General features: G+C 40.0%; 1 protein-coding gene across 1 annotated transcript; it reads right to left on the minus strand.

The window, feature by feature from the left end:
- Positions 1–26,198: 26,198 nt before the first annotated feature.
- GDF7 (growth differentiation factor 7) lies at positions 26,199–54,996 on the minus strand. The gene is made up of 2 exons (XM_075200493.1): positions 54,638–54,996; positions 26,199–28,636 (listed from the first exon to the last, which is right to left on the minus strand). Exons 1-2 carry the CDS (start codon positions 54,990–54,992, stop codon positions 27,723–27,725), a joined length of 1,269 nt encoding a protein of 422 aa, XP_075056594.1. The 5' UTR covers positions 54,993–54,996; the 3' UTR covers positions 26,199–27,722.
- Between the last annotated feature and the right edge of the window lie 17,093 nt (positions 54,997–72,089).

Consider the following 72,089-nt stretch of genomic DNA (forward strand, 5'->3'; position numbering starts at 1 on the left):
CCTCTCGCTGCTGTTACCTGTTTGCTGGACTTCTGTATCTACTACCATTATACCTGGTACTTGTAGTTCCACGCTGCCTGCTGAACCTCTCGCTGCTGTTACCTGTTTGCTGGACTTCTGCATCTACTACCATTATACCTGGTACTTGTAGTTCCACGCTGTCTGCTGAACCTCTCGCTGCTGTTACCTGTTTGCTAGACTTCTGTATCTACAACCATCGTACCTGGTACTTGTAGTTCCACGCTGCCTGTTGAACCTCTCATTGCTGTTTTCTGTTTGCTGGACTTCTGCATCTACTACCATTATACCTGGTACTTGTAGTTCCACGCTGCCTGCTGAACCTCTCGCTGCTGTTACCTGTTTGCTGGACTTCTGTATCTACAACCATCGTACCTGGTACTTGTAGTTCCACGCTGTCTGCTGAACCTCTCTCTGCTGTTACCTGTTTGCTGGACTTCTGCATCTACTACCATTGTACCTGGTACTTGTAGTTCCACGCTGTCTGCTGAACCTCTCGTTGCTGTTACCTGTTTGCTGGACTTCTGTATCTACAACCATCGTACCTGGTACGTGTAGTTCCACGCTGTCTGCTGAACCTCCCGTTGCAGTTACCTGTTTGCTGGACTTCTGTATCTACTACCATTGTACCTGGTACGTGTAGTTCCACGCTGTCTGCTGAACCTCGCGCTGCTGTTACCTGTTTGCTGGATTTCTGCACCTACTACCATTGTACCTGGTACTTGTAGTTCCACGCTGTCTGCTGAACCTCTCGCTGCTGTTACCTGTTTGCTGGACTTCTGCACCTACTACCATTGTACCTGGTACGTGTAGTTCCACGCTGCCTGCTGAACCTCTCGTTGCTGTTACCTGTTTGCTGGACTTCTGCATCTACAACCATCGTACCTGGTACTTGTAGTTCCACGCTGCCTGCTGAACCTCTCTCTGCTGTTACCTGTTTGCTGGACTTCTGCATCTACTACCATTGTACCTGGTACTTGTAGTTCCACGCTGTCTGCTGAACCTCTAGCTGCTGTTACCTGTTTGCTGGACTTCTGTATCTACAACCATCGTACCTGCTACTTGTAGTTCCACACTGGTTTGCTGAACTCCTTGGTTGCTATCAAGCTTCATGTTGAATGTTTACTGTGAGTATATTGCTGCACCTGTGGTTAAGCCTGCACACCTGCTGCTGTATTTTCAATGCTGAGTTCTATTGAGACTTTCCTTGTAATTAATCTACCTGCTGAATTACTACGGCCTGCAGCTAGTTCTACGGTTCAAGTTCCTGCGTTTGCTCGGCTGATCTACAGTGCTGCTATCTTCATTCATATGTTTATTGGAAGACATCAGTTATCGGCAGTCCTATACTCGGCTAGGATACTCCTCGTTCTTGCTACTTCTAGGTAATGAACTGTTTGAAGTTTCCGTTGTTCAACTATATCTCTGGGACTGTTATTAGTAGAACATCAGTTCAACGATTATTGCTGTTCTATTCTGAGAATTATCGTGATTCCTGCTATGTAGAATCATCTTTATCTACGGATCAGCAGTTCTACATTCTCATTCTCTTGGAACTGTTGTTGACCAGTGATTCACATCAATCTGTCGTGTGTTACATTATTGGATCCACGCATTCTCCATTTGTCATCCTATGTTTGGACTATTGTTTACTCATCCCATGCAGTTGTCAAGAGTTACCAATTCTGAAGTGGCATAACGTGATCTGTATCCTGCTTGTGTCCTAATTTACGTGTATTTAATATCTGCCGTTATATATATATATATATATATATATATATATATATATATATATATATATTCTTCCATTTCCATTGTACCATCAATCAATATACTACTTTAGAGCATAGCTACCATCTCCAGTGTTTTATTACTACTATTGCTGAAGCCTGTGAATCCTGAACTCTTTACTCTGTGTCTCCTCATCCACCGTGTCATTGTGTATTGCCTCCACTATCCTCTGTCAGTCCTTGCCTGGGAGACCGCGACCTGCGGAATAGGAGCAGTGGAGTCCATATCCCCTTGCGGGGATCCCTGGTGAATACCTCCTATCCGTTAGACTCCGCACTCCTGGGCAAGTCCTATATAGACAGAGGCAAGGGATCTACAAAACCACTCGGAGTCGTGACAGGCTGATTGATAAATGCCGTGTGATAAATGCGGAGACAGAGGCAGGCTCTCTCTTACCTCCAGATGTGTGATCGTCTCCTCCATGTAGAGCCGCGCAGGCGCATGCTGAATCCACTGTGTGGACAGTAGCGGTTTCCTCCGACTTGTCAGAATAAGTGATGCAAGGAGTACTCGTTCTTGCTTAATATCTCATTAAATAGGAAGGCAATAACCAACGCGTTTCACCCGTGACTGGGCTTCATCAGGGGTAATTGAAATGTAAGTTTCTTTGTAGACCTTTATACTGTCCTACTGAAGTGAAGTCAATTGCTGATTGGTCACATACTGTCATATTGTTCTAGAGTGGAGCAGTTTCGCCTGATCCTAGTAAACTGGCCTTTAGGAATATTCTGCAGCCAGTTTATGTGGTGACTGCTATGGGCAGGAATATACGAGTTGCAGTCTTCCTCTTTTAAATATGTCTTAGTGGCCAGTTTATTTTCTTCGATGTATATTTTCAGATCTAGAAATTCAATCTCTTGCGTGCTCCATTTGGCCGTAAATACGATGTTAAGGTCATTATTGTTGATGTAGAGAACGAAGGCTTTCAGGGCTTCCTCTGTATTAACTGCTCCAATCTAGAAAAATATGACATTCAAGCAACTGATCTAAGAAACAGGTTTCTTGAGAGGGACTATGATCGCAACACTGTTGAAACAGCTTACACTGAACTTAGAACTGTAGACAGAAAAAGTCTCCTTACCAAAAAATGAGCTCTCCAGTGAAAATCCATGTACCATCCCCTTTATTATGAGATTTAGTCGGGACTCAAAAAAAGTGGAGGGTATTATAAGGAAACACTGGAAAGTCCTACTGGGTGATGAAAAACTGAGGGATATATATATTTAATGAGATATCAGGCAAGAACGAGTACTCCTTGCATCACTTATTCTGACAAGTAGGAGGAAACCGCTACGGTCCACACAGTGGATTCAGCATGCGCCTGCGCGGCTCTACACAGAGGAGACGCTCACACATCTGGAGGTAAGAGAGAAACTCTGCCGTGAGGAGAGGTGAGAGGTGGAATTGATACATTCAAAGACGTCCCCTTGGAAGGGGTAAGTGTTTTTTCCTCATCATTGAATCTCTTCACAGCCTGACTCTGTCTCCGCATTTATCACACCACATTTATCAATCAGACTGTCAAATTGATGTCAGCAACGGTCTTTGGACTTGTTTTTTGCCTTTGCTACTTTGGTCATTCGCCTCTCATTTTTATTGGATTTATCTATCAGTATTTATGCAGTTATGTGGAACTATTGATCTATTGGACATTATAAAGACACTTTCTTAAACGGAATGGACACTTTGATCTCTTAGGGCCTGATTCATTAAGGATCTTAACTTGAGAAACTTCTTATTTAAGACTCCTGGACAAAACCATGTTACAATACAAGGGGTGCAAATTAGTATTCTGCTTTGCACATAAGTTAAATACTGACTGTTTTTTCATGTAGCACACAAATGCTTGATAGTTTATTTGTACACTGAAATTTAAAGTAGATATATGTATTTTATGTACCAGTGATTTATCTTAGTGCACTAAGAACTTTGTTTGTTGTTGCTATATATCGTTATCTACAACACAATGATTTGACAACAACCCTTACTGGTGTTTTTTTGTTCTAAATGCATCCTACACACAGGCGCTTGGGAAGCTTGGGGGGTTTTTACCCTCAGCTATATTTACTTTGTGAGCAGCTGAGAAATGCCTGAGAAACAGAAGTTAACTTAGCGGATTCTTTGCAGCACTAAGACTTGAAGAGATCTACGTTTTAGATAATACTTTTTTATTTACCAATTTCATTTTTGCTTGCACTTTTCATCATCACCAACATTTTGATTTACAACTCTGGACATTATATTTCCTTACCATTTCTTTTTGCGGTTCATTTCAATTGTCATTGCATATTTTAGTAGCTTGCATGTGCACTCTAACCATATTTGCAATCACACAGAGTTTGTTGTGTTTTTTACCATTATCATTGTTTTCGGCAGTGTCAATTGATGCATGTTTATTGTTTCACACATCTAAGCTGTCTCGTTCCGGCCGGAGCGTATTGTGGACCTATCCATATTAAATTGATATATTTTTCCTTTACAAGCGCCCAGAACCTGACTATTTTTATACCTATCTAACATTGTTGGGAGTTTAGGGGTCCCCCATACACTCTCAGGTTCGCATTTGGCTGCTTCATATATTTGGAGGAAGCGCAGCCTATCCCTCTTTTTCAACCATGCTTTTTTCTAGACACTTACAATGTACTTAATGTCAAACTCTTCATAGTAGAACAAATAGCCAAGACTTTCCTACAATACTACAGAGACTTCGATGTAACACAAGTGTCAGCTATCTAAATAATATTATATTGCCTAGACTGTCTCAGGAGTCAGTAGATTTATTAAATGCTTATAGTGGAGGAACTGGACTTGGTCATTGCATTAGTTCCAAACAATAAAGCCCCAGGGGGTGGACTGTATCCCTATAGAGGTGTACACAAAATTTAGGAACCTCTTTATTCCACAACTATTAGAACATTACACACCGTTGTTAGAGTTGGGCACCTTACCATCTTCCAGTTGGAAACTCTGATAATTTTACTACCTAAAGCTGGAAAAGATCCCCCATATTTGGACTCTTATAACCCTATATCCCTGTTACGCACAGGTATAAAGATACTAGCCAAAAGCCTTGCTCCTAGACTTAATAATGTGATCACTCCAATAATTCACCCAGACCAGATGGGGTGTATGCCAGGCAAGTCTACAACATCCAACCTCTGCCCCCCCCCCCCATATGGGGGGACAGATGTTCCGCCCCAGTCAAACAGTGGTGGTGTCACTGGATGCTGCCATGACCTTTAACTCGTTAGAATGGGACTATCTATGGGAGGTAGTTGGCTGATTTGGTTTGGGAGAGGTTTTTTTTAGCTAGGTTAAATTACTATACTCTGCCTCCAAACAAGGGTATGTGCCAACGGTTACACTAGAGCTTGTTTGGCCTGGAAATGACAACTATTGCCCACAGCCATCTTCACTGTTTGCAAAGACTTTAGAGCCACTCACATACCTGATGTGAATGCATCCGAATATATGGAGTTTCCAGCTGGAGAGGTCACTGATACCATAGCCTACGGTGTCCTCGACTGGCTACATAATCTACATGGGATAAATCCAGCATATACCCGTTACATAATACAATTCCAGTAGATACAATACCATGACATTCCATGTACTGGTCCCTGAGGTTCAAATACCTGGGTGTCTGGATATTCAATTTGCCAGGAGAAATAATTCAACTAAACCTTGACCCAATAACAGAGTTTTTTTATAACGAAACTGCACTCGTGGAAGAGACTGTGTGGCAGAATCAATCTATTTAAAATGATTATTCAACCCAAATATCTTTACATCTTACAACACTCTCCTGTATATGTCCTTTATAGAGTATTCCATAACGTTATCTTCATTCGCATGGGGTGATAAATGGGTCAAACGCATATTGAGCATGCTCTATGGGTCTCCCTAATCTCAAACTGTACCCGCGACACAGTTGTCACAAATAAGGGATTTCGAAGGATTGCACTGGAGGACTTCTGAATGCTTACTCTGCCAACAGTAACGGGTAACACAATGGTACATGTCCCGCGCACAATACTATTTTGTTATTGACATGGAAGAATGGTGATAACCAATACTAAGATAGCAATCTATATGCACTAATCACTTTGATAAATGAAAAAGCAACAAAACTTGTATCAATAATTAATATGTGACAATGATGTAACGGCTCCAGACCACAAAGTGATATAATCTAAATAAAATGTAAAAAAAAAACAACTAGCAGGTTTAACTATAATTTATAGTGCAACACACTACAATGTAAATCAGAGCTGGTAGTTCAAATGTAACTAATTTGACAATTGATTAATTGGGGAGGAGCAAGGGAAGGAGGAGAAATGTGCAGGTGCCGCTCACCTGAGTAAAAGTGAGGGTGTAGTCTGCGATGTACCAAAATATATGTCAGCGCGCTGCCTTCTCTATGGCAATCGCCAGCGGGTGACCCTCGGAGGAAGGCCGCATGATAGGAGGTGGGGCTGTGCGCTGCACTAGAAGGCTGCGTGGCCCCTGCCTTCAAAGCAATGAAAGAAGGAGGAGGATTAAAGGGGCCATCCACAACCTGACAGCCAACAACAGCATACTGCCCCTGGACAGAAGTGACTAATCCCTGCTTCCTCTCTTTCATCAACAAGTAATTACTTCTACCTTATTTGCATCAGTGTCAGAGCTGTATAAAGAAAGTTCATTTTTATTTATAATGGTATGCTGTACTTTGACTGTTTGTTTACAACTTTTATTGCTACCCATTCTACAGTTATTTCAGTCCTCTATCTCATCATTGTACTTTCAATTCTACTCAAGGCTTTGTCTGCCATCACAAGTATTAAGATATTAAACCGTTTGAACCACTCTCCTCTCTCATGACCATGCAATAACTCAGCTACTCCCTCACCTGTGCCTTATTCATTCACTCCATTCAACACTTCCACACACTGCCCCACATGGCTCTCCACATCATTATTCCATGCTATCCAGACATCCAGGAACAAACTACATCTATTGCAGCCTCACTCTGCACTACTTCTCTGATTGCACAGGACATTGCAACTAGGTAATTCTTTTAATTCCCTTATTTTTTGCTATTTTACTCATAAATCCCAATGTTTGCCAAATTATTTTTCTTACTCTCCTTTCATGGCATTATCTTTAGGACTATATCATCCTTCACCCACCCTGCAACATACACCTCTGTCCACATTGCCCCTTTATTACTTCACTCACCTCTAATGAACACTCACAAACTCTTTGCCTGTTTAAATTCAATAATTTTAACAGCCTCACCCTGTCGCCAGAAACTAAAAGGTGTCACTCACCGGACTGTGAGTGCTTCTTCCCGTATGTTTAGGAACCGTGGCTGTCCACCATCCTGAGGGTCTGCGCATGCGCAGCCCTTTCAAACCCTTCAGTACCTGTTCCTTTAACTTAATTGGCAGATCAGGCAACACTCCCTATATTAAGCACCTGTGGTCAATACCACGTTGCCTGATCTTGGAGTCTCATTCCCCATGAGCCTCTGAAGGTGTTCCTGTGTTTCCTCGTGTATACAGCGCTGCTGATTCCTGTGGTTTCCAGACCACTTCTACTCCTGTGGTTTCCAGACCACTTCAACCCTCCTGTGTGTCATCGTGACTGTTAGCTGATTCCTATCCGCTGCCTCCGTGCACTACAGTCTTCCAACCACTTCAACCCTCCTGTGTTTCATCGTGACTGTTAGCTGATTCCTATCCGCTGCCTCCGTGCACTACAGTCTTCAGACCACTTCAACTCACCTGTGTTTCATCGTGACTGTTAGCTGATTCCTATCCGCTGCCTCCGTGCACTACAGTCTTCCAACCACTTCAACTCTGCTGTGTTTCATCGTGACTGTTAGCTGATTCCTATCCGCTGCCTCTGTGCACTACAGTCTTCAGACCACTTCAACTCTGCTGTGTTTCATCGTGACTGTTAGCTGATTCCTATCCGCTGCCTCCGTGCACTACAGTCTTCCAACCACTTCAACTCTGCTGTGTTTCATCGTGACTGTTAGCTGATTCCTATCCGCTGCCTCTGTGCACTACAGTCTTCAGACCACTTCAACTCTGCTGTGTTTCATCGTGACTGTTTGGCTGATTCCTATCTGCTGCCTCCGTGCGCTTCAGTCTTCAGCTCATCTCATCTCTCCCGTGTTTCCTCGAGACTGCTACAATTGATTCCTATCCGCTGCTCTCCGTGCTCAACAGTTCCAGCTCAGCTCTGCTCTCCCGTGTTTCATCGTGGCTGCACCTGCTGGTTGCTATCCGCTACCTCCGTGTACCTGCAGAGTCCTGCTGACTGCTACTCCTCAGTTCTACTCGTGTCTACAACAGCTGATCCGCTCTCCGTGCTTCTCAGTGTTCCTGCTGGTCTCTACTCGCCAGTCTGCATCGGATCTGCGCCTCACTGCTTTCGTCTCGTCTAGACCATCGCTACTCTTCAGGGTCTTCCAGGAGTCCAGTTCTACATACTACTGCTTCCTGAGTATTTGTTCCCCTGCTGGTCTACCTACCTGTGCGCTGCACCTACTTGATTACCGCTTCACCCTCCAGGGACTTCGCATCCTGCCGGCCTCCAGCCGTTCAGGTATCTCTGCACTCCTGTCTGACAGCCTGCTCCTGAACCACGGTATGCATACTTCTTATTGACTGTGCTGGTGTATTGCATATCTTGCTGGACTGAGTTTGTTCTCCTCTGGAGTTTACTATCCGCTGAGACTATTGCCATCATTGACTGTGTTATCTTTTGCCCGGATTGTTTCAGTGACTTTCTATTATTGCAGTGCTGTTCAGTCATTATTATATTGTGCAAGTTATTGTGGATCAAGTTCAAGGTGCCCGTGTATCCTCTGTATTGCAGTCTCTCCCCGTGCTCCTCCTCACATATATATTCAGTGGTACAACTTGCTAGAGGCAGACCACTGATCCCTGTTTCCCGTGTCACCTGTTCCAGTATCCTCTCACATAGCAGTGGTACAACTTGCTAACGCAGACCACTGACTCCCCGGATACCTCCACTAGGATTCCATTCCTTCACCCAGACAGCGGTACAACTTGCTATCCGCAGACCGCTGACTCTCATCACCTCCTCGTTTCTGTTGGACATTCCTCCTCACTATAGCAGGGGTACAACTTGCTACCGCAGACCACTGACTACCCTCACGTGTCCTTTGTCCATACAGTTCCTCGTGTATTACTACATCCGTATTACCAGTGCTGCTAGTCATAGACTTTCCTGAGCATCTCTATCATCTGCTATCTCCTGTTCCGTGATCACCCTGCTACCAGAGTACCATATTACCATCTATACTGCTCTGGTAAGCCTATCACCTGGTGATCCCTGGGTAAAGACTCCTAGTGCCCGTGACAAAAGGACACATATCTTACAATCATCTTTACTATCTTTCTTTGTTCCTGCTTCTATTAGCTGGTGATATATCACCTAATCCAGGCCCCCTCACTTCTCCCATACACATATATCTGAACACTACAGAAGTCCGGCAAACCTCAAACACATCACCTGTCTCCCATTTCTTCCAAAGCCCTTAAAATGTGGCCTTTGGATTGCACGCTCTGTTTGTAACAAACATACCTCCATATATGATCTCTTCCTCTCAAACAACCTAAGCCTTCTAGCAATAACAGAAACATGGCTCACGCAATCAGACACTGCCTCATCTGCAGCCCTTTCACATGGTGGTCTCCATTTCACCCACACTCCCAGAACTGGAGACAGACAAGAAGGTGGGGTTAGACTGCTTCTACAGTGCATGTTCACAGTTCTACCAAATTTCCCATCACTCACGTTCACCTCTTTTGAAGTACATACTGTTAGGATTTCTAACCCATTCTCTATGCATATTGTTGTCATCTATCGCCCCCCTGGATCACACCAACAATTTATGAACACTTCTCTGCATGGCTCCCTCACTTCTTATCCTTGGACATCCCCACCATCATCATGGGTGATTTCAACATCCATGTTGCTAATCAACGTTCCAAAGCTGTTTCCAGACTACTCTCTCTAACCTCCTCACTTGATCTCTCCCAGTGTATTGAATCCGATACTCATCAGGATGGTCACTGTCTTGATTTTATTTTCTCTAGACTATGCTCAGTTTCTCATTTCCTTAACACTACTTTCCCCCTCTTGGATCATCACTTTATTAGCTACTCGCTCACCCCCAGTTTCTACATTCTCCTCCCCTGATAGCGCAGTACCTCATTTTCACCAAACCCTAGCAACTGCTCTTGATCAAGTGGCTCCAGCGACCTAATACTCCGCGTAGACTTCATTGACAAACTACATATCATAAACTCTACAAAAACTTTATGGTCAAGCAGAATGTCACTGGTGTAAATCTTGTACGTCTAATGATTTCATCACATATACTACTATCTACCACTCCTATCATCGTCATCAACATTCCTGTTGATCACAGCAAGAACTGCAGGCCATTGTCCTATAGATTATAAGCTTGCGAGCAGGGTTCTCTTATCTCTATATCTGTATGTATTAACCAGTGTTGTTTTATTAATGTTTGTTCCCAATTGTAAAGTGCTACGGAATTTGCTGGAGTTTTATAAATACATGTTGATGATGATGATGATTCCTCTAGTCTTCAAACCTTCAAGTGTTCTCTGAAAACCCACCTCTTCAGACAAGCTTATAATATTCCTCTACCACCCTCTTAATCTTCCGAGGATACCCTATTACTATCTTCTACACAGCTAACACAAGACAACAACCCTCTGACCAACATTGCTGTGTGACTGATCACACAGCCCACTTAATAACTTTTATCTTTGCATTCTAGCTGGTCCAGTGTGCAATATGATGTAGCTTGTGCCATTGTATATCAAACTCCCATTGTCCCATAGATTGTAAGCTTGCGAGCAGGGTTCTCTTACCTCTCTGTATGTATGTATTACCCAGTATTGTTTTACTAATATTTGTTCCCAATTGTAAAGTGCAATGGAATTTGCTGGCGCTATATAAATAAATGTTGATGATGATGATGATGATGATGATGATGAGTTGGCACTTCACGTACAAAGGGGTTTCTCCCTAAGTGTTCACCTGAAGTGAGATCTCATTTTGGCACATTATTTGGGAGTGTCAGATGGTGAGGGGATTCTGGAAGAAGGTTTGGGTCTTGGCTCGCTACAGATTTCCAGGACTTACAGAAATGAAGAGCGTTTGTTAGTGATGCTATGAAGCATGAAAGATATATGTACACTAGTAGGAATGCATAACATAAACACCACAAAATTTGGTCCCGATTAAAATCGAGGTACAGAGCGAGCTCTAGAGATCTGGAAACAACTCAATAAATGAATAAATAGTTGAGTGCTGGTTCCTTGGAATGCTTATCGCTGTGTGTCGTTTATGGTTGAGCATCGAACATGTAAACAAGCAAAGTAGAATGTGAATGTTTATTATGCTGTTTTTATTAATTTAAGAGCTTTTTGTCTGCTTTTTGTCTTAGTACTATCAAAAATTACTGATACAATTGCTTAGTGCAGCGGTTCCCAAAGTGTGCGCCGCGGCTCCCAGGGGTGCCACGGCGCTGTCACAGGGGTGCCCCGAGCCAGCCATAGATAAAAAAAAAAGAACACAAAAACTTACCAATCCATGCGGCGCCGAGACCCAGCATCCTCCTCTCTCACGCAGCTTGTCACTGATGAGAGAGGAGGATGCTGGGTCCAGGCACCACATGGATTGGTAAGTTTTTGTGTTCTTTTTTTTATCTACGGCTGGAGCGCGGCAGAGGGGGCAGAGTGAGAGGGATTGTGACAGCGTGGCAGAGGAGGGGACAGCGTGGCAGAGGAGGGGGACAGCGTGGCAGAGGAGCGGGACAGAGGAGGGGGACAGCGTGGCAGAGGAGGGGGACAGCGTGACAAGGCAGAGGGACTGGTGGCAGCGTGAGAGAGGGCAGAGGGACTGGTGACAGCGTGAGAGAGGGGAGAGGGACTGGTGGCAGCGTGAGAGAGGGGAGAGGGACTGGTGGCAGCGTGAGAGGGCAGAGGGACTGGGGGCAGCGTGATAGAGGGCAGAGGGACTGGTGGCAGCGTGAGAGAGGGGAGAGGGACTGGTGGCAGCGTGAGAGAGGGCAGAGGGACTGGTGGCAGCGTGAGAGAGGGGAGAGGGACTGGTGGCAGCGTGAGAGAGGGGAGAGGGACTGGTGGCAGCGTGAGAGAGGGCAGAGGGACTGGTGGCAGCGTGAGAGAGGGCAGAGGGACTGGGGGCAGCGTGATAGAGGGCAGAGGGACAGGGGGCAGAGTGTCTGGATGCAGGGGGGGGGGGGGCAGAGTGCCTGGAAGCAGAGGGGGCAGAGTGCCTGGATGCAGAGGGGGCAGAGTGCCTGTATGCAGAGGGGGCATACAACTAAATAAGTATTTCTGTCCTCACCTAAATACTTATTACAATTTTTTGACCCAATTACTTTTAAAACAGGACTGCTCAGTAATTATTTTGGAGGAGTGCCTTGAAAAAATTATGGAGACTCTAAGGGTGCAGCGAACTCCAAAAGTTTGGGAACCACTGGCTTAGTGCAAGTTAAAAAAAAATTGTTCTAATGTATTTGTGTGCTTTTATGTCTATCTGCTTTTATTATGAAAACCTCAATAAATGCTTCATGTTTACTTCTTTGTGTTGTGTCAAAGGTGGAATATCAGAAATCAATTAATACTTTGTGGTATTGCTCCGTAGAAGATTGCTTGTGATTCTCATTCAAGGAGTGTGAGTTATGATGATGATATAGACACTTGGGGCGCAGGCAAAGGGGGATTACAGGTGCCTGTAGAATCCTCCCACCTAGACTAGGGTAGACTTACTGAAATATGAAATACCCTGCCGTTTCTAGCACCGCACAACCATTGCCTCCTGTTTTTTACAGTAGTGTGATCTGTAGGCATTTCCAGAGCAAGATGAAGATTTAGGGCCTGATTCATTAAGGATCTTAACTTGAGAAACTTCTTATTTCAGTCTCCTGGACAAAACCATGTTACAATGCAAGGGGTGCAAATTAGTATTCTGTTTTGCACATAAGTTAAATACTGCCTGTTTTTTCATGTAGCACACAAATACTTGATAGCTTATTTGTACACTGAAATTTAAAGTTGATATTTGTGTGCTACATGAAAAAACAGTCAGTATTTAACTTTTGTGCAAAACAGAATACTAATTTGCATCCCTTGCATTGTAACATGGTTTTGTACGGGAGACTGAAATAAGAAATTTCTCACGTTAAGATCCTTAATGAACCAGGCCCTTAATCTTGGCTGTATATGTATATATTTGTAGAATATTTATATACATAGAATATTAAAATTTTGGTGGAAGAGAAATCTGGACTCACCCCTACAATTACCCATACGGGGTTACACTATAGAACATATATTTGCTTTTTCACTTCAATCTACGGTCATAAGACAACCTCAGAACACTGAATGCTCCCTTACCCTGAATTCTGTATTTCATTCTCATATCTACTTGCCAAGAAGGTTCTAAAAAGAGTTTGCACTCGCAAAATGTTTTGACTTTGCTCGGTGCCAAATGGAATAGTAGTATAGTCGGACTTGTAGTGATTTACAGAATGTGAGTGTGGTTTTATGGTCAAGTAAGTACGCATAAAATGCCTTTAACTTTACACAAACATGGGATGGCTGCTGTAAACAGGAAATACTATGGAAAATAGTCCTCACATGCAGGAGCCAAGAAATATTATTTTAATTGATGGTTAGTGGCTTCTAAAATTGTGCGGCAGATGAGATAACTGGCATAATGGACCATCTGAGTTTAAATGTTTTCTGTACGTTACTAATTGGATGATTCACCTTACAGCGACAGACTGAATGGGTTCCAGCCTTAATTCAATAACAGAAGGGCATATTCTGCTCTAATATAGAACAGAAAATAAGGGTGCGGTGGAATGTTCAGTGGGTTTTACTTCCTAAGTGAAAATATTACTCTATATATATATATATATATATATATATATATATAAACCAGGTGGGTCCAATTTGTAATGTGTAGCAGTTTTTATATATTATTTGGTAAATAGACCAAAGATGCTATTTACAAAATAAGATTTGTTGCTTTGTCGCGTTGTCTAGAAATAAACACTGACGATTGGTAGTTATGGTTTGCGGCACATGTAGCATTTTCCTGGTACCTATGTCCGCCAGCTAGGGGCTGCTACTTTTTACCCCGGTAAAAAACAAATAAGGAACTGATTATGTAAATAAGATTCAATGGGGCATATTCAATTGTCCGCGGTTTCCGCTGCGGAAAAACTATTACCAGTATTACGGTAATAGTAAGCTGGAGTTCAGCTTGCAGCTCCCTGATCCGCGAGCTGAATAGTGGACACGCCGCGAGATTTTTGGTTATAACGGCAACAATTGAATATGCCCCAATGGATGGAAATGGCGCATTGCTTCCCACTAAAGAACTTTTACAAGTCCTCGGAGGTGCTAGAAATCATATATAATTTCAGCAGGATGCCCGTTCCACCGTCCACTTAATGCAGGAAAGCACATTTTCCAGGCACCTTTCAACCAATGTAATAAAAAGCATTTAAATACTTGTAATAAAGACAGTCTCTGAAGTTCCCTCACACCCACGATTACTTTAATGATGAGGAAACCATGCTAATTACCAGCCGATCCCACCAACCTGCTATAAGTCTCACAGAGCGGGTCTGAAGGTGTGCTGTCAGTATGCTCTGTTATTAGAACTCGTGGTGTTGGGGTCGTGGGTTCCATCCTGACCAGGGCGTTATCGGTGTGGAGTTTGTAGGCTCTCCCCAGGTTTACAGGGATTTACTTGGGTGCTCTGGTTTCCTCCCACGCTCCAAAATAAAACATTTGTAGGTTAATTAGCTTATGATGAAATATGCTCTATTGTATGACTGTGTGGTACAGAACTTAGATTGTAAACTCCAACAGGGCAGAGACTGATGTAAGTTATTGAATATTCACTGTACAGCACTGCATAATATGTAGATGCTTGAGAAATAAAATGACATGCCCTTATATTTTGCAGATAGCAAATTACCTTATTCCTTTATACTTTTCTTAATTTTGTACGATTCTGAGCCCCTTATCTCTTGGTAACCTATATTTTCTCCATGTTTTTTTCGGCTTTGTAGCAATTACTTCACTTTAATTCTAGATTGTATTACTGTAAAGCCAAGTTACACAACCGGTGGTGTGTTTACCCTGAAGGGAATATGACAAGATATACAATAGAAGGATGTAGTCATTTTACTACATTAGTAATAGAGTACAGAAATAAATTCTAAAACAAAATCGGAAAGGGGAATTTTTTGTGATATGTGATAAGAAAAAAATTGGGAAAACCTGTGTTAAAATGAAATAAAAACAGTATTATAAATTCAGACAGAACAAAATCTGAGTTTCTGAGTGAAAGCCAGACAGGTGCCAATCCTGGACTCAGTTCATCTGTTTCTATATTTATAGCAAAACATTTTTTGCCACAAAAATCTCTACTATGAAAGTCAATATGACTTGAATAAAATATTTTTTGTGGTTCTATGACACAAAACATAGCTTTTTAAGCAAAATGCAAAGCAAGCCTAATACCCTACATAATTCATGTAGGGTAGCACCATGGCTCAGTGGTTAGCACTTCTGCCTCACAGCACTGGGGTCATGAGTTCAATTCCCAACCATGGCCTTATCTGTAAGGAGTTTGTATGTTCTCCCCGTGTTTGCGTGTGTTTCCTCCGGGTGCTCCGGTTTCCTCCCACATTCCAAAAACATACTGGTAGGTTAATTGGCTGCTAACAAATTGACCCTAGTCTGTGTGTGTGTCTGTATGTGTGTGTGTGTGTGTGTGTGTGTGTGTGTGTTAGGGAATTTAGACTGTAAGCCCCAATGGGGCAGGGACTGATGTGAGTGAGTTCTCTGTACAGCGCTGCGGAATTAGTGGCGCTATATAAATAAATAAATGATGATGATGATAATACCATCCCTACACTGAAGGTGTGCTGACAGTAGTGTGCTATGGAGATCTTCAAATGAGACAAAAAACTGAAAAATGCACAATGGAACTGAAGTTGTGGAAAAATGTCATCTTCCAGTATGGTATGGTCATGAACCATAGAGCAATTCAGAAACAGTAGAATGTAGCTCAGCAAATTGAAGTAGAATGTAGCTCAGCAGTATGCAGTAGAATGCCAGTCAGCAGCGTGCAGTAGAATGTAGTTCAGCAGAAGGTATAATGCAGCCCGCTAGAAGGAAGTAGAATGCAGCTCAGCAGAACTAAGTAAAATGCAACTCAGCTGTATGCAGTAGAATGCTGCTTGGCAGAAGGTATAATTCAGCTCAGCAGAAGGATGTAGAATTTAACTCAGCAGAAGGAAGTAGAGTGCAGTTTAGCAGAATGAAGTAGAATGCAGCTAAGCAGATGGAAGTAGAATGTAGTTCAGCAGAAGGAAGTAGAATGCAGTTCAGCAGTATGTAGTAGAATGTAGCTCAACAGAAGGTATAATGCAGCTCACTAGAAGGAAGTAGAATGAAAATAAGCAAAATTAAGTAGAATGCAGCTCAGTAGCATGCAGTAGAATGCTACTTGGCAGAAGGTATAATTGAGCTCAGCAGAAGGAAGTAGAATGCAGATCAGCAGAAGGAAGTAGAATGCAGTTTAGCAGAAGCAATTAGAATGCAGCTCAGCAGAAGGAAGTAGAATGCAGCTTTGAAGTGTGCAGTATAAAACAGATCAGCAGAATGAAGTAAAATGCAGCTATGGAATCAGGAGGGCTTTAAGAGTCATCATTTATGAATACAAGAAAATGTGCAGGCAAATTGCAAATGTCAGGGGAGTAAAATTTCTTTCCTTATGATGAAAGGAGCTGATCAGACCACGGTGTTGGTTGCTCAATGCAGTCTCAGTGCACTAATCCATCCGATTCTGCAGCCAAATGTAGCTTAGTGGGAACAGACATTATAATAAATGTCAGGGGGTTAAATAGCAGACTTAGGAAGTCTAAAGAGCATTTTTCTGAAGCACAGAACAACATGACTTTATCTCATCCTTAGGTGCAGCATTGAGTACAAAGGTGGAACTACAGGAGGTGTAATGGGTTTGTTTGGGGGTGTTGGGGGAAGCTAGAGCAGCATTGTTGGACCCTACCCAAACTTTGCTATGTAGACTTGTATTGCAGTCGCTCCACCCCTGAGTGAACAGATGCCTCTTGTACAATCTAGGTGCATTTTATGCTGGAAAGTTAAATGCAGCAAAAACCAGTGTAATTGAAACCCAATGTAAAAATCAGGGCTCGGACATAGCCAGACTGCATTGCCTGCAGGCAGTCAGTGTAGCGTTGGACAATTATGTCTAGTGAAGGTGATACCCGCATGTTACATTCCCCGGTCCCTTGCGCCTCTTACGCTGCACTGCTGAGCAGTAATGGTTATAGTTCAGGCTGCGTAAACTGCAGTTTTCCTGGCCAATTGCACTCAGATGAGTTTAACTGCATTGGAACACTACTAAAGTAAGCCTAGAAATGGTGTTATTTATCTGTATGGAGAATGACCTACAATACCCACAGACTTCTGTGCAAATATATGGCAGACCACTAGGAACACAGTCTGCACTGTTTGAATGTTCGAGGTCTTTCCTGCTTTTACAGTAAAATCTTATGTTTATTTTAAAGCCATGCTCTAGATCAGACTTGGCTAACCTGTGGCACTCCAGGTGTTGTGAAACTACAAGTCCCAGCATACCCTTCCAGCAATAAGCTGCTATATATTGGCAAAGCCTTACTGGGGCTTGTAGTTTCACAACACCTGAAGGGCCACAGGGTAGCCAAGCCTGCTCTAGATGCTCATACTTGCAGCGTATAAACCGGTTATTTTCCCCAAGGAAAGAGATAGCTAGCATTTGGGAAATGTCCATTGCTGCTATGTTCCCCCAAACTTTGTTTGCTACCCATATGTTTTTTGCACCAAGACTTCGAGGTATATTTACTAAACTGCGGTTTTGAAAATGTGGATATGTCTATAACAACCAATCAGATTCTAGCTGTCATTTATTTAGTGCATTCTACAAAATGACAGCTGGAATCTGATTGGTTGCTATAGGCAACATCAACCACTTTGTTGATTATTATTGATTTACATTATTATCACTGTCTTTGCACTTTAATATGATGTAATTAGAGTACACACCAGTATGATGGATTTCCTTAGCAATCCTTTTATATATTATATTATGGAAAGTGTATGCATGGTCATCCTTGGAAAATCGTTTTCGCTGGATGCTCATCATTACGCTGTGCCTATATAAACCGCTTCCATCAGCCTCATGATGAAGCACATAGGGTGAAACGCGTGTTGGGCCAGATGGATCTTTATTTTCTTACAATGTTTAGCCATGTTTTCTACATTTCTACATTATTATAATATGATTGTATATCTTGCTAGGAACTGCCGTGTGTTTGTGTCATTGCTCTGTCGCTTACCATCCAGCCAGGTCGCTGCAGTCTTTGTTTGAAAGTGTATGAAAATAATATTGTGATCTGTGAGGTGGTCTAAATTGACTGCAAAGGACTTGAAATTAGTGTTATTGAGGTTAATAATAATGTAGGAACAAAAAAAGAGCAAAATTATGTGATTTTAGCATATTTTAGGTTTTTATCTAAAAAATCCAAAACCAAAACACACGAGGGTGGTTTTGCTAAAACCAAAACCAAAACACAAAGTAATCCAGATCCAAAACCATAACCAGTTCACGGGGGTCCGTGAGCATCTCTAATTATAACCTTTGAACTGTTTTGAGTTCTTGAATTATCACCAAATTATTTTGGTAACTGTGGGTATTAGTATTTATTGTGATGTCAGTTTTGTTAGTAACTGTATGGTGGCACTGAAGCATAAAGAGGATAGAAAGAAGTTGTGTATTGGAAGGCACTCAGCGATCTTCTTGTTAAAGATAAAAAATCTAATTCTTTATTGATATACTTTAAAATAATAATATATATTCCTCCTAATTGAATAGCGAAATATTTAAGTGACTAAAGTGAATTAAAATAGCAGAATAAATTGCTATGCCCTGCTACTTGGTATCAATATATATATAAAGATAATCAGTGTATAATAATCACTCCTATAGTAAATATATATAACTACCTAAGATACCACTCCAAATAAGAATGTGTGGTATGTGTACTATAGTAACCTTGGGCCTGATTCATTAAGGTTCTCAAATGAAGAGGATTCTCATTTCAGTCTCCTGGACAAAACCATATTACAATGGAAGGGGTGCAAATAAGTGTTCTGTTTTACACACAAGTTAAATACTGACTGTTTTTTCATGTAGCACACAAATATCAACTTTAAATTTCAGTGTACAAATAAGCTATCAAATATTTGTGTGTTAAATGAAAAAACAGACAGTATTTAACTTATGTGTAAAACAGAACACTTATTTGCACCCCTTCCATTGTAACATGGTTTTGTCCAGGAGACTGAAATGAGTATCCTCTTCATTTGAGATCCTTAATGAATCAGGCCCCTTGATTGGAACCAATGGTCATATGATTTTAATTGACACAATTTCTAAGGTAGTGAGCTTGTATGTAGATTGACTAAGACCTCTGATAATTGTTTGATTGTAAAGAGCACTTCATTATCCCATTCATCCTTTATAATGACTACATTTCTCAATAATGGGACATCTTGATATAATGAGTATTCCATATAAATATACCCCATGTGCAATCACATCAATATACATGCATGTTTATATAAGCCCACAAAAAAGTTACGCATTAGTGTATATTGATAAGTAGTATTACTAGGGCTTGAAAGAAACTCTGGCTAGTAAATATTTAGTTATATAGTCTAGCAATCTTTGTCCCTGTAATCTGCTTAGATAGTTACTGAGCTGCTATCAATCAGGCACCTGATATGTCTGTGGCTCTCCTACTAATATCGGTAGTGCCGTTGTCCAGTCATACACGCACACACTGTGGTATACTGCTATCAGTCAGGCACCTGATGTGTCTGTTTATTTTCCTACTGAATATCGGTAGTGCCGTTTGGCAGTCATACACACACACACACACACACACACACACACACACACGTTTAAGCTATTAAATAATCCATACACGGGTGGGTGATAGCTTGGTTGCTAATTATTAATAAAGGTAGCAAGGAGTGAATGATTAAAGTAGCAGGGTAAACGCCAACGCGCGTTTCGCTACATGCTTTTTCAAGGTAACCAGTGGTACCCCCCAATTGTATGGTGGCACTAGCACTTTAACACAAACGTTATTTTGCTGATTGAAATTCTGGGCTTTTTTCAAGTAATATGTTAATATTGTAATAAAAATATTATTTTTATGCATATTACTGGTTAAGAGTGATCAATCACGTATAAACTATGTTGTTCCATTTCTTCTGCATTGTCTGCATACAATTTTTATGATCGATACAAATAATTTGTTAGGCTACATTATTATTTTTTATTATGTTTGTAGTGCCTATCTTTGGGGGATCGTGTTTAGATATTTTATTTGTATTTTTCTGTTGCCGTCAGGCTGGATATCGAATGGCGTTTGATTTTCAATTAAAAACATAACTTCAAACTCTGGTTAAACCGCATGTCAAGGGCAAATTTGTTTGACATGTAGTTTAACCTGCATTCTGAAGGTCATTGGAGATCTATTCCACACTTAATCCCTTTACTAACAATTTATTTTGTGTAAATCTATTTTTTATTTTCTTGCACACATTAAATGAAGCAGGCAGCGTTTGTAAACCAGCCACACTGCTACAACGCTCCCGAAGTAAACATTGCAAGTGGTAGGGTGTCATTGGAATCAGTTATTTTCATTTTCACACCCATCTCCTTGTGTTGTAGTAAAAACGCTAGTTTAACGCACAAAAATGTCACTAGTGGGTATGAAGCCGAAACGTGAAAACTAAATTTGTCATCTTCTCTGCAGCAGAAGGATTAGTGCAGCACCATTGTTGCAACAATGTAAAAATGATACAATAATCTTGGCTGGCCACCTGCCAAGTTTTGTAATAGCGAATAAGGGAAGAGAGAGGGAAAGAAGAGAGCTTTTATTACTATTTTTCAAAAATGAATCCAGCACAGAACTAGGTTTAAAACAACTGTAATATATAGTTTACTTTTTATTCCCCGCAATGCAGCAAATAAAAAGGTGCAAACTTTGTTACTATCAGTTGGGAGATATACTGTATATCTTTTTCTTATATGTTTGATGTTGCCTATGAGCCCCTGCCCTGTGACCGCGCCGTTTGCGCTATTCATCGGACACTTGATACTTCCAGCGGGGACCTCTGCTGGTCAGATGCGGTAAAGTTGTTAGCATATGCACCAGATGTATGTCAGGCATACGTCAGATACACTTACACCCAATCTCAAAAGCATAAGACATGTTTTGAAACGTTTTTGATGGAGAAAAATGCATTTGCATGAAAGTAAGGAAAAAATTAATTCTAAAATACGCCCACACAATCCTATAATATTGTTATGATCAACACAGAAAGCACCTGTCAGCTTTAGCGGTCAATCCACAATCAGCCAATCGGAAGAGGCTAGCTAGTGCTGACGACCATCTTCATAATCATCAGTGTGGATCTGCACCAGCCCTCGGGCATCCACAAGTGGTAGGGCTACAGGCAGGCGTATCTGGGTCTTTGTGCTGGTCTGTCTCTGTCACAGTTACGGGCCCTTACTGTACTCAGCGTTTGCTTCCTGTCCGCCTCTTCATGGTTGTATAGTCACAGGCTCATCCAATGCGCTCATGGTATAGGTAATAATGAACACTCCTTAATTTAAAATCTGGCTTCCTTTACCCCTTTCAACCCCCCCCCCCCCTCCTCAATATTTATGTTCCCGTGTTGTCTAAACTTAGCTCCACTCAGCTTTTTAAATGGGTCACGGCAATTTTTGTCAGAACTGTCTAGCAGAACGGAGGCTTGAGCGAGTGCTACTGAAGGTGACAGAGAAGAGGGAGGAGGCTGTCGCCATCCTTGTCTCTCATAATCGCTTATCCTCAAACGCCCGCGCAAAGATAACTTATTGTCTTCAAGACTAAAACCTTACTACACTTTTCTTTTCGTTTTTTTATTTTACTTTAGAGAACAACTATTCTCTTATATTTTAAAATTAATTTCAGTTTATACCTCTCCCCGGCACCCCCAAAAATGTTGCTCCCCCCCCCCCCCCCAAAGCCTCACGTCCTAGGTTGCAGCCTAGTCAGCCTATGGGATAATCAGAAGCTAGCTCTCAGGTACCGGGGGAGTTGAGTGAATTGGGCAATTGTCAGGAATCCCATTGCAGTTCTAGTATGAAGAAGAGAGTGAAAAGTTGAATTGAAAGGGGAATCCCACCGTCAGTCCAGTTTATCTTCCCTGCAGGTTTGTTTATGTTTGCTGCCCTCTCATATAACAACAGCTAAGTTCAGGTCTGTTTATTGGAAACAATTTTATCTACATAGCAGACGGCAGTCATTATATCTAAAGGTAGAGTCACTCTTTAAGGTTCAAAACCCTTTAAGCTGTAAACACTATAGTTGGTTCTGGTATATTATTTAGCTCACTAATGCATAGGCTTTGGTACACAGTATATTACTATCCAGGCAATAAAAATTGCTGCACATTTGGGAGCCATAGACAACGGCAAACCCAACTGGAAAAAACTAATTGACTTTATTTGCTGTTGATATAAATTATTTATTATATATTTTCTAGCACATTCACTCGATATTAATATTAGACTGGGGAGAACAAGACCAGCCGATGGACAGAATGTGCTCGTTACAATTTTTAACTCCATGCAATGGTGGAACTAAAATGGGTGCGGTAGCAACGAGCAGGGGTGTTGGGTCACCACCACCTCCAAGGCCCCCGTTCTTTCCTGGGGCCCCCACATTGCTCTCAAAATAGCCAAAATTATGCTATGAACTGTTCCACCCCCCCTGGCTCCACTCCCCATAAGGTGCATTGCCAACAGATGACTCCTTGAGACCATGGTTAAAAAACCAGACAACATGATATCAAGACAATTTTTAATCATAAAATATTTAATAAAAGTATCTGTACAAAATATTTTAAATGGGTTATAAAAGAGAGTATTCAGGAATGTTTAATTGACAAAATATATCCCACTATATAGTATATTGAGAAAATATAGAATGATAATTTACATTTCAATATGTACAGTCTCAGAATACATACAAAGCATTTACATCCTTGTTTTGTTCCACGGGTAGACTATCTAAATGTATACATTTCAAAGTCCAAGGCCACTAGTTTAACATGAATATATATTAAACAAAAAAACACGGATCCACCTGTATTAACACAGGGAGAAGAGGCTGTAGAGAGTGGGATGCCTACAAAAAGATATTATTCCATTAGGTTTGTACTGTGACTCCTCAGAAATCCCCACAGCTCGGTATGAAAATGTTATACCTTCTTTGATAAATAAATTAAACATGTTTGATAAATAGGTTTGCTGCACGTTTCATAATATTTTCTCCTGTCAGTCACTGGAAAAGAAAGGATTAGAAAAATTTTATTAAACATAAAATACAAGGCACTTTAAGTGGAATTACCCTATAAAATAAATGACCAAGGCAAGCAATCCGTTATGTAGCACGTACTTAAGAATTAGGAAATAGCTTGACTCGTTAGGTGGTATTAAACTAAACCCCCCAGTGTGTGACATTTAAGAAAGCTAGTGCACATGACGGGGATGAAGGGGGGCGAGAAATTTGCAAAATGTTCTAAAAATGAAAAGTGGAGGTGTGGCCTATAGTAACCAATCAGATTCTAACTACCATTTCCTCGAATGTACTAGATAAATTATAGCTAGAATCTGATTGGTTGTTATGGGCAATACAACTCAGAGAAACCCATTAGATTATTTTTTTTTCCTAGTGCATTGTAGAATATGAATATCCTGTTCTGTTTTTGCCATGGATTACAGAACCTCTTTTCCTCTGTAAATCAGATTTTATAAATACCCTACCCCAATCTCCAAAAAATTACTCATTATGGCTGAAGAGTTTAGAAAATCAAAAAGGATCATTTACTTAAAATTCAGAATAAAACATTACGTGTGTATTCTAGTAGACAAAAAAAGGAACTACAAAGGATTCATTAAAGTACATTTGTTTCACTACATTTAGCTATTAAGGGACAATTTAGGAGTAAGCAGACAGAAGCGAGGGAGCCTGCTGGATAGCCAGACCCCAGTTTTGGGTGGAATTATATTTTAAATAATGAATTTGATATTTATTATTTCAACAAGCCGAAGACTTTTCCTCTATTTGTGATGAAATACTGGTCTACAAATAATGTCCATGGTATCATGCATTATACCCCATTCATACTGCACCAAAATCCCGGGTTTTTCCTGGGTCGAGCTCAAACGACCCGGGTCTTGGTGCAGTATGAATGGTACAAGTGAAAAATCCCGGGTCTAAAAACCAGGGTCTTCAACCCGGGATTTATCGAGGGGTAATTCCCGGGTCGGACCCGGGTCGTCTGCACTATGAATGGTGCAACCCGGGTTTTTGCATAGGAGAGAGAGAGAGAGGGAGAGGGAGAGAGAGAGAGAGATTGATTTTTTTTTCTTCCATATTCCAGCTTTCAGCCAATGAAAAGTGCTCTGGTGATGACTCCCACAAATTGCCAGGGCACAGACTTGTGCAGTATGAATGGGGTCAACCCAGGAAATTCCCGGGTCCAAGGTGCAGTATGAATGGTGTTTCTGAGCTGGGACGCTCCGAGCCCCTGCAAAAACCCGGCTTCAAAAACCCGGGATATTGCAGGGGCGTCAGTATGAAAGTGGTATTAGTAACAGTGTAATTTGGATACAAGAGTCTGTACATAATTTATATCTCTAACATCTGATTTGAAATAAGAGAACAGGACCAGAGGTAGGCAACATATGGCTCTCTGTTCAATGTGAAAATCCCATAAACCAGGGGGAGGCAAGGCATGATGGGACTTGTAGTTCCACAGCGACTGGAAAGGAACCAGTTGTCTAAGCTTGCGATAAACACACAAAACTAACTTAGAAAGCTGTGGATCAGGTAAATACTGTAGCAGTAGATTGTTATTTGAATGTGTTTTGTATGTCCTGATTGAATTAAATGTCGCTTAAGCCATATGACTGTAAGGCTAGGTACACACTGGAGCGTTTTAGTCCAATAATCGGCCAAATCAACCAACATACGCTTGTTCGGTCAGAAGTCGGGTTAGTGTGTATAGTGACACGAAAGTCGTTCCAAAATGTCGATTGTCGGTTCATTTGGTTGGTCGTACTGTTTAATATTTTCCGACCAATCACTGACCGATCATGTAGTGTGTATGCACTCAGGATCTCCATAGAGTTTACAGAGTCGGGCTCTTTTCAGCTGATGCTAGCAATGAATGTCCCGGTGAATAAATGTAGAGAGTGCAGTAGAAGGAATAATTAATTTGTTCGTTCTGAGACAGAATGTTTAGTTTCAGAGTCACAGAAGCTAACGAAATTCGCTAGGACATGTGGATAACTATAACAAGGCGGTTTTAATCAGTGTGACAATGTGACAAAAATGAATGAATATTGTGCTGTCATTCTCTGAAGACTAGAGGACCAGATGAAGAGCACAGATCTGAAGGTAAATTGTGTCACTGTGTATGGATGAATCGTCAGACTGATCAGACCTTCAGTCGTAGGTTCAATTGTTTGAGATAACACGTTGGTTGGAAAATTCTTCAGTGTGTACCTAGCCTAAGATCCGACACTGTCTGTCTCACCTCTGGGGAGTTGTCGCTTAAGTTACTTGGTAATGTATCATCGGATACAGCATTACAGCATTAAGGATATATTCCCTGTGTGTATTATTTTAAGCATTACAGTATGCTAATAGTTATAATGATAATGGACATCGTCATTGGAACAGCGAAATTCTGAATGTAGCCAAACAAATGTTACCTCTATCTACGTGTGGGGATGTACGTGACAACTGTGTGTCAGCTGGAAGGGCATGCTGAGACTTGTAGTCTCACAACAGTTGGAGAACCACTGATGCTGTCTCCCAGTGCATGCTGGGACTCAGGAGCTCCACAAAAACCTTTGGTTATATTATTAGATAAAGCTCAAGAATTCATAAAACAATTCACTAACATAAGATAAAAGTCAGCTTAGATACCAACACGCTCACAGAAAAGCGACTGCTTCAAAATATACTAAAAAATAAAATAGCTTTTGCAAAAAATAAATGTATATTTTTATAATATGAATTTATTTAGTTTAATTATATTTATTTATACATTTATTTTCTTTGCAAAAGCAGTTTTATTTATGTACACAGCATACTTGTTGAAAGTGTTGACATTAGGACAGATTGATATGTGTGCATTTAAATTAATAGTTCCCAGAAAATATGTAAATGACCATGTGAATGTTTAGCGGTGGAACAATGCTGTATAATGTTATATAGCATATGTGATATATTATATCTAAGCCTTTAGTTATCCAATAACAGCTCAAGCTGTTTCCTGGCGCCTGGCCCCAGCACTATTAGGTATGGAGTACAGTACGGTATATCCTGCAGTGACTTCAAATGCTGACCTGTATTACCTCTATGCCCTGGTTCCTCTCTGTGGATGAATGATGTTACCTGGCTGACGAGTTTTGATGAATTAGGGTCATTGAGTCGAGATTCTGAACAAATTATTAGAATTGCCTTTCCTTTGTTGATTTATATGTAATCTGCCGTTTCCCCAAATATGAATATTATTTATAGGCTAAAAGTCATGTTCATTTTTGACATTTTTGTAGGGCACGGCTTCCTCAGTTCTTACAGAAAAAAAAGAAAAAAATCTATTACAATTTAAATCTCTCTTTCTATCACCCAGAGGCAAGGGGTAGAACTATAGCTGCTGTAAAACTACAACCAGTCAACTTCTGGCTCTCCAACGGTTGTAGAACTGAAAGTCCCAGCATGTCACAGAGCAACATTTCAGAACTCTTCTGCGGAATTAATTCTGCGTTTGGGTGCAGAGTTTTGCCAGTTTCTTTTGCGGAATTTCTCCTTAAAGGTTCTGAGTGGAATACTCCGAACTACCCAATTCTACACATATAGTAGAGTAGAATTAATTGACACATCTCTAGATTACACCCATACAGCATTGATGACTTGGGTGTACCAACATGGTGGCTGTATTAGATTTGAACTCCAATTGGTATGGAATATTTTATTAAAAAAAGAAAAGTAAAGGAATGAGATCTATTTTTTGGGAAACGTGTTATCTAAAATGTTAAAAAAGTACAGAAATAGTGATAGTGTCATAAACACAGACATGATTACCATGTTTTTCCTCCTACTGTCACTGTGAGGAGCGTTGCTAAATAATTTAATTAAGAAGGGATACCAAAGGGAAGTGTTGGAGAATATAGGGGTACTTTAATAATTGTACTTGAGCATTGTTTGGACATGATGATCCAAATTACGGAATCCCTTTGTCTGGAAAACTAAGCACTAAGATCGTAACCTGTATATTTTCCCCTTTGGAATGATTTTCTTACATACTCTGTGATTTACTCTCCAGTCCAATCTGATAAACATTTTCATTGTAAACTATTGTAACGTGTATTTTACCATAACTACCTCCTTTACTGAAATTCAGCGGATCATATATAGTCTCGTGCCTGTGAAATAGCTACGTCTGTCATTAAGGAAGATAACACATAGTGACACACAGGAGAATGTAGACAATTACACACTTATCTTTACCTCTGCTTGCCTTTTTTGTTTTTATATGAGTTTTTTTTGTTTGTTTTTCGTTTTTAGTTAGAACATACACATAACACAATCTTAAATCTGTATAAAATAAATGCTACCTGCAGCCACAGTTTTCTACTACCATGTCCTCATACTGCTTGTAGACTACATTATTCCCAGAGTCTATGTACAATATACTGATGGGGCTGAGTTTGGAAGGAACACAGCAGCTTGGTGGGGTGGACTCGGGGTCCATCGAGTTCATTAAAGTCTGGATAATGGCATGGTTGGTAGGCTCCAGGTGGGACCTCAGTGGGAAATCACAAACGCCCTCACAGTGATAAGCTTCATAATCCAAGGGGGCAATGATCCAATCATCCCAGCCCAGCTCCTTGAAATTGACATGAAGGGGCTTCTTACTACATCTTGTTTTAGCCCTCTTTCCTTGACCTTTATTGTGACTTGTCCTAGTTGGGAGAGTTGTCCGTTTTCTTCTTCTTTTAATTACGGACCTTTGGCCATATTCTGGAGAGTCTAAACTTTTTGGGTTACCCTTGGACTTAATTTTGTCTCTTATCTCTTTAAAAAGGTTCTCTCTCCTCTTAGAGTAAGAAGAGACCACCAACAGAGCTTTCTCTGGGTCTACTTGGCCCAGCCGATGAAACCCCAGTTGGGCCGGTGGCAGGTAGGTCACTGTGAGATCCGAGACCATCTTCAACGTAAAACACAGAGGTTCACCAGGGCTCTTCCTGCTGTCCATGGCCTTCAAGACATTAAAGACCTCCCACTTTGAGAATGTGTCCAGCAGATCAGCAGACCGAGAGTCTAGAAGCTTAGCCTCTTGCCAAATGGTGGCACAGGTGTACAGATAGAGGTGCACCAGACTCCCGGACTCAGGGACAACAAAGCTTATGTTTTCTGGAGCTTTGCGCAGAATCCTCAGCTCGGCTCCTACTATCTCATCCAAGGCAGACAAAGTTCTGGTGTCAAATATGTATTTCTGTTCCAACGACTGAGCAGAGACTTCATCTGGAACAGATAAAGAAACACAGGACCTTAAAAACCATCACATAAATAGTTCAGAATATGTACAAAACACCAAAGCCTGCTTTAGGACCTCATAGGACCTTAATAATATAGCATGATGGAAATTCATTATTGCAGGTAGAATACATATGTGTTAATAATATAGCAAGATGGGAATTGATTGCTGTATGTATAATGCCCCTGAGTGAATGTTATAGAATGATGTCAATACCCATGTTAATAATATAGCATGATGTCAATTAATTAAATATGTTGAAGGAGACAAAACAATTGCAGACAAAATAAATGACTGTCTGCTCTGCATTTACTGGTGAAGATTCACAGGGGTCACCTAAACCAGGGGTAAAAGATATACCCTACTGTACTGTGAAGAATGATATATTTAATAAGAGTTCTTACATGAACGCTCAAAATTAAAAGTGGACAGGTCAATGGGCCCAGATAGCAAACCTCCAAGAGTGGTAAAAGAACTAAGAGTAGCACTTGCAGGACTATTAACCAATAGATGCTGACAGGCATTATTACAGGCAGCACTGAGCCACATGGGTTTGATAATGACCAGGGCCCTATCTGTATGGAGTTTGTATGTTCTGGAGGCATGGTATAGAGCTATGTGAGGATGGTGACACAAGCAGTACTATCTATCTGCTTCTAATTGCATGCCTGCTTATTGACCACACCCCTCGTTTATTAGGATCAGGTCTAGATTAGGACAAGTTTCAGCTGTCTATTTAATAATTTTGGTGATGCAGAGGATAACTTTGCTGCCTCACTCTGCTGGGGTCATAGGTTCTGTGCTGAACATGGCTCTACCTGTATGGAGTATGTATGTTCCCCCCTGTGTATACATGGGTTACCGCCAGGGAACTCCGGTTTCTCCAACCACCCACAGACATACTGGTAGGATAATTGACTTCAGATGAAATTAACACTAGTGCCCGTGTGTGTGGTAGGGGATATACTGTAGATTGCAAACTCCGCTGGGACAGGGACTCATGTGAATGATAAACATTTTCTGTGTAATATGTAAGTACTATATAAAATGTATTAATAAATAAATGCCAGAAAATTGGTAAATGTAGTTCAACTGCACAAAAAAAGGCAATATAGACCTGTGAGAGGGAACATTAATGGAATCACTTAAAAAAAATACTGTTGTCTATTTTGGGTCAGACAAACTACAAGGTCCAAGGTAGCATGGATCTCAAGCAGGGCAGGGCTGGCTAATTTTAGCCCAGTGGTCAATATTGGACTCATCAGCCCATTAGGAACATTTTAAAGGAAGAAAAATGGAGGTGGCCCAGTGGTCCAGCCCAAGGTAGCCCACTATGGGGAACAGATGACCCCTTGCCCTCCAACAATCCAGTCTGCCCCTGATGTCAACCCAATCTAGTGGATTATTTTGACTCAGTAACTAAAGCAACAGATCAGTAAATATTGCTTATTTCCATTGTAGCAAATTTTACACATTAACCCAAAATAAATTAATTCAAAAACTGTAAATGATTGTATTTGACTCAAATACAGTGTAATTGATAAATGTTTGGCTACAGCACAGGAGACAGAGAGGTAGATTTACCAAAACGTCTAAAAGTCTAAGGGCTAGATTTACTAAGCTGTGGGTTTGAAAAAGTGGGGATGTTGCCTATAGCAACCAATCAGATTCTAGCTGTCACTTTGTAGAAGATACTAAATAAATGAAAGCTAGAATCTGATTGGTTGCTATAGGCAACATCCCCACTCTTTTAAACCCGCAGCTTAGTAAATCTAGCCCTAAGAGTCTAGCTATCATTTATCTAGTACATTCTAGAAAAGGATAGGACGAATCTGATTGGTTGCTATGGGCAACACCTCCACTTTTCCTTTTTAGAAGTTTCAGAAAATCTAATCCAGACTGTTGTAGTCAATGGTGTAAGCTCAGAGGAACGGCTGGTAGCCAGAGGAGTACCTCATGGCTCAGACCTTTAGATGATACGAAGGAAAGCCAACAGTGTAGTCAAGCAGTAGGAATAGTAGAATACTTGGTTGTATTGGAAGAGGTATTAGGAGCAGGAGGAATGAATCAGAGAAGATGCTACATAAATGGTGCATGGGCTGCATAACAAACTTAGGACCTGAAGAGCTGAACATTTCCAGCTTTGAGGAGACAAGGGACAGGGGTGATATGATAGAAACATTACAATATATCTAATACAAATTACTAACAGAGTTTGGGAAGGCAGTGCTTTTAAAAATAATCAGGATCATAATAAGGATTTCTAAAATTAGAGGGAGGTAAGGTAACATAAGAAAGAAATTTCTTTCAGATCCACGGAATAGGATCCTAGAAGTTGTGGTGGGAACTCTTACCATGATAATTCTACAATGCATGGGGCATATTACTAATAGACATAGATCCGGGGCAAACGCAGGATTTGTATAGGGTCGTTTCCACACCATCCCGCCAGTGGGCGTGACCAGCATGTATGTGGGCGTGGCTATAATTTTAGACAGTGCTTGGATGCTCTCTAACTCTTACTATCCCCATAATATACATGGCCAATGCTGCGTGCGCTACTGTAAGATCTCTCTTTTCTAGTGTTGATGCCAAAAAGTTTAATCTTATTCTCATCAGACCACTGAATCTTCCTCCACCTGGTATGTGGATCTCGCACATGATTTATGAAAACTCTAAGCAGCACTTCATTTGATTTCTCTTCAACAATGGCTTTTTTTGCCTCCTCCTATTAAGCTTAAACTTGTTATATTCTTCCACTGGATGATGCTTTTCAATAAACTTTGGATGTCCTATGAATTTTCATCTCTTGCACATCCATGTGTAACCTCTTTATTAGCCAAACAAATCCTCAGAATATTTATGGTAACAAAAAAAATGCGTTGCTGGGCCCATGGCTAAATTTCACCGTGCATGCTCAGAAGGGGGCCTGTTTTTCTCTTCTCAAAGCGGAGTGAAGGCCCCTGGAGTGTGACCTGGCATTGCTTGGTGCTGTTGGGGCTGCACCCCCTGGAAGTAGTTCCTCAACTGGCCACATTGATGCAAGAACATTGTGGTGTTCAATTCGCCCCTGTACGAATAAGTTCATACATTCAACTCACTGGTAAGAATAAACTGATAGTTTGATAGAATAAACTGATAGTTTGCCAGAATGAACTGATAGATTGATAGAATAAACTGATAGTTTGATAGAATAAACTGATAGTTTGACAGAAAGAACTGATAGTTTGAAGAATGAACTGATAGTTTGAAGAATGAACTGATAGTTTGATAGACTGAACTGATAGTTTGACAGAATTAACTGATAGTTTGACAGAATTAACTGATAGTTTGACAGAATGAACTGATAGTTTGAAGAATGAACTGATAGTTTGAAGAATGAACTGATAGTTTGATAGACTGAACTGATAGTTTGAAGAATGAACTGATAGTTTGAAGAATGAACTGATAGTTTGAAGAATGAACTGATAGTTTGATAGACTGAACTGATAGTTTGAAGAATGAACTGATAGTTTGATAGACTGAACTGATAGTTTGGTAGAATGAACTCATTGTTTGATAGACTGAACGGATAGTTTGATAGAATGAACTGATAATTTGCTTTGTGTGATGGGAATAAATTATCATGTAAAGGATGAAACTGTACTAATGACAAAGAATGATGAGAAATAATGAATGTATATTGAATACACTTATTGATATAGAATAATGAGGATGAATTACTGAATGCAGAACAGACCTGTGTTAATCAAATAAAATACTGTGAATAAATGTTTGTACGTAAAAAGCATCTATGTTAATGATATAGAACTATGGGAATTATTTACGGTGTTTAGAATACCCCCTGTGTTTATATTTATAATGCACATCATTTTTTATTCATTATTGTATATAGTATGCACTTCTATTAATAATATAGAATGAGGAAAACAATTACTATATGTAGGATATACATCTGTTAATGATATAGGATGATGGTAATCAATATCTGTAGTGTTGATAATAATATGACGGTAATTATTTATGTAGGATACACGTGTGTTAGTGATATAGAATAGTGGAATAAATGACTGTGTATAGATTACCCTTGTGTTACAATTCGACTCTACCGGGCTATCAGTGTGATAAGGGCAATTATCTGGAAGGAATCCCAGACAGTCAGGGCAACCCTGAGAGTTACAGTTACGTGGGGAAACTGTGCAGAGACAAAAAGAGCCCGAGCATTTTACAAATCTGTGCTTGTATAATCTCTTGTATTAATAACATAGAATGACAGAAATTAATTGATGTATGTAGGGGCTGACTGGTAGAGGGTGTCAGAGTAGGAGGAGCCTGCTGCCACCACTAGGCTCCTACACCGGCGCCTAGAACTGCTTCCTTCTGGGTAACTTTCGCTGCTGGTGTACTCCCTTACTGGGTACCTGGGTTGGTACCCCTGACCTTTTCCTTTAGATCAGGAATGCTGTAGATGGTTCCCCCTGGCCTATCACACTGGCCAGAGGGGCAAAGTAGCGGGCAGAGCGTTGGTACTGGAATGCTGGGTCCCAACCTGAGAACAGCCGGACAGCCTCCTTTTCTGACCAGGTCCGTGAAAGTCTTAAATATTTCATTCAAAGATTAACATCAGGATGTGAGATGTTCTCTAAACTTGTACTTAACAAAATTTACACTACTCTGTGATATCCTAATGTTGTTTCATTGTTCAGATCTTTCCTTCCACTTTAACAAGGCAGGATAACAGGTAAAGACACCCTGCTCTGTTTTCAGGCTAAAAAGATGTGATGGTCACTTCACATGAAAATAATTAATTAGCATGAGGCTTCCAATAGTAAAATTACAAAATTTTAATTTCCTCCCCTGGCACTGTTTCAGAAATAAATGCATTTCCTATACCGAAATACAACATAATATTAAAAAATCAGTACATTTGCAATTACATAAATTGGCGTCCTGAACTATTAATTTAAATATATTTATACAATACGTTATTTATAAGTGATCCAGCCACAGTACCTATGTTATATATAGAATGATGGGAAATAATTACTTTATGTAGCATGTACCTTTGTTATGTATAATATGATGGGAAATAATTATTGTTTGTAGATTGTAACTGTGCTATATATAGAATGATGGGAAATAATTACTGCATGTAGACTGTACCTGTGTTATTTCTATAAAATGATGGAAAATAATTACTGCATGTAGAAAGCACCAGTGTTATTCATATAGAATGATGGGAAATAATTACTCTACAAAAAATGTCTTAATTGTATAGCATGATGGCAAATAATTACGGTCTGTAGAATGCACCTGTGTTATTTATATAGAATGATGGAAAATAATTATTGTCTGTGGAATTCATCTATGTTAGTTATATAGAATGGTGGAAAATAATTCCTATATGTAGAATGCACCTGTGTTAGTTATATAGAATGATGGGAAATAATGACTCCATGTAGAATGGACCTATGTTTGTTATATAGATAGATGGGATGGGAACAAAATACTGCATGTAGAAGGCACCTGTGTTATATATATATATATATAGAATGATGGAAAATAATGACTGTATGTGGAATGCACCTGTGTTAGTTATATTGAATGATGGGCAATAATAATTACTGCATGTAGAATACACATGTGTTACTTATATAGAATGATGGGAAATAATTACTGCATGTAGAGTGCACCTGTGTTATTTAAGTAGAATGATGGGAAATAATTACTGTTTGTAGAATTTATCTGTGTTACTTATATAGAATGATGGGAAATAATTACTGCATGTAGAGTGCACCTGTGTTATTTATGTAAAATGGTGGGAAATAACTGCTGCATGTGCAGTCATGGTCAAAGGTATTGAGAATGATACAAGTATTTTTTTTCACAAAGTCTGCTGCCTCAGTTTTATAATGGCAATTTGCATATACTTCAGAATGTTATGAAGAGTGCTCAGATTGCAATTAATTTCAAAGTCCCTCTTTGTCATGACAATAAACTTTATCCCAAAAACAACATTATCACTGCATTTCAGCCCTGCTATTAGAGGCCCAGCTGACCTCAGGTCAGTGATTCTCTTGCTAACACAAGTGAGAGTGTTGACGAGGACAAGGCAGGAGATCACTCTGTCATGCTGATTAAGTTAGAATAACAAACTGGAAGCTTTAGAAGGAGGGTGGTGCTTGAAATCATTGTTCTTCATCTGTTAACCATGGTTATCTGCACAGAAACACGAGCAGTCATCATTGCTTTGCACAAAAAGGGCTTCACAGGCAAGGATATTGCTGCTAGTAAGATTGCACCTAAATCAACCATTTATCGAATCCACAAGAACTTCAAGTAGAGAGAGTCAATAGTTGTGAAGAAGGCTTCAGGGTGCCCAAGAGCGTCCAGTAAGTGCCAGGACCGTCTTGTAAAGTTGATTCAGCTGCGGGATCGGGCACCACCAGTGCTGAGCTTGCTCAGGAATGGCAGCAGGCAGGTGTGAGTGCATCTGCACGCACAGTGAGGCGAAGACTTTTAGAGGATGGCCTAGTGTCAAGAAGGCCAACAAAGAAGTCACTTCTCTCCAGGAAAAACATCAGGGACAGACTGATATTCTGTAAAAGTTACAGGTATTGGACTGCTGAGGACTGGGGTAAAGTAATCTCCTCTGATGAATCCCCTTTCAGATTGTTTGGGGCATCTGGAAAAACGCTTGTCCGGAGAAGGAAAGGTGAGCGCCACCATCAGTCCTGTGTCATGCCAACAGTAAAGCATCCTGACACCATTCATGTGTGGGGTTGCTTCTCAGCCAAGGGAGTGGGCTCACTCACAATTTTGCTCAGACATGAATAAAGAATGGCACCAAAACATCCTCCAAGAGCAACTTCTCCCAACCATCCAAGAACAGTTTGATGATGAACAATGCCTTTTCCAGCATGATGGAGCACCTTGCCATAAAAGTGAAAACTAAGTGGCTCAGGGCCCAAAACTTAGAAATTTTGGGTCCATCGAAATTTTTGGGTCCACTCCCCAGACCTTAATCCCACTTGAGAATTTCTGGTCAATCCTCAAGTGGGGGGTGGACAAACAAGAACCCACAAATTCTGACAAACTCCAAGCATTGATTAGGCAAGAATGGGCCATCAGTCAGTATGTGGCCCAGAAGTTGATTGACAGCATGCCAGGGTGAATTGCAGAGGTCTTCAAAAAGAAGGGTCAACACTGCAAATATTGACTCTTTGCATAAACTTAATGTAATTAACAATAAAAGCCTTTGACACTTATGAAATGCTTGTCAGTTTACTTCAGTATACCATAGCAACATCTGACAAAAAGGTCTAAAAACAATTAAGCAGCAACCTTTGTGAAAACCAATACTTGTGTCATTCTCAAAACTTTTGCCCATGACTGTACAATGCACCTTTGTTAGTTAAATTGAATGAGTAGAAGTAATTTCTGCATGTAGAATGCACCCGTGTTATTTATATGGAATAATGGGAAATAATTACTATTTGTAGAATTAATCTGTGTTACTTATATAGAATGATGGGAAATAATTACTGTATATAGAATGCACCTGTGCTAATTGTATGTCATGACAGGAACTATTTGCTGCATGTGGGATGCACCTGTGTTAGTTATATTGAATGACACAGAGGCAGGAGGGGTGGCAGTGTTCTTGTCATTCTTCAGTGACATTGCTATCTGTAATTGCTTACACTGAAAGAGGAGCAAGGCAGTGTTCTTGTCCCTCTTAAGTCTCTGGTGACATTGCTCAGTGCCATTGCTCACACAGAAAAATTTCATGTGTAAAAGCCGAGCTGTAAAAAACAGTAAGACAGTAGAAGAAACTGTATGTTTGGAAATGGCACAAATCCCTGAGGAGAGTCCATCCATGAGTGGTATGTGTAATCCTGACCTGTCTGATAGTGTACCCATAAAGAAGGTCCCTTTCAGCATTTGTGCAGATGTGTGCCTGAACAGCTAGCTGAGTGTAGCCGGTGATACACAAATTGAGGAAGTCACTTTGGAATTGCAACAGAATGTGGGTGATGTGGGTGATGTTTGTGTAGATGACGAGGGCGCTAATGAGGATGTTGATGAGGATGATGTTGTTTGTGTAAGTCCTGCAGATCTTGCACATGATAAGAAGAAGGCCATTGTCATGCCTGGGCATAAGAGTAAAAAATCCACCTCCTATGTGTGAAATTATTTTTACCCAAATCGTGACAGCAGTTGTCTAGCCATTTGTAGTGTTTGTAAAGCCACAGTCAGTAGAGGTAAGGATCTTAACCATCTAGGAACCTCATCCATGTTACGCCATTTGAAGAGAGTTCATATGAAGCTTTTGGGTAAACCAGAAACTTCTGCTAAAAAAATAACAACAAGCAGTCCATCATCAGCTAGGACCCTTCTCTCAGCTAGATCCCGACACCTGCAATCTACACCCACAACACCATCCTCAGCAATATCCTCAGTAGCGATCGGAGTTAGTCCTGCATCCAAGTTGCTAAGGCAGCTCCACTATCATGGATTACTCAGAAGAATTCTTGAGCGTTAGTCCCACTGCTGCTGCTGCTGCTGGGGGTGGATCTTCATCCCAGAAGCAGACCAAGAAGAAGACTACTAGTAATTTACAACAATTGACTGTTAAACAATCCTTTGCAAGAGGAAGCAAGTATGGCAGCTGTCACCCAGTCGCACAGCAAATCACAGGCGCCATGGCGACTATACTAGTATCAGATCTGCTTCCAATATCCACAATTAATGCAGCTGGTTTAAGACAGTTATATAAGGTCCTGTGCCCCTGTTACCAAATTCCATCACAACACCATTTTACTACAAAGGCAACTCCTCACCTCTATCAGAAGGTTTGATAAAATGTAATTATTGGTCTACAAAATTTCCTTCTACTCACTGTACTCTTAACCACAGATATGTGGACAAGCGGAACTGGGCGAACTAAAGATTATATGACTGTGACAGCCCAATGGGTTGATGAATCACCTTCGGCAGCAGGGACAGCAGCAGCATCTAACAAACAATGTCGGATTTTTCAAAGGCAGGCTACTCTGTTTATCACCAGCTTCACTAAGAGGCATTCCGCTGACAACCTGTTAGAAAAACTAAGGGATGTCATTGCAACATGGCTTATCCTGCTTGGACTCTCCTGAAGATATGCGATTTCTGATTACGCCACCAATATTGTGAGAGCATTACAGCTGCGTGAATTCCATCACATTCCCTGTTGTACAACTTGGTGGTATCAAAAACTTCAGCCACAAAAGTGGTAGTCCTTGTCACTTTTGTTAAACTGTACATGTCCATTTTAACATATTTCCAAGGACAATTCCATCTTGCACTGTTTGACATTTATGCATTGGTCTATCAGCTTGTGTAACAGTTGAAAATTCAGGTGTTAACAGTATTATTAGGTCGCCAATTCACATGGTAGACAGCATGATTAGGTAGACTATTCAAATGTGGACAGTATTATTGTAAGGCTAGGGATATGGTTAAGGACAGGTCTAGAGACAGGGATAGGGACAGGTGTAGTGATAGGGACAGGTGTAGACATAGGGCCAGGTATAGGAATAATGATAGGGGGTAGGGATAAGGATAGGGCTAGGTATAGGAATAGGGACAGGTCTAAGGACAGGGTCAGGGAAAGGGATAGGCATAGGGACAATTCTAGAGATAGGGACATATCTATGGATAGGGACAGGGATAGGAACAGGGAAAAGGACAGGAATAGGGACATGGTTAGGGACAGGGTTAGAGTTATGGATAATACTGTCTACATTTGAATTGTCAACCTAATAAATACTGTCTACATTGCAGTTGTTGTCAATGTATTGTCGACTTTATAACCTTGTCTAGTCTGCTGCCCATCAATCATATTATGTCAATCCTACATAAGGGTGGGTGGGAGTTACCAAGGACAATTCCATCTTGCACCACTTTTCTGCCACTGTTGTGTGGCAATGTTTCATAGACGTGCTATGGACTGCTGTGTGTTTGTGCCTTTGCTCTGTTGTTTAGTATCCAGCCAGGTCACTGCAATCTTTGGTCGAAAGTGTATGAAAATAATATTGTGATCTGTGAGGTGGTCAAAATTGACTGGAAATGAATGGAAATTAGTATTATTGAGGTTAATAATAATGTAGGAAGAAAAAAAGAGCCAAATTTAGTGATTTTAGCATATTTTAGCAATTTTTTAAAAAAATACAGAACCAAAACCAAAACACATGAGGGCGGTTTTGCCAAAACCAAAACACATGAGGGCGGTTTTGCCAAAACCAAAACCAAAACACGAAGTTAATACAAATCCAAAACAAAAACAAAAACACAGGGGTCAGTGAGCATTCCTATCTATGATCTCTCGTGGTATCAGCTGCCTGAATTCTGCAGTCTTACAGTTCATTGACAGCACTGTTAGCTTAGCTGCCTTAAACCCATTGGTAGCTTGTTTTGTGGAGGCCCAAACAAACCAAGAACTTCAAAAGTGTCACTCCTTGTAGCTAAACTGCTTGGTTTGTTAAACTGTACCTGCTACCCCTCCCGTTTCTGTGTGAGTTTGTTAAACCTTTTTAAAATATTAACATTTTAGCAATTTTAAATAAAAATAAAAACATCCAAAACCAAAACACGTGAGGGGGTTTTGTCAAAACCAAAACCAAAACACAAAGTTAATAGAGATCCAAAACCAAAACCAAAACACGGGGGGAACATCTCTAGAAATAATGACTGTATGTAGAATGGACCTTGTTAGTTATATAAAATGATGGGAATTACTTACTGTATGTAGAATGCACCTGTCTTATTTGTATAGAATGATGGGAAATAAATACTGCATGTAGAGTGCACCTGTGTTAGTTATATAGAATAAAGAGAAATAATTTCTCTATGTAGAATGCATGTGTGTTAGTTATAGTGAATGATGGTAATTATTTACTGTATGTAGAGTGCACCTTTGTTATTTATATAGAATGATGGAAAATAATAACTGAATGTAGAATGCACCTGTGTTATTTATATAGTGTGATAGGGTGGACCTCCTTTGCCACCCAGTCTGTTGTGCTCTTGGGGACCGGATAGGCTAGCCTTGCCACCATCCCCTCTTTCTTTATCGCAAATGCGTCCTTTCACCGCAGTAGGAGGGACTTTTGCTGCTGCCAGCAAGAGTCTTCTTCGTGGCACCTAGGACCGCGTCCTTCTGGGTAAGTCTCACTGCTAGTGTACCCCCTTTCTGGTACACCTTGGCTGGTACCCCTGACCTCTTTCCCTCAGATCTGGGTTGCTGTGGATGATTCCCCCTGGCCTATCACACTTTCCATAGCTGCATGTAGCGGGCAGAGCTTTGGTACTAGAATCCTGGGACCCAACCTCAGAGCAGCCGGATAACGGATTAGATGTAGTCTAATCTGCAGGTCACAGGGATTATAGTAGGGCAAATAGTCGTCAAAGCAGGATCTTGAAGCAGAGATGTTTTATTAGATCAAGTGTACTAATAAGGACAGTTACATACACTAGTTTCAGGTACTAGTGATATCCAGAAGTACAGATGGCATAACATATTTCAGTGTAAAACAGGGCTCTTTAAATACAATTTTGGACACTACCTTGGCAGGAGGTAATCTAGCCTTCTCCCCCCCCCCCCCCCTCCCACCAATCCAGACTTATTCATGCAGCCTGCATGTGAAACAGTCTGGAGGGGATTAACACCTTTTTACTTAGCTACTAGCGGCGCCACTGCATCTGAGATTTTTTATTAAATGTTTATCATCCGGATATCACATTTCTATAATCTTACTTTGAACGCAATTTTGCTTGCAAAATTCACATTCATATGTGCTCTCTTGCATAGGCAGTCTACCAGAAAGTATAATAATATCCACCTGTCATTCAGACTGAACAGACGTTTTGGTCACTGAGCGATGAAAAGGTCTAATTGACATGAGATTACCTGTCTCTAGACAGTTGTAACCTCAAACATGACATACTGTCTCAGAAGTCCGTACATTTCCATAGAAAACACATACCACTATCAAAGGATAAGTACATTTGCAATGATATAAAGAAGTGCATTGCACTCATAATTAAAATAAATATCTTCAATAATTTTTTACTATGTGATTCAGCCACATTTAGAATGATAGGAAATAATGACTATACGTGGACTGCACCTGTGTTATTTACATAGAATGTTAGGAAATAGTATACGTAGAATGCACCTGTGCTAGTTATATAGAATAATGGGAAATAATTCCTGTATGTAGAATGCACCTGTGTTGTTTATATAGAATGATGGGAAATAATTACTGCATGTAGAATGCACCTGCGTTATTTATATAGAATAATGGGAAATAATTCCTGTATGTAGAATGCACCTGTGTTGTTTATATAGAATGATGGGAAATAATTACTGCATGTAGAATGCACCTGCGTTATTTATATAGAATGATGGTAGATAATTACTACATGTAAAATGCACCTGTGGTATTTTTCTAGAATGATGGGAAAAAAATACTGCATGTAGAATACATGAGTGTTATTTATATAGAATGATGGGAAACAGTAACTGTATGTAGAATGCACCTGTGCTAGTTATATAGAATGATGGGAAATAAATACCGCATGTAGAGTGCACCTATGTTACTTATATAGAATGATGAGCAATAATTCCCGCATGAAAAATGCACCTGTGCTAGTTATATAGAATGATGGGAAATAATTACTGCATGTAGAATGCACCCAAGTTACTTATATTAAATGATGTGAAATAAAAACTGAATGTAGAATGCACCTGTGTTACTTATATAGAATGATGGGAAATTATAACTGTACGTAGAATGCACCTATGCTAGTTATATAGTATGATGGGAAATTATTACTACATGTAGAGTGCACCTGTGTTATTTTTCTAGAATGATGGGAGAAAATTACTGCATGTAGAATGCACAAGTGTTATTTATATTGAATGATGGGAAATAAATACTGCATGTAGAGTGCACCTGTGTTATTTATATAGAATGATGGAAATAATAACTGCATATAGAATGTACCTGTGCTAGTTATATAGAATGATGGGAAATAAATATTGCACGTAGAATGCACCTGTGTTAGTTATATAAAATTATGGGAAATAAATACTGCATGTAGAATGCACCTGTGTTAGTTATATGGAATGATGAGAAACAATTACTATATATAGAATGCTCTTGTTTTAGTTATATAGAATGATTGGAAATAATTACTGCGTGTAGAATGCACCTGTGTTAGTTATATAAAATGATGGGAAATAAATATTGCATGTAGAGTGCACCTGTGTTAGTTATATGGAATGATGAGAAACAATTACTATATATAGAATGCTCTTGTTTTGGTTATATAGAATGATTGGAAATAATTACTGCGTGTAGAATGCACCTGTGTTCTTTATATAGCATGATGGGAAATAATAAATGTATTTAGAATGCACCTATGCTAGTTATATAGATTGATGGAAAATAATTACTGCATGTAAATTGTACCTGTTTTAATTATATAGAATGATGGAAAGTAATTACTGCAGGTAGAATGCACCTGTATTAGTTATATGGAAATATGGGAAATAATTAATGCAGGTAGAGTGCATCTGTGTTATTTATATAGAATAATGGGAAATAATAACTGTATGTATAATGCACCTGTGCTAGTTATATAAAATGATGTAAAATAATTAATGCACCTGAGCTAGTTATATAGAATGATGGGAAATAATAACTGCATGTAGAGTGCACCCGTGTTAGTTACATAAAATGATGGAAAATAAATAATGTATGTAGAATGCACCTGTGTTAGTTATATAGAATGATGGGAAATAAATACCGTATGTAGAATGCACCTGTGTTAGTTATATAGAATGATGGGAAATAATTACTGCATGTAAATTGTACCTGTTTTAGTTATATAGAATGATGGAAAGTAATTACTGCAGGTAGAATGCACCTGTATTAGTTATATGGAAATATGGGAAATAATTAATGCAGGTAGAGTGCATCTGTGTTATTTATATAGAATAATGGGAAATAATAACTGTATGTATAATGCACCTGTGCTAGTTATATAAAATGATGTAAAATAATTAATGCACCTGAGCTAGTTATATAGAATGATGGGAAATAATAACTGCATGTAGAGTGCACCCGTGTTAGTTACATAAAATGATGGAAAATAAATAATGTATGTAGAATGCACCTGTGTTAGTTATATAGAATGATGGGAAATAAATACCATATGTAGAATGCACCTGTGTTAGTTATATAGAATGATGGGAAATAAATACCGTATGTAGAATGCACTTGTGCTAGTTATATAGAATGATGGGAAATAATTACTGTATGTAGTATGCATCTGCGCTATGTATATAGAATGATGAAAAATATTTACTGCATGTAGAGTGCACCTGTGTTATTTATATAGAATGATGGGATATAATAACTGTACATAGAATGATCCTGTGCTAGTTATATAGAATGATGGGAAATGATTGCTGCATGTATAATGCATCTGTGTTACTTATATGGAATGATGGGAAAATATTCCTGCATGTACAATACACCTGTGTTAGTTATATAAAATGATGGGAAATAATTACTGTATATAGAATGCACCTGTGTTACTTATATAGAATAATAATAATCATCATCATCATTTATTTATATGGCGCCAGTAAATTCTGCAGCGCTTTACAATTAGGAACAAACCTTAATAAAACAATACTGGGTAATACATACAGTCAGAGGTAAGAGGGCCCTGCTTGCAAGCTTACAATCTATGGGGCAGTGGCAGTTTGAAACACAAGGGTACGTGCTTGCATATTGGACCAGCTAGAATACAAAGGTAAAAAGTATTGACTGTACTGTGTGATCAGTCACGCAGCAATGTTGGTCAGAGGGTTGTTGTCTTGTGTTAGCTGTGTAGAGGGTGGTAATAGGGTAACATAGGGAGATTTAGATGCTGGTTGAGGAATATCATAAGCTTGTCTGAAGAGGTGGGTTTTCAGAGAAGGTTTGAAGACTGGAGGAAAGTCTTATTTTGTGTGGGAGGAAATTCCACAAAGTGGATGCAGCCCGAAAAAGTCCTGTAACAGGGAATGGGAGGATGTGATCAGAGCGGAAGAGAGACGCAAATCTTGTGCAGAACAGAGGTGTCTCGTTGGGAGATATTTTGAGACAAGTGAAGAGATGTATGTCGGTGCAATTTTGTTGATGGCCTTGTATATTAGTAAAAAAGTTTTATATTGTATTCGTTGAAAAATAGGCAACCAATGTAGAGACTGACAGAGTGACTCAGCAGAGGAAGAACGGTTTGCAAGGAACAACAATCTAGCCGCTGCGTGCAAAATAGATTGTAGGGGTCCAAGTCTGATTTTGGGAAGACCAGTAATGAGGTAATTGCAATAGTCAATGCAGTAGATGATGAGTGCATGAATTAAGGTTTTTGCGGTGTCTTGTGTGAGATATGTGCGTATTCTGGAAATGGTCTTTAGATGTATGTAACATGATTTAGATATAGAGTTGATGTGGGGAGCAATGGATAGTTCTGAGTCAAGGATTACACCTAGGCAGCGAGCTTGCCGGGTGGGATTTATGGTCATGTTATCAACAAAAATATAAATGTCAGGCAGGATATTTCAATTTTTGGGTGGGAATTATTAATTCTGCTTTTGAAAGATTGAGTTTGCGAGTTGGCGAGAAGACATCCAAGATGAAATGGCAGAAAGACAGTCAGTAACGTGAAACAACACAGATGGTGAAAGATCAGGAGAGGATGAATAGATTTGTGTGTCATCCGCATAGAGATGATATTGAAAATCTAAAGGAGCTTATTAGTTTTCCAAGAGAAGTGGTGTAGATAGAGAATAGCTGAGGACCTAGGAGTGAGCCTTGTGGTACTGCAACTGATAAAGGAAGTGAAGCAGAGGTGGATCCAGACAAATTAACACTGAAAGAGCGATTAGATAGGTATGATGAGAACCAGGATAGGACAGTGCCTTCAAGACCTAGGGATTGTAGTATTTTCATGAGGAGAGAGTGGTCAACAGTGTCAAATGCAGTAGAGAGATCCAGGAGAATTAGAATAATGGCCTTCAGTTTTTGCTGTGATCAAATCATTGACAACCTTGGTCAGTGCAGTCTCTGTGGAGTGTTGGGAGCGAAAGCCTGACTGAAGAGAATCCAGTAGGTTGTTTGCTGTAAGAAAATTTGTGAGGTGAGTGTAGACTATTCTGTCGAGAGGCTTGGAGGGGCATGGAAGCTGAGAGATGAGGAGGTAATTTGAGAGAGATTGGATCAGAATTTAGGTTTAGGAGTAATCACTGCATGCTTGAATAGTGATGGAAAAATACCCATAGAGAGAGAGAGATTACAGATGTTAGTTAGAGGTGGAATGAGCACAGGAGACAGGGACCAACCAATTTGTGAGGGTATGTTGCTAGGGTTGATCAAGGGCAGTTGCTAGGGTTTGTTGAAAATGAGGTTCTGCCCTATCAGGCGATTAGAATGTAGAAATTGGGCAGAGGAGGTGCTGAAGATAGAGGAAAAACATTTGAAAATCAATAGAGTTTGTATTCCTGCGGTTGTGAGGAGGCTTGGAGGAGTTTGACACTGGGGAGATTAAAGAACTGGGGGTGAGCGAGTAGGTAAAAAGGTGATGATCAGAGAGGATGAAAGGAGTCTTAAGGAAATGAGAAACTGAGCATAGTCTAGAGAAAACAAGATCAAGACAGTGGCCATCCTGATGAGTAGCGGATTCAGTCCACTGGGAGAGGTCAAGTGAGGATGTTAGAGAGAGAAGTTTGGAAGCAGCATTGGAACGTGGATTAGCAATAGGGATATTGAACTCACCCATGATGACGGTGGGGACGTCTGAAGATAGAAAGTGAGGGAGCCATGCAAGAAATTGTTGGTGTGGTCCAGGGGGGCGATAGATGACAGCAACACACATAGAGAATGGGTTAAAAATCCTAACAGTATGTACTTCAAAAGATGTGAACGTGAGCGATGGGACATTTCATAGAACTGTGAGCGTGCACTGTGGGGAGAGAAGTAGTCCAACTCCCACTCCTTGTCTGCCTCCGGGTCTGGGGGTGTGGGTGAAATGGAGACCACCATGTGAAAGGGCTGCAGGTGAGGCAGTGTATGATTGCGTGAGCCATGTTTCTGTTATTGCCTGAAGGTTGAGGGTGTTTGAGAGGAAGAGATCATGAATGGAGGTAAGTTTGTTACAAACAGAGCGTGCATTCCAAAGGGCACAGTTAAAGGACTTTGGAAGAAGTGGGGGACAGGTGATGCATTTGAGGTTTGCTGGATTTCTGTAGCATTCAGATATATGTGTGTGGGAGAATTGAGGGGGACCTGGATTAGGTGTTACATCACCAGCTAATAGAAGCACTGGACAAAGAAAGATAGGAAAGATGATTGTAAGAAGTGTGTCCTTTTAGTTTCTGGCGACAGGGTGAGGCTGTTATATCTATTGAATATAAATAGGACAACAGTTCATGAGTGTTAAGTAGAGTTGAGTGAAGTAATGAAGGGGCAATGTGGACAGAGGTGTGTGTTGCAGGATGGGTGAGGGATGATATAGTCCTAAATATAATGCCATGAAAGGCGAGTAAGAAAAATAATTTGGCAAACATTTGGATTTATGCGTAAAATGGCAAAAAATTAGGGAATTAAAAGAATTATCTAGTTGCAATGTCCTGTGTAATCAGAGAAGTAGTGCAGAGTGAGGCTGCAGTATATGTAGTTTATTCCTGGATGTCTGGATGACATGGAGTAATGATGTGGGGAGCCATGTGGGGAAGTGGGTGGAAGTGTTGAATGGAGAGTAATAAAGAACAGGTGATGTAGTAGCTGAGTTATTGCATGGTCATGAGAAAGGAGAGTGGTTCTAACTCAGTTTAATTTCTTCCTACTTGTGATGGCACACAAAGCTTTGAGTAGAATTGAAAGTACGATGATGAGATAGAGGACTGAAACAGCTGTAGCATGGGTAGGGAGTGGTTGAGCAAGTAGCACAACAGACTGGTTAAACAGAGGGGATGTTGCAGGGAAAATAAACTGACAGATAAAACAAACTTTCATTAGCTGAGTATAAAATAAGAGCAGAGTCCAAAACAGTATTCTTGTGGTGAAGCTTGTAGCCAGGGAGAGATGGAAACATCAGGAGTAGAATATGGAGTTTCAGGTGAATACTGACTGTTGTCCTTCTGTAGCCGTGGTAATAGACCGAATGTTCTTCTCTGTTTCCTCCTGTTTAACTTCGATATAACTCTGAATTATGGTATTTAATTTTTTTACACTTATAACTATACACTTAGAGCTATACACACTAAGTACAATGTTGGGAAATAATTACTGTATGTAGAATGCACCTGTGCTAGTTGTATAGAATGATGGGGAATAATAACTGCATGTGGAATGCACCTTTGTCAGTTATAAAGAATGATGGGAAATAATAACTGCATGTAGAATGCACCTGTGTTAGTTATATATAATGATGAAACATAAATACTGTATGTAGAATGCATCTGTGTTATTTAGAAAGAATGATTGGGAATAAATACTGTATATAAAATGCAACTGTTTTATTTCTATAGAATGATGGGAAATAGTATATATAGAATTCACCTGTTTTAGTTATATAGAATGATTAGAAATAATTACTGCATGTAGAATGCACCTGTGTTATTTATATAGAATGATGGAAAATAATTACTATATATAGAATGCACATGTGTTTCTTATATAGAATGATGGGAAATATTTACTGTAAATAGAATGCGCCTGTATTACTTATATAGAATGATGGGAAATAATTACTGCAGGTAGAAAGCACATGTGTTAACTATATTGAATGATGGGAAATAATAACAGCATGTAGAATGAACCTGTGATATTTATATAGAATGATGGGAAATAATTACTGCAGATATAATGCACTTGTGTTAGTTATATAAAATGATGGTAAATAAATACTGTATGTAGAGTGCACCTGTGCTAGTTACATAGAATGATGAGAAACAAATACTGTATATAGAATGCACCTGTGTTACTTACTGCATATACTCGAGTATAAGTCGACCCGAATATAAGCCGAGGCACCTAATTTTACAACAAAAAACTGGGAAAACTTATTGACTCGAGTATAAGCCTAGGGTGGGAAATGCAGCAGCTACTGGTAAATGCACAGCCTAAGGTCAGCATCTGTAATCCAGGTGATAGAGGTAACAAAGGCCAGGAGACACTTACAGAATGATTTACTGCCACCCAATGAGGTTATCTTCTGTCAGTAACCAGAGTCTAGCTAGAAAGAGATGCAGGTGCCCAACTGTGACGGGCAAATTAAAAACGGTAATGTGTTTGAAAGGCAAGTTCAACTTGATTAATATATTCTCCCCCTGATGTCCAGAGAAGCCATTTTAAAATGTAGAAATTTAACTGGAGGAAAAAGCTCTAGAAAAACATGCTAAAGCATGGTGTGCCCGCTATCCATGCCTTAGCACAGTAAAGCATCACAGGCCCTACTGGTTTAGCGATAAGGAATATAGTGAAATCAGATGCATGCAACATGGCCCCAGCCCACGTCTGCAGAATCTGAGAAAGCGGAAGTCCAGTGTCTGCAAACAGAATCAGGTCGACAATGAATGAATTCATAAAATTATAAAAAAAATAAACGTAAAATACAGAAGATGGAAATATGCTCCACATCACCTCCGCTGACCTTCAGTAATGCACTGGCTCTCCAACAAGCTGGTGTATGTGTGAATATCTTTGTACATCAAAGCAGCGTGGACAGTGAGAGTGAAAGTCACAAACAGACTGAGCATGTGGTACATTATCACTTAAACAGCAAGTTCATGGAGAGGAGAGGAGAGGGATTTTTCAGCCTTTTACTTCCGCCGCAGTGGAACGCACATGCGTGTTCCACTGACAGGAAGCAGGAAGTTCGGCATTTGGAACGCACATGCGTTCCACTGAGGAACTTAAGATCTGAGGGACCCGACACCAGGTAAGTTCACCCGTGTATAAGCCGAGGGGGCTTTTTCAGCATGAAAAAATGTGCTGAAAAACTCGACTTATACACGAGTATATACGGTATATAGAATTATGGGAAATAATTACTGCAGGTAGAAAGCACATGTGTTAGCTATATTGAATGATGGGAAATAATAACTGTATATAGAATGCACCTGTGTTACTTATATAGAAGGATGGGAAATAATAACTGCATGTAGACTGCACATGTATCCTTTATATAGAATGATGGGAAATTAAAACTGTAAGTAGAATGTACCTGTGCTAGTTATATAGCATGATGGGGAAATAATTACCGCATGTAGAAGGCTCCACTTTTAATTATATAGAATGATGTGAAATAATTACTACATGTAGTCTACAGAGTACACAAGTTTTAGCTACATAAAATGATGGGAAATTTTTACTGCAGGTAGAATGCATCTGTCTTAGTTATATAGAATGATGTGAAATAATTACCACATTTTGAATGCATTTGGGTTATATAAAATGATGGGAAATTAATACTGGTTGTAGAGTGCACCTGTGCTAGTAATATAGAATGATGGGAAATAATTACTGTATATAGAATGCACCTGTGTTACCTATATAGAATGATGGGCAACAATAACTGCATGTAGAATGAACCTGTGATATTTATATAGAATTTATATAGATGGCATATAATAACTGTATGAATAATGCACCTGTGCAAGTTATATAGAATGATGAGAAACAATTACTGTATATAGAATGCACCTGTGTTACTTATATAGAATGATGGGAAATAATTACTGCAGGTAGAATGCACCTGTGTTACTTTTATAGAATGATAGGAAATAATAATTGCATTTAGAATGCACCTGTGTTACTTATATAGAATGATGGGAAATAATAATTGCACCTGTGTTACTTTTATAGAATGATGGGAAATAATCACTGTATATAGAATGCACATGTGTTACTTATATAGAATGATGGGAAATAATTACTGTATATAGAATGCACCTGTGTTACTTATATAAAATGATAGGAAATAATAATTGCATTTAGAATGCACCTGTGTTACTTTTATAGAATGATGGGAAATAATTACTGTATATAGAATGCACCTGTGTTACTTATATATAATGATGGGAAATAATTACTGCAGGTAGAATGCACCTGTGTTACTTATATAGAATGATAGGAAATAATAATTGCATTTAGAATGCACCTGTGTTACTTATATAGAGTGATAGGAAATAATAAGTGCATTTAGAATGCACCTGTGTTACTTTTATAGAATGATGGGAAATAATAATTGCACCTGTGTTACTTTTATAGAATGATGGGAAATAATTACTGTATATAGAATGCACCTGTGTTACTTATATAGAATGATAGGAAATAATAATTGCATTTAGAATGCACCTGTGTTACTTATATAGAATGATGGGAAATAATAACTGTATATAGAATGCACCTATGTTACTTATATAGAATGATGGGAAATAATAACTGTATATAGAATGCACCTGTGTTACTTTTATAGAATGATGGGAAATAATAACTGCATGCAGAAAGCAGCTGTGTTAGTTATATAAAATGATGGGAAAAAAATCCTGAGTGGAATGCACTTATGTTAATTGTATGTAATCATTAATAATTACTAATTACAATTAATAATTACTATATATAGAATGTACCTGTGTCCATTATATATATAATTAGATTTAATTGCTGTTTGTAGAATTAATCAAGCAATCGCATTCTGTATCCAGGAAAGCACCATTGTGGAAGGGGATGTCTGTGTTACTTAAATTAAGTAACCATTTTTTTATTAAATCAAAGAGACGGTAGTTGTAATTGCACAGTTACATAGGAAGGCCTGCAATAGACGGCATAAATATAAATAAATGTTATACCAACTAGCACAACATACACGATTCAGTGGTCCTGGAAAGTAAAGGCATTATAGTGCAGTGAGGAGATTACATTAAGCGGATGCTACAAATGACTTGAGTACGTAGTCTCTGCTACAGAGACCCCAGGCGTATCATATAAGAGACATGACAGGAGAGATGGGAGGAATTGGGGTGGGGGGGGGGGGGTCTGGAATTGGGATAATAGTTGGAGCAGAGGGGATGAGATTCAGAATGTATACAAAGTATAGGTAGATGAGGGAGGGTGAGATTTAGGGTAAGAGGTGAGTGGAAATAGTTACAAACAGATGGAAGAAAGAAGCGAAAACAGGGAGAGTTTGAAGGGGAAAACGTTAGAATCAGTGGAAGCAATGACAGCCTTCTATAATGTATCTGGATATCTGTGATATATATAGATATATATATATATATATATATATATATATATATATATATATATATATATATATGTGTGTGTGTGTATATATATATATATATATATATATATATATATATATATATATATATGTGTGTGTGTGTATATATATATATATATATATATATATATATATATATATATATACATAAATATATATATATATATATATATATATATATATATGTATATATATATATATATATATATATATATATATATATATACATATATATATATACATATATATAGGAACGTTTGACTTTTTGTAGAACACACTTGTGTGCATCATATAGAATGCTGGGTATTAATTGATATGTGTAGAATTCACCTGTCTTATTGCTATAACATCAAGGGAGTTAATTATTGTACATTGAAAACACCTATATTAATGATATAGAAGGCTCTAAATAAATGCACCCGTGTTTATGAGACACGGTGATTAGTTGCTGTATGTACATTACTCACATGTCTTAATAACATTCCTAAGAGGTTTCATGTTTTAACCCGTGCATTATTGCAGCCATGACTACTGTACTATATTGTAGAATGTGTTATCTAAAGCCCCCACCTCCGAGGGTCTGCGTAGATCTAGTGCCCAGCCAAGGTGTAGATATTATTTGTCACTGCATGCTAGCACTTTGCTAAGTAGACATGTCCCCCTTATTCTCTGACACCCTATCCCATTTATCAGGTTGCTGTATAATTATTCTGGACTACATCCCGATATATACTTCTATATTTGTGTGTGTCTGAAAACGTGGGGGGAAAAAAAGAGTATATAATCCTTATACATTGTTCAGTCATCTCCTGCTCTGAAATTCCTGCATGGTGGAGATAAGGGAACTCTTTGAAGGAGTCATCTGGTTTCATTTTACATTAAATCTAGAAGGGACGGTCAAACATCACAGAGTTAACCCCACATTTTCCAGGGAATGGTTTTAATGCACTGCCTAGCCGTCGGGAGCAGGCCTCTGCAGCAGCGAAGGGGTTAATGTGGCAGCCGCTTAGTGTCCTCCTCTGTAACTGTAATATCATTTTATTACTAGTCCGCAAATATTATCTCCGGATCCTCTCTTAGCCTGATGAGCGGTTTAAATCACTTTATTGCCTAATTTCTGCCTAAAAATCGTGTAATATTAGAATCAGCATGTAAATCAGAGCAGGGGGTAATTGGAATATACTTGGGGTGGGAAATGATATCTACTTAAAAATATCGTCTAGAAAAGTCAGTTCCAGCAGCCCTTATCCTTAATTTACATTTATATCAGGCTAGTAAAACGCTGAAGCAATAATATAGTGAATAAATACTGGACTTACAGGAGACACAATCATTCCTCCATACGACAGGAAACCTTATATATCCCCAATATATTCCCATCTTCTATTCTGACAACAGATCACTAGATCACTAACTAACGCTTTATGACTTAATCGAGAGCAGGGCTGGTTACTTATTTAACAAATAATATTATATATATATATATATATATATATATATATATATATATATATATATATATATATCAGTGTATATTATTATATATATATATATATATATATATATATATATATATATATATATATATATATATATATATATATGTATGTATAGTTAAAATGTAAGTCTATATTACAGATGTTTTCAATAATTAGCGTCTAGGTATTAGGTATTTTTAGATGTGTACGGAATTTTGGTAGAATAATTCGATCGCTCATTTATATTTATAAAGCAATTAAGCAATTAATTATAATGCAATTAAATCTAAATGGAAAAAATGGAACAATAGGTGTGAGTGTTTTTAAACAAAAAAAAAGGTTATTCAGGCATTTTTCTAAGTTAAATAGGGTCCAGTGCATTTAAGAGGTAGTAATATAATATACACTGATTTGGGTTGCAAGTATTCATGTACAATATTTAAAGCAAGTAGCTCAAATGATGTTAGATTGTGATGTTGTAATTATCTATTTATTTATCTATCTATCTATCTATCTATCTATCTATCTATCTATCTATCTATCTATCTATCTATATGTCTGTCTATCTATCCGTCTATCTCATATCTGTCTATTTATCTATCTATCTATCCTGTCTTAATTCTGTTTGGTTTTCAAAAATATTTACCAGCAGAAAAGAAAATAATTCTATTTTAATATAATCCATTAACCAAATATAATTTAATAGCTGCGAAAAAACAAACAAAACTAAACAATCCCCACCCGTAACACAGACTCTGTCTCTGTAATACCTAAATGTAGATTTGTACACAATATCAATTTTGCTAAATTATGAGCCAAGTTAAATGATAATAACCTGCGCTGTAGATCAGCATTGTGTAGCTGAGGGTCCTGGTGATGACTCTGGGGAACAAGGACCCTGCAGGTGTGGGGATGCCTATGTCTGCCTACAGAATGTATATAGTGGGATTTAAAATCCTTTAAAACAAATTAGATGGTGTAGATGGCAATAGGACGAGTGTTTGGATGTAGCCAGGGGCTGAAATGGAAATGACATTATGTGCTGCTAGTGAGGTCACATTTGGGACGGTAGAAGGACACTCTGCCCCTCAGGTTATATCCAGGCAGAGACCACGCTGGTGGGAATAATCTGACTTCTCCACTTCCCCATGGTTACATATGAGGCTTCTGAGGCATTTTACCAAAATCTCAACTATTGCAATTTAAAACCAACAGGAGGCGCATCAGGACATCCCAAATCCCAACCACACAGGAAGAGAGGACACAGAGCCATAGTGATGTACCCCTAGGTGAAATATTCCCATCACAAGAACAGCCAGTGGGGATGAGAACTAAAACAGACCTTCCAAATACTGTATTATATTGTATATATGCTGAATCATGTAACAGAACAACATGCAATATACATAGAGAGTACATGGCCTTATAACATAGACACTAGATCACATATACACTGGGTTCAGTGGAATATAATTACATTAACTATGCCTTTTAGGGGCAATATGCCCGGACTGTTCTATAAATGCATGCTATTAATGAAAATACATATAACTGCAATTATCAATACTAATTATATAATTTAATGTATAATGAAGGGAAAAAAAAACCTTAAGATTCTATCGCAATACAGATGTGGGTATGGATGGGGCACAAGTGCAGGTGGCATCCACAGCCTCAGCTAGCATATGCTGAAATAATGCCAGTATAGGGTTAGAATGGCAGCAGCCTGCTAACAGGTGTGGGGGAACTGCCGCGGAGTCCCTGTGTGCATTATGTTTTATGAAGAAATGCAACATATTGAGCTAGAAACTATACTATGGTGGCACATGATTATGATTTCTTTGAGAAGATACTGTACAGTGCAAAACAAAAAATAGACAACCAGTCTCTACAGCTGTTGGGGAACTACAGAGCTCAGCGTGCCCTGTCAGCCACAGCTGCTAAGGATCCACAGGTTGCCTAAGAACTATTAAATACGTGTTTTATTTATTAAACATGAATAATGTGCCCATAGATTCCCCTCTGTGATAGAGTTGGAACAGAGAGTTTTGTGCCCTATATTTGGGGGTCCCCGGACCTGTGTGCCCCAGCCAGTGTCCCCCAGCATATTAGAGACAGACTCACCGTGTTCCAGGTCCACGAAGCTGGTGACTGTGTTGGCCTCTGTCCTGTCCCGGGTCAGGTTGCTATGTAGTCCTCTGTGGGCACTGCGGGACAGCCTCTTGTACAGAGACAGCATGTATTCGTGGGGTACCACGCTGCCCTTTCCACTGGGCTCCTTTCTGGACGTGAAGTGGTGGTGGGTATCCCTGTGCAAAGTGCCAAGTGTCTGGCTAGGTGGCAGTGCCCTCCTGGCAGCCCCTGCTAGTCCCAGCCTGTGTGAGAGGGGTAGCACTGCCGCAGCCTGGGGGCTCTGTCCTGCAAAGAGCCAGGCGCTCCACAGCCCCAGACACAGAGCCGCAGCCTTCCTTAGGTCCATTTTATCAGTGCACTCTGCTAGGGAATGAGAGACTTGGAGGGGGTATGATGACTTTGGGAACTCCCCCGTTGCTTTTCTAAGATTGTGTTAATAACCTGTAAGAGTCAGACAAGACAGTTTATAGGGCCCCCTGGTGGACAAGACCCGGACATAGCAGCACAGTACTTGGAACTGGCTGATCAACAATGCATCATACTGTCGTCTGGACCAGAGGTGAAGTGTATTGTTCAGCTGGGACCCCAACAACCAGTGTGTCATTGTTCTGAGACCCCAATAATCAGTGTGTCATTGTTCTCAGACCCCAATAATAAGTCTGCCATTGTTCTGAGACCCCAATAGTCAGTGTGTCATTGTTCTGGGGTCCCAATAATCAGCATGCTATTGTTCTGGGACCCCAATAATCAGTCTGTCATTGTTCTGGGACCCCAATAAGCAGTGTGTCATTGTTCTGGGACTCCAATAACCAGTCTGTCATTGTTCTGGGACCCCAATAAGCAGTGTGTCATTGTTTTGGGACCCCAATAATCAATTTGTTTTTTAAGACATTTGGGGACAAAGGTCTTCAATATTGACTGTTTGAGTTGTTTGTCCTTTGTTTGTTTTTAATAGTTTGATTGAAATTGTGCTGCTAGTTGAGCATAGTTATATAATAAAGCACAGCAATTTTGCTGCAAAATTCTAACTACAGATTATCATGTCAGAGTCTTAGTCCAGGCTTGGACAACCTGTGACTGTACAGCTGCTATAGAACTAAAATTCCCAGCATGACCTGCCAGCTAGATACGCTGGAACTTGTAGTCCAGAGCAGCTGGGGAGCCGCAAGTTGGCTACCTCCGCTCTTCTTTCACAAATCTATTAAAACAATATATATATTTCCTCTATTACAATGCAAAAAACGAACAACATTTGCACGTTACCACTAAGAAGGTTCGCTCTGTCGTTGTGATTTAGCAATATGAAGACTTCATTCTAAACACATTTTCATATCTTGTCTCACAGAAGCCACCTGCTCTTCTCACATAGTAACATCACTGCCTGGTCTACTGGCATCATCATCATCATTTATTTATATAGCACCAACATATTCCGCAGCGCTGACATGTTGTTTACTGCATATGATAACATATCGACTATTACATATTTGTGTATAGAAAGCCACATTGAATTGAAATGGAAGGTACATCTGTGTAAAAAAAGCATAGTTGTAAAAAAAACAATTTAGTATCGCTGCAAATAATTACAGCAAATGTTTTATTCTATTAATGTCATCATCATCATCATTTATTTATATAGCGCCAACATATTCTGTAGAGCTTTACAATTGGGGACAAACATAATAAACTAATAAACAATATGGGTAAAACAGACAAAGAGGTGAGAAGGCCCTGCTCGCAAGCTTACAATCTATGGGACAATGGGAGATTGACACATGAGGTTAAGTTTACATTTTGCATTTTGGCCCCATTGACTGCAAAGGTAAAAGTAACTCATAAGCTAAATGGTCCTGTCACACATCAATGTTGGTCAGGGGGTAGTTGTCTTGTGTGAAATTGTGTAACAGGCGGTAACAGGCTAAAGGCGGTGAGGTTAAGAGTGGTTGAGGAATATTATAAGCTTGTCTGAATAGGTAGGTTTTCAGAGAACGCTTGAAAGTTTGTAGACCAGAGGAGAGTCTTATTCTGCGAGGGGGAGAATTCCATAGAGTGGGTGCAGCCCGAAAAAGTCCTGTAACCGGGAATGAGAGCATGTAATGAGGGTGGATGAAAGCCGCAGATCTTGTGTAGAACGGAGTTGCCGAGTTGGGAGATATTTTGACACAAGAGAGGAGATGTATGTTGGTGCAGCTTTGTTGATGGCCTTATAGGTTAGTAAAAGTATTTTATATTGGATTCGGTAGAAGACAGACAGCCAGTGTAGAGACATACAGAGTGATTCAACAGAGGAATAACGATTTGCAAGGAAAATCAGTTTTGCCGCAGCGTGCAAAATAGATTGTAGGGGTTTGAGTCTGTTTTGGGGAATACCAGTAAGGAGGGAATTGTCATTTGTAATACCTAGTAGATATGATGTAACAAGCATGGCTGTGAAAACTTAATCCTGGGAATGAAGGAGTTAAGTTAAGGTACAGTACTGGGTATCTGGTGTGCAATTTTACAATCGTACAGTGTGTATTCTTAAAGGGCCAATAAGCTTGAATTACAAATTCATCCACTATAAAAAAAACAGCTTGCAACATTATCATATATAAATGTCATGTTTGAAATTGTGTAATACATTTGCTACACATCTGGGTGCTAGCTATTGCTTTCTGTTATCAGCTATTTCAGCTATTTTTCCTTCAAGAAATTTAAAGACAGGAAATAAGGTGTGCATAGGAAGACCCCCCCCCCCCCCAGCCCCCCACAATCACAATTTAATCCTTTAATCCCACATAGTTTTATATCTGACAATTTAACGTAAAACAATAATTAGAATGTATTTTATATGCTGGGCTAACTTAAGTAATTTATAGTATTTTAGCAGTCTAAAGCTGACAAAGGACTTAAAGATTTGAGTGGTAAGTGTGATCAACTTCAATCTGGACATATATTACTGCAAGGGTGCGGTGTACAGTGACCAGATCTTACCAACCAAATTGCTCACAAATGTCATTGGTCAATTTAGGGAATTTTGATTGGTTGCTGAAAATTAGGTTTGAGCGCTTGTATAACCAGACTGAAACTAGTGTTCATATGCGTTCTACCAGGTCAAACTATAGCATGCGCGGGAAGATCTAAAGTTTGATTTCTATATCTGAGTGATTAGAACATTCGCAGTTTGTTCAAACTGAAATTGATCATCAATCAACAATGAAATGGAAAGTATTGTTAACGTAAACCTGTTACCTTGAATATATTCTATGCAATATATATTCTATTTGGGGCAGAACAGGGGCCTAGTGGTTAGCACTTCTGCCTCACTGCACTGGAGTCATGAGTTCAATTCCCAACCATGGCCGTATCTGTGTGGAATATGTATGTTCTCCCCGTGTTTGTGCTCCGGTTTCCTCCCACACTCCAAAAAAAAAAAAAAAAATTAGAGTAGGTTAATTGACTGCTATCAAAATTGACCCTAGTATCTCTGTGTGTGTATGTTAGGGAATTTAGTCTGTAAGCTCCAATGGGGCAGGGACTGATGTGAATGAGTTCTCTGTACAGCGCTGTGGAATCAGTAGCGCCTTTGATGGGCTATTTCTATTTAGGGAATAAATCTGAAAAATATTTGCTAATATAACCCCTATCCCATGAACAATAATTTACTATCTACAATCCTTAATTATTTGTATCTAACCTTACTTTTACTGCAGTTTCACGGCAGTGCTGGTTGGCTGTAGACAAAAGATTCCTGGAGGTCTGAACCCCCTCTTTATGGAGACACTCCAATAAAGGCAAGTGTTAGATACACTCTATTGTAGAGCGTATCTAGCAAAAGGTTGTTCATAGGATAGTGCTTACAATTGGAAAATAGATTAAACCCCTAAAAAAGTTAACCAAAATCGATCTTTTCCTTTACTTTATTTAAACAGCAATATAGTATTGTCTGGGAATGACAGGTTCATATTAAAGTGTATTCAGTCCCAGCTTCCCCAAGAAGGTGTGACCCATAGTTTGTTAAAAAAAAACAAAAAAGAAAACGTTTTCCAGAAACCTTAGTAAATCAGTCCAGTGCTAACAGTTTGTGTATTGTGCGTTTTTATCTCGCTCTGAAAACACTTAATAGACAATAGCCCGAGATACATTTCTTCCAGAGACTTTTGTTTGTTACAGCTCATAAAACAAAGAGAGACTAAATCAGGGCAGTTGTGTTAATGTTTATCTTCCATTCTTTCTGCCCTGGGTGAAAATCAGATGTTTCCTTGGGCTCTGATTAAAACAACAACGTCCAGTGTTTGCAAGGATATCATTCCGTGTTCCTCAGCCCCATTCCCGGGTCTGTCTGGTGAGATTCCTTAAGCAATGCGAAAACATGCCCTGAGTAATTTATATTATTGCATGGAATGTGCAGCTTTTACCCAAAATAAACATTCTTCTCTAACAATCATTTATTAGTCTGTTCCATGCTAATTCCTGGGTTGTGTATCGCAGGTGCTCTGCAGTAATGTACAAGTAATGTTAGAGCCAACTAGTCCCCCTCTGTCGGGGTCCGCTGTAGAGTTTATACTGTAGATAATGCAAGATTGGGGTCAGTGTCACCCTTACATTTAATAACTGGAGTTGAAATCCAGGTTTGAACCAATAATCATTATAACATCAACTAAGTCCAATTCTATTAATATAATTGTGAATTTTTCACCTTGAGGGTTCAACAATAAATTACCCTGGTCACTGATGGGTAGGAGCCAGTGGCCGAACTGCAAGTGGTGCGGCTAGAGCAGGGGACCTATCCAAACTTGTCTATTGGGTTCGACAACACCTGTACGGCCCCTGTTACTTACCATGCAGCACACATTTAGGGCAACGCTTTTCAGGGAGAAGCATATGTGATGTTAAATACTTTAGTGTCAAAAAAGACAAAAGTATTATAGGAGTGATACCTTTATTGGCTAACCAAAAAATATATACTTTTGTCTTTTTTAACATCACATAGATTTTTCTGGCTAACACGGTGCTGAAATAATAATTTTTAAAATAATTTTTTTGCTACACATAGGGAGAAGCATAGAAATGTATTTGTTGTTGTTGATTTTTATCTACTTTTATCCTTTTGACATTATTCCAGTCTCCAGTGCCATTGCACTGAAGACTGGAGAGTGACAAGAACACTGCTACCCCTGTTTCTGTTTGAGCAATGGCACTGAGCAATGTCATTGAAGACTGGAGAGTGACAAGAAAACCGATACCTCTGTTTCTGTGTGATCAATGGCACTGAGCAATCGCACTGGAGAATGGAGAGTGACAAGAACACTGCTACCCCTGTTTTTGTATGAGCAATGGCACTGAGCAATGTCACTGCAGACTGGAGAGTGACAAGAACACTGCTACCCCTGTTTCTGTGTGAGCAATGGCACTGAGCAATGTCACTGGAGAATGGAGAGTGACAAGAACACTGCTACCCCTGTTTCTGTGTGAGCAATGGCACTGAGCGATGTCACTGGAGACTGGAGAGTGACAAGAACACTGCTACCCCTCCTGTTTCTGTGTGAGTAATGGCACTGAGCAATGTCACTGGGGAATGGAGAGTGACAAGAACACTGTTACCCCTGTTTCTGTGTGAGTAATGGCGCTGGATCTTCTGGGGAGGGAGGTACTTATAAAGTCCAAAACCCGCGAGATCCAACAACGCAACAATGACGTTTTGCCTCGATTCAGATCCGAGGACGCGCGAAAGTAACAAGCCAGCTCGCGAGCCTACTCGGATCCCCTTAGTTCTGGTGGGCTCGGTTTTCAGAAAACCGAGCCTGAGCATCTCTAGTCCTTACCCATTACCATGACCAGGGCATCCCCACAAACAATCCCTAGGAAACCAGAGGCTGGCGGAGGATCTGCCTGTCTAATGATCCCCAGCATGTTATAGACAAGAGGAACAGCCAGAGATACACAAAGTGTGAACCATGATGACTGGATAAACGGGAACCTTTACTATTTTTTATGGCTGCAAATTTAATTTCAATAAATACTCTTTAAAGGCTTGTTCCACACATTGGCAGTCTACTTGGCACGCAGAAATAGAACATTAAAAAAAATAAAAACCCACTATGCTCCTGTCCTGATCAAGCAGGTCCATTCCTATGTATTATTAATCTTTATTTGTTTTTTATCATATAAATATATATAATAAATAAATTTGATTTTTTTTTTTTTTTTACCATTCCCATATCCGACATCTCACTTCCCAGTCCCTCAGTGAGCAAAATTAGTTTTTATTTAACAAAAAAATTTGCATTTTTTTTGCTATTTCTGTGTTCTGCCCTTTAATCACCCCTCTGACTGTTACTTGCATCTGTGTGTTACCTGCATCCCTCTACTTACCAGTCATCTTCACTCTAACGGTTACCTGCATGGGAAGTGCATCCAGCTGACCAATCACTGCATAGGAAGTGCAACCAGCTGACCAATCACTGCAATGCTTTCTCCTGTATCAGTGTGATAAGCGCTAGTGGCAGGGATGTAGGGAAGTGCACAGTTTTCTTTTATTATTTTGTTTATTTTTTTTTAAACCAATTATGTTCAGTGGTCAGGGGTGTTCACCTTGTCTCAAAGCAGAAATGTCTATGTACTGTGTTTAGTAAGAACTGAGATGTTGGAGGGGGGAATTTATAATTAATGTTGGCTGATCCAACTGTAAAAAACTGATAAGTCTCCAAAGATTAATTTTGTGTTTCCTTTCTATAAATAGAACCATAAGTGTTTAGTTAGAAGATATAAATAGATTAGGATATTGTGTAGAAAATGCTCATCTATTATTTCTACATAAATCCGAATAATACATTTATCACAGAGCTGGATCATCCATTAGGCACCCTAAACGTCTCCCCAGTGCCCAATGGGCACGGAGGGGCCGGGATTACTCTAATCCATTTTTATGTGTGGGTTTTTGACAAATGGAGGAACCCCAAACCAACATCTTGCCTAGGGGTCTTAATCAGGCTCTGATTTAACAAAATGATACATGAATTGGAATACCAGATAATGATTTAGTCCTAGTTTCATAGCTCTCAGACTTCATCTCCTTCTCCTCCTTATTTCCTTGCTCCTCCATCAATCCTCCTCAATCAGTAAGTACTGTGGTCCTTGCTCTTCCATCGATTCTCCTCAATCAGTAAGTACTGTGGTCCATGCTCCTCCATTGATCCTCCTCAATCAGTCAGCACTGTGGTCCTTGCTCCTCCATCGATCATCCTCAATCAGTAAGTAGTGTGGTCCTCCCTCCTATATCGATCCTCCTCAATCAGTAAGTACTGTGGTCCTTGCTCCTCCATCGATCCTCCTCAGTCAGTAAGTACTGTGGTCCTTAGCTCTCAGACTTCATCTCCTTCTCCTCCTTATTTCCTTGCTCCTCCATCAATCCTCCTCAATCAGTAAGTACTGTGTTCCTTGTTTCTCCATTGATCCTCCTCAATCAGTCAGCACTGTGGTCCTTGCTCTTCCATCTACCCTCCTCAATCAGTAAGTACTGTGATCCTTGCTCCTTCATCGATCCTCCTCAATTAGTATGTACTGTGGTCCTTGCTCCTCCATCGATCCTCAATCAGTAAGTAGCGTGGTCCTTGCTCCTCCATCGATCCTCCTCAATCAGTAGGTAGTGTGGTCCTCCCTCCTATATCGATCCTCCTCAATCAGTAAGTACTGTGGTCCTTGCTCCTCCATTGATCCTCCTCAATAAGTAAGTACTGTGGTCTTTGCGTTTCCATTTACCCTTCTCAATCAGTAAGTACTGTGGTCCTTGCTCATAAATCAGTAAGTACTGTGGTCCTCCATCCTCCATCAATCCTCCTCAATCAGTAAGCATTGTGGTCCTTGCTCCTCCATCAATCCTCCTCAATCAGTCAGCACTGTGGTCCTTGCTTCTCCATCGATTCTCCTCAATCAGTCAGCACTGTGGTCCTTGCTTCTCCATCGATCCTCCTCAATCTGTAAGTACTGTGGTTCTTGCTCCTCCATTGATCCTCCTCAATCAGTAAGTACTGTGGTCCTTGCTCTTCCATCTACCCTCCTCAATCAGTAAGTACTGTGGTCCTTGCTCCTCCATCGATCCTCCTCAATTAGTAAGTACTGTGGTCCTCCATCCTCCATCAATCCTCCTCAATCAGTAAGCATTGTGGTCCTTGCTCCTCCATCAATCCTCCTCAATCAGTCAGCACTGTGGTCCTTGCTTCTCCATCGATTTTCCTCAATCAGTCAGCACTGTGGTCCTTGCTTCTCCATCGATCCTCCTCAATCTGTAAGTACTGTTGTTCTTGCTCCTCCATCGATCCTCCTCAATCAGTAAGTACTGTGGTCCTTGCTCTTCCATCTACCCTCCTCAATCAGTAAGTACTGTGGTCCTTGCTCCTCCATCGATCCTCCTCAATCAGTAAGTACTGTGGTCCTTGCTTCTCCATCAATCCTCCTCAATCAGTAAGTACTGTGGTCCTTGCTTTTCCATCTACCCTCCTCAATCAGTAAGTACTGTGGTCCTTGCTCCTCCATCGATCCTCCTCAATTAGTAAGTACTGTGGTCCTCCATCCTCCATCGATCCTCCTCAATCAGTCAGCACTGTGGTCCTTGCTTCTCCATCAATCCTCCTCAATCGGTAAGTACTGTGGTCCTTGCTTCTCCATCGATCATCCTCAATCAGCAAGTACTGTGGTTCTTGCTTCTCCATCGATCCTCCTCAATCAGTAAGTACAGTGGTCCTTCCTCCTCCATCGATCCTCCTCAATCAGTAAGTACTGTTGTCCTTGCTCTTCCATCTACCCTCCTCAATCAGTAAGTATTGTGGTCCTTGCTCCTCCATCGATCCTCCTCAATCAGTAAGTACTGTGGTCCTTCCTCCTCCATCGATCCTCCTCAATCAGTAAGTACTGTGGTCCTTGCTTCTCCATCGATCCTCTTCAATTAGTAAGTACTGTGGTCCTTGCTCCTCCAGCGATCCTCCTCAATCAGTAAGTACTGTGGTCCTCCATCCTCCATCGATCCTCCTCATTCAGTCAGCACTGTGGTCCTTGCTTCTCCACCGATCCTCCTTAATCAGTAAGTACTGTGGTCCTTGATCTCCATCGATCCTCCTCAATCAGCAAGTACTGTGGTCCTTCCTCCTCCATCGATCCTCCTCAATCAGCAAGTACTGTGGTCCTTGCTTCTCCATTGATCCTCCTCAATCAGTAAGTACTGTGGTCCTCCATCCTCCATCGATCCTCCTGAATCAGTCAGTACTGTGGTTCTTGCTTCTCCATCGATCCTCCTCAATCAGTAAGTACAGTGGTCCTTGCTCCTCCATCGATCTTCCTCAATCAGTAAGTACTGTGGTCCTTGCTCTTCCATCTACCCTCCTCAATCAGTAAGTATTGCGGTCCTTGCTCCTCTATCGATCCTCCTCAATCAGTAAGTACTGTGGTCCTTCCTCCTCCATCGATCCTCCTCAATCAGTAAGTACTGTGGTCCTTGCTTCTCCATCGATCCTCCTCAATCAGTAAGTACTGTGGTTCTTGCTCCTCCATTGATCCTCCTCAATCAGTAAGTACTGTGGTCCTCCATCTTAAACCGATCCTCCTCAATCAGTCAGCACTGTGGTCCTTGCTTCTCCACCGATCCTCCTCAATCAGTAAGTACTGTGGTCCTTGCTTCTCCATCGATCCTTCTCAATCAGCAAGTACTGTGGTTCTTGCTTCTCCATCGATCCTCCTCAATCAATAAGTACAGTGGTCCTTGCTCCTCCATCGATCCTCCTCAATCAGTAATTACTGTGGTCCTTGCTCTTCCATCTACCTTCCTCAATCAGTAAGTACTGTGGTCCTCCCTCCTCCATCGATCCTTCTCAATCAGTAAGTACTGTGGTCCTTGCTTCTCCATCGATCCTCATCAATCAGTAAGTACTGTGGTCCTCCATCCTCCATCGATCCTCCTCAATCAGTCACCACTGTGGTCCTTGCTCTTCCATTTACACTCCTCAATCAGTAAGTACTGTGGTCGTTGCTCCTCCATCGATCCTCCTCAATCAGTAAGTACTGTGGTCCTGCCTCCTCCATCGACCCTTCTCAATCAGTAAGTACTGTGTTCCTTGCTTCTCCATCGATCCTCCTCAATCAGTAAGTACTGTGGTCCTTGCTCTTCCATCTACCTTCCTCAATCAGTAAGTACTGTGGTCCTCCATCCTCCATCGATCCTCCTCAATCAGTCAGCACTGTGGTCCTTGCTCTTCCATCTACCTTCCTCAATCAGTAAGTACTGTGGTCGTTGCTCCTCCATCGATACTCCTCAATCAGTAAGTACTGTGGTCCTCCCTCCTCCATCGATCCTCCTCAATCAGTAAGTACTGTGGTCCTCCATCCTCCATCGATCCTCCATCGATCCTCCTCAATCAGTAAATACTGTGGTACTCCCTCCTTTGTGGGACTGGAAAAAATGCTCGGACAAACTTTCCGTGCAAATTCCTAATGCGGCAAGATGCTTAGTTGCAAAACAATGGAAATGTCCAGATCCCCTTTTTCCCTACAGCTCGTCAATAAAATATAGTAATTGGAGTCCATGGAGAAAATTTCCCACAAAAATACCCAAGTTTGGTGCTGCTGGTTCATTTTTGAGAGACCTGGAGGTGCCTGGGTTCCCGGTTCTGGCCTCAAATTCACTTTCCTCTAATTTCCACCACTCCACTATCCCATCCCCTGACCACAACACACTGTCACACATTTCACTATACATAGTTTTGTGTGTTTTCTTACCATTACTGGATATCTATGAGCACTCAATGTTATCTGTTATGTATACTTTTAAATAGCTATGTTCACCTGGTGACTGGTTTATAAATCTTCTTACCTCCTCCTTTGTACAACTGCTACAATCCTGGGCTCTGGTAATTGTTTTGCTTTTTTTTTTTTTGCATTGTGCTCAAAAACACAAATAAAATTCTCAATTTTTATTTTTTTTAAAAAATTGCACTTTAGTTTTGTGTGTGAGCATTAAAAGAGAGGGGGGGGGGGGATTATATATATATATAACATGTTCCAGTCATGGTACTATAGCCTCACGGTTTAAACCAAAATTAATGTAACTTGCAAGTCGGGAAAGGACGATGCTTTGGATTAGAATATAACATGAAGTGGTAGCTGCTCCTTGTCTGTACCCGGTCATACAGCTCAGATTTCTCAGTGATGTAGTATAAGGATTCTCTATGATTCTGCCGTTCACAGTAACCCGAGTCATAACATTATACTAAATATAACCAGGCCACTCAGACTTACTCAATTTATCTGTCCAATGCTGACATGTTCAACTACATGGCTGGTTTTTGAACACGTCAGCTTCTAGTGATCGCTTATGCACCTACATAAACTAGTTTGAATGGGGAAAGTAGCACCTCATCCCGTTTATGTTCTCCCCTTTTAAACCAAGTGTATGCTGTGTCCTCCTTTATGAATGCCTCTCCCCCTGTCACCGACAGCCATTTTGTGGACTGAACTAAATTTCATAAGAATGCAGACAGTTTTCATCCATATTGTTTCATCCCACAAAATGGCTGCCACTAGTGTGTGAAGGCAATGGGTACGCCTTCAATAAGTATTCTATGGTTTCCATGGTTCATACATCCAGCTTGTGCATGCATCTGAACTTTCCCTACCTCTTTGTTGGAAAATTAGGACAAACTAGGCCCGGATCTGCCCTAATTATCTACCACTTCAGGTGAACCCACGGTCCTTTACCTCAGTAGATAACTCTTCTTTTAATCACCAACAAACTGGACTGTCCCGCTTAAAAATCAGGGGCCTGATTCATTAAGGATCTTAACTTGAGAAACTTCTTATTTCAGTCTCCTGGACAAAACCATGTTACAATGTAAGGGGTGCAAATTAGGATTTTGTTTGCAAATAAGTTAAATACTGACTGTTTTTTCATGTAGCACACAAATACTTGATAGCTTATTTGTACACTGAAATTTAAAGTTGATATTTGTGTGCTACATGAAAAAACAGTCAGTATTTAAGTTATGTGCAAAACAAAATCCTAATTTGCACCCCTTGCATTGTAACATGGTTTTGTCCAGGAGACTGAAATAAGAAGTCTCTCAAGTTAAGATCCTTAATGAATCAGGCCCCAGGACTGTAGTCTGGTAAGCTTCAGTTATCTATTATGTATATTAGTCCTTAGTTTCCAACCTTTAACGATTGGCCTCCGGGAATCTTAGTGTAGAGGTGGGCTCGAGGGGGCGGGGCTCCGCGAATCACGTCATTTTGGCCCCGCCCTGCAAATGCGTCATTTTACCACGGAGGGTTGGCCAAAATGATTCGATTCCCGGAGAATCGCATCATGGAGGCTTCAAATCTGCCCACTTCACTAGGAAGTGGGCAGATGAGGGAGAATTGTCAGCTCTCCTGGGGGTCCGTGAGACCTACCTGGAATTCGGGAGTCTCCCGGGCATGCCGGGAGAGTTGGCAAGTATGTATTAGTCTATTGCTCATTGCTCATTTGTGAAATGATCTGCATAGACATTCAAATCAATCCTTATATGTCTTGCATCCAGAACCTCTAGCTTACATCACAGATACAGCCAATATGTAGGGCCATATATTCAACTTGCATACAGCTGTGTCAAGCTTATTAGCTCTCATTAGTGCAAGATATAAAAGAATGGTGTCATACAGCAAGTGAATATCCATGTTTGTTTTACAAGTACAACTATGCTACTTAGCTTTAATATATAGAATATTATGTTGACTAATACTGTGGTTGGCATTATGGCAAATAACAGTCTGAAGGAAATGTACTTTTTTTTTTATTGATTAACGACTGTTTCATTATTTTTAAAGTATGATATCAACATAAAACTAATTGGCACAGATAAAATGTTGTTTAAACAATATTCATCGGCAATGTTCATCATAAAGGAGAATGCTTTATATAGGCTATGCTTTTCCTTATGCAATACCATTAAAATAGCCAGCTCCTTAAAGAACTTAGCTAAAATGTGTTTTAAGGGTTAATCTCCACCTACCATGAATTTAACAGGCTCTTTCAACCCTGCAAGCAAATTCCTGTGACCACACATGATGACGTCGCAGGGATTTGCCAGTACAAATGTGGATGTGCATGGCATTTAACACACAGGGTTCGCTCAGAACATCATATATAATGGAACCACTTTGTCTACGTTCTGGTCTCAGACCTTCCGGCTGTCCCCATAGTATCATGCCCACCTGCTACCTATTTATAAACTGGGCAGATGTGAATGAGTTTAAGTCTTGCGTAGAAAACTCAAAGATTGAATGCGGAACCATATGAATGAACACAATGGCTGAACTACTGAGCGATTAGAAATATGTAGTTCACCTCATTAATAACAAAGGGATCCACAAGAGCCAATCAGTGTTTAGCGATTGATTTCAAAATCTACCATGTAGCTTATCAAATAAGCTACACCGATCCAAACAGTATCCAAGTAGACAGAGCTCTGCTGGCTGCCTGCCAAGGTTTGTGTACTGTATAGGTGAAGAAGGAGGATGGAGAAGTCCACACTAATGTCTTTACAAACTTACTTGATACAGGTCAGCTGGATTCTCCTGCAGATATGAAAAAGCAGCATAACTGTGCTGTAAATTGTGCTATTTTCAAATATGATATCATCATCATCATCATCATTTATTTATATAACACCACTAATTCTGCAGCGCTGTACAGTGAACTCACTAACATCAGTCCCTGCCCCATTGGGGCTTACAGTCTAAATTCACTAACAGACACACACACAGAAAGACACAGACACACAGACTAGGGTCAATTTGATAGCAGCCAATTAACCTAGCGGTATGTTTTTGGAGTGTGGGAGGAAACCGGAGCACCTGGAGGAAACCCACACAAGCACGGGGAGAACATACAAACTTCTCACAGATAAGGCCATGGTCGGGAAACAAATTCATGACCCCAGTGCTGTAAGGCAGAAGTGCTAACCACCGTGCTGCCCAAAAATAATAATGATATGAGTGGATATCATAGCATCAGTGACACAAATGGTGACAAAAAACAAAAATATGTTTGTAAATTATAATTAAAAAAAATCTTATTAGTTTTGTGCTATTGTGTTGCATGATGGTTTCTTATGTTGAAATCTTTTTGCCATCACAGTCGCCATGTTCCGACTTATTACAGGTAGATTCCCTGAGACTTACAGTTGATTCCATGTAAGTGATCAATGAGAGGGGACATGTTGGCTACCAAGAGACTACCGATACTCGGTTTACTATTATGTATGCATGATTTACTTAAAATTCCTTGGTTTGCACTATTTGTTTTCTATGGATATGAGGTATATCCAAAGTGTAACTGGGCAGGCTATAGCTCAAATACCACTTTGGAAAGTCATGCATCTTTCCAACCACGTTTTTATGAAAGTGTATATATACACTCCCTATGGGGGTATAAAATTTGATTCGAGGAGCTGAAGGGATTGGAGGGTTCTAGTCTCCTGGACGCATACTTACCAACTCTCCCGGAATGTTCAGCAAACTCCTGAATTCCGAGACTCCAGAGAGAGTAGGGCAGGTTCCTGCATCTTCCCACTTCCACTTCCTAGTGAAGTGAGCAAGAATTGGAATCTATAATGCGATTCTCGGGGAATCGTGTCATTTTGGCCCACGCCCCGCAGTAAAATGACGCAAAATCTCGGAAGCCAACATTTAAAAGTTGACAAGTATGTGCGAATGTGGTCTCTGTAAAAGGAATTTATTTTTACACATTCTGCAATTAGCTAATTATCTATATTGCCCGCATTTGAGCGCTGATCCGCACCTGACTACCAAACAGTACGGAAAATGGAAAAGAAAAAATTAAATATAACGTAAAACATTTTGCATGCTGCTCCCTGTCCCTTGGCGCGCCCATAGGCTGCCTATAGGGTACATAATGTTGCACTGCTGCAAAATTTTGCCCGGGGTGGAGTTTTTTATATTGGAGGTCCAGCTACAAGACTGAAGCTGTCCCATTATATTTCTCAAATATTTCCAAATATTGCATGCAAAATAAATGAGAATCAGCCTGATATGTTTCATTTCTCTTATGCCCGCACAAACGTTGATGAATAATCGCAGAAGAATCCCCAACTTTTTATTGGCTGCAGGCTTTGTATTAATTACCGCACAAGACATGAGAAAAACGAGCAAATAGCTTAAGGTTCAATACTCATATCCTAGGCTGAAAACATTTGTTTTCTATTACCGTCATCAGAGTTACAATGCAAAGAAAAATACAGTATAAAGAGTATCACATATCCGCGTAGAGCCATCAATCCACTCTCTAGCTATACCGTGTACACTATTCATCATTAGTAAGGACCTGATGGTAATTGAAAACATTAAACATTAGCTGATTATTTATTATGGTGCTATGTGGCCATAAAGGAACCCGTGTGACCATGTTGTAGCCATTTGTTTTAAAACACCGCCATCTGCTGGCTAAACTGATATTGCAAGACTAGGCTGCTATACAAAGTCAATGATATGAGTGTTGATATTTACAAGTATGAAACTAATATCAGCATAGTGGCCAACTGTCCGTAATTTCCAGGGACAGTCCCAGCTTTCACAGATTTGCTCCTGGAAACGTCCCTATTTTTCACAATCGACCAGTCTCATTTTTTTTTTGGTTTGTAAGTTCAGTGCAGTTCTCATTGTATTCTCATTGTAGGGATTTTACAAGCATGAGGATTATAGTGCAGTAAGGTTTATTGAGACAGTCCTGTTTGTAGGGTGCTGAGCTACACCTGCTAAGCAGGACAGGGCGGTACTGAACCTCTGGCCTAAAACATGAGAACTGGTCCTAGTTTTGTGGGTATGTGGGTGTGGTTTGAGCTTATTTTGTGCGTGGTTTGGTACAATTTTATCTCATTTTGTTTTTTATAAGTGTTTAGAGTTCTGGTTTAAATGAATCACGAGCGTAAGGGATTGTCTCTAACAAACTACTCAGGATTTTAGAAGAAAAATGTAAAAGGCTATCTTGTTTTAAGCAGTGTTTCTAATGGTTGGACAGATGTTGAGCTTTTTTTCCAATTTTTTTTAATGTTTTGTTATTAATGGCTATATAATTAACAGGTGATATTAATTTAAATAGTTTTTTGTGTGCGTTCTTTTGTGACTTGATATTGCACATATGCATTGGACGTATCCTGCAGTGTATTATCTGTTAGAGCAGAGCGGACTTAGATCCTTCTTCATCAACAGACGTATCTTTACATCTATTCCTTGTTGAATACAGACATGGGTATGCCGATTTATGTTTTTTTTTTAAAAAAGCACAATGCGTTCGTGTTGTGTTCCTTGTTGAACCAGGCCTGTTGTGTTTACAGTGTTGCACAAGTGCGCCTCATGGTATGTTCTGTCCTATCTTCTACTTTGTGAAGTCATTTACCTAGAACGGATGCTGAGGTTCCATTGCCTACAATATAATAAGGGAATGAAGTGTTGTTCACAACAGAGAATATTGTCTTGATAATTATTAAAAAAAATTAGAAGTCACATTTTCCATATAAAATGTAATTAAATAAAAAAAAACTCCACATCTGTTGTTTACTCATTTAAAATGGGAATCTTGTTTCCTGTAGTAACCCGAATGCAATGTCAATGTGAATAGATGGGCCGGACTGGAGGGGGTCAATACGCAATCAGCCAATCAAAAGCGTCTGGGTAGGGCTCCTGATAGTCATTGCTTATAATTCCACCAGCCTCCGGTGCACACAAGATCTTCACCTAGTAAATGGTTGCATATACATATAGTTATGTGACAATTACATGTAGTGAAAGTACTCTCGATCTCCAAGTGTAAAGAAAAGCAAGAAAACTACATGCATACGTATTTTTGGATGCACGCGCGCAGTAGGGAATTATGGCCTTTGTCCAACTTAGTAAATGAAGGCCTGAGAGTACTGCCCAGCTGGGGGCGCCAAAATGCTGGGAAGTCGCCAGTAACAATGCGCTAAACAGAAGAACCTTGTACAATTGCACCATAAACATTATAATAAAAGCTCTGGTACAGATCACACATAGCGCCTTAACTATGACCCATTTCATGGCCAGTTGCGGATCCAGGGGGAGATGATCGGGGCAATCGTTCTCCCCTCGCAACACAAGTCTACCTTTAAATTGTGTCCCAGGCGCCGATCAAATCAGGGAGGGGGCGTGGTCGTTCATGGACAGGGGTGGGGCCAGCCTGAGCCAGCCAATCAGAATGGAGGGGCCATGCTTATGCTAAATCGCCCCCGCTCAAAAATAAAGTCTAGGTCCGTCCCTGCTCATGGTACATCAAAAGCAGATGAACACACTATTTTACATTAGCATATGTATAAGTTAATGGGCATAACTAGACATTTGTGTGCCCCATAGCAAGTTATGTAAGTCTCCTAACGTACCACCCCTCAGCTGCAGGCCCCCGAGAAGC

The sequence above is a fragment of the Mixophyes fleayi genome, chromosome 3, assembly GCF_038048845.1.
Source record: "Mixophyes fleayi isolate aMixFle1 chromosome 3, aMixFle1.hap1, whole genome shotgun sequence".
Taxonomy (NCBI): Eukaryota; Metazoa; Chordata; class Amphibia; order Anura; family Limnodynastidae; genus Mixophyes; species Mixophyes fleayi.

Bases quoted from the DNA above. Each gene is read 5' to 3' on its own strand.
- GDF7 (XM_075200493.1), bottom strand. From the start codon at position 54,992: ATGGACCTAAGGAAGGCTGCGGCTCTGTGTCTGGGGCTGTGGAGCGCC. The intron at 28,637-54,637 runs GTGAGTCTGTCT...TATCTGTTCCAG, and splicing joins CTTCGTGGACCTGGAACACG to ATGAAGTCTCTGCTCAGTCG.